This window comes from Elephas maximus, chromosome 1, assembly GCF_024166365.1.
Source record: "Elephas maximus indicus isolate mEleMax1 chromosome 1, mEleMax1 primary haplotype, whole genome shotgun sequence".
NCBI classification, from domain to species: Eukaryota; Metazoa; Chordata; class Mammalia; order Proboscidea; family Elephantidae; genus Elephas; species Elephas maximus.
The window spans coordinates 4,769,799-4,841,887 of NC_064819.1; positions in this window are offsets into that span (position 1 = coordinate 4,769,799).

A 72,089-nucleotide genomic window follows, 5' to 3' on the forward strand; every position below is an offset into this window, starting at 1 on the left:
TTCTGGCAATAGGAGACCGGGTAAAAGAATGAGACTAATCACTTACAAATTAATGTATATGCCTTATTGGTGACAATTCCCCAAGACAGACAGTGTTATTAAACCCAAAACCCAGTGCTGTCGAGTCGATTCTGACTCATAGCGACCCTATAGGACAGAGTAGAACTGCCCCATAGAGTTTCCATCAGGCTCATTTGTTAGTCAGCAAGGGAATAAATGGTTAGAGTTGTGGTCCTTCACTTGAAGTTTCTGGACTACAGGTAGATTCAAAACTGAGTTTCAAGGAGATCCAGAATCCCTCTGAAACAGTGTGTACTTTTTAGGTATATAAGCTCATGCTCATTTTTCTGGGTGAAAGGTTCTGTTTACATTATCAAAGGCTCAAAGGATTGTCCGGCCTCCCCCATAAAGGTTGGAACATCTATGGCTACCAAACCTGAAGTTTTTCCCCAAACGTATATACTTGTTTGGAGAAGTAGTCATCTCTGGGCCAGAAAAACCTTCCCTGGTTCCTCCTCCATGGGTATGGCATGACTTTTTAGAAAACAACCTTTCTTTTCTTTTTCTTCTGTAGCTTCCGTAGCGCACCGGCTCTTGCACCTGCCTGCCATTTCCTAAATGCCAACATGACTAATGAATGCCAGGCAGCACACGAGCAGGTAAGCTCTCCCTGTCTGCATTCTTATAAGTAAGATTTCTGGTTCCTTCCCATAACATTCCACGCGGTTGATCACTAAACAGTCAGATACAATGTAAGGGCGTTTGGTATTTGTTCAATACAAGTTTCTGAACCAGAGATTACCCGAGACTCGTCTGAAACATCAATTTGAATTTACCTACTAATTTTACTTAAACCTCAGGCATAAGGCACTTTCGAGCTCCCAACTTTGATATATTGTGTCCATAACTCACCCCCTATGTTTTGTCCCAAACCTGGATATTAGAGATTTGTTAGAGTTGATGTAATTTGACAGTAAATCTACCCTAATATTCACCTTAAAAATTACCTTTATTATGCCATAAACCAGGAGTCCCTGGGTGGCGCAAACAATTAACGTGTTCAGCTGCTAACGAAAAGGTTGGTGGTTCGAGTCCACCCAGAGGCACCTCCAAAGAAAGGCCTAGCGATCTAAAAAATACTTCTGAAAAATCAGCCATTGAAAACCCATGAGTCAGGAGTGACCCAGTGGCAACTGGTACGGTCTGCCATAATCCAGCTGCCGTGGCGTCCCTTCCAACTTACGGCAACCCCGCGTGTGTGAGAGTAGAACTGTGCTCTGTATGGTTTTCAATGACGGTTTTTTTGGAAGCAGATCACCCGGCCTTTCTTCCGAGCCACCATTGGGTAGACTCGAACCTCCAACCTTTCGGCTAGCAGCCAAGTGTGTTAACCATTTGTACCACCCAGGGACTCCTGGTATACTATAACCCAGTGCCATATACTCATAGGTATATTATAAAAAAAAAAATATTAATACCCGTATTAAATCCCTATCAAATTGATAAAGAATTTCTCTTTCTAATTGTGCAACCCAAGCCCACTGCGGTCGAGCTGAGTCTGACTCATCGCAACCCTATAAGGTAGAACTGCCCCATAGGGTTTCCAAAGCTGTAATCTTTACGGAATCAGACTGCCACATTTTTCTCCTTCAGCCAGTTGTGTGAAGGAGCTCTGAATAGTGGTAGACACGTGCTCCTTGAAATACAGTCAGCTACCAATAACTCAGGGACTTGTTTTCCAGTCAGAGGATCAATGGGGCCTTTAGATTGTTCTCCTTTTCCCTGACTGTAATCACTTTCTTTTTGACTATTTTGCTGTTCATTAGAAACCCTCCGAGGGGGTCAGGGAAAAAAGAAGTAAAAAATCAATTCTGTCTATTTTGGCAATAGTGGATAATGAAACAAACTACTGTGACAATGGGAAGATATGGAAGGTACTGGTTATAACGAGGCTTCTGGGTCATCTCCGCATCCATCATCACGCCTCCCCTTGCAGCGTGGGAAACTGGGAATCGCTCAGGTAGAAAGAAATCTTCACTTTTGTAGTTTCCTGTTTTTACTGTCATCTTGACTTTTTTTTAATTATAAAAGCAGTGGTAATAAAAATTCAAGCCTCATACATAGGTATGAAATTTTAAGACATAAAAATTCTCTCTCTTCTCCTATAGTCTCCCAAGAAGTAACCTGCTGTAGACATTTTTGTATTTAGATCCCTTAGTGGTGAGCTCCAGTACTCTAGAAACAATACGATCACATCTCTATCATTTGCTTTGACAACTTTAAACAGCTGTGTCTAATGAACCAAACAGGAACGCTGAAGAAATTAACCCATTTATATTCTATGGTTTTCCTCTTTTCTTCATACTGATTTTTGTTTTTTAAGATCAATAGATCACCTTTATAACTTTAAATAATAAATTTAAAGCTCTGTTTTTGTTTTTGTTTTTAAGGCTATCTCTTTTAGGCAGTATTTCTTGCCTCTTCACCTTGTAAGGAAAAAAATCAGCGCCCATCACACATCTGGACTTTCTTAACAGTGTTGATCGTAAAAACGAAAATTTACTAAATGGTATAAATATTATTCATCATAGAATGAAGCCATGTGAATGGACGTGGAAAAGGTAATATTTTCTTTCTAGGGCATGTATGAGATATGTGGTCGATATTCTGCAATGATCTACTTGTCACATTTCCTGTCGTACTTTCTGTCATTTTATATGTTGCTTTACTTTCTGGGAAATTGCTTCAACTCTTTATTACAGCCCTTTCATTGATTTTTTTTTTTTTAAACGACATTCTAAATTTCCAAAAATTCATTTTTACACTCAGATTTCCTTTTTTTTTAAATTTTGATCTAGCAGCCTATCTTTATTTTATGCAATCAACATCTTGAATTTCTTTAAACATACGAAATGAAATATTTTCAAGTTTTGAATTGTTTCTCTTTGTTCTGAGGTCAGTGGCTTTGTTTGTTTAGATTCTTTTGTGCTACTGGTTTTCCTCAAATTCTGAATTTCATCCATCCTAAGCTGCTCATGTCTCCCCCTATTCTCCTCCCCCAGATTTTAATATCTTTGAAATCAGAATGCATTTTAGAATTAATAGAGGAGCTCTGCTGGCGCAGTGGTTAAGCTCTCAGCTGCTCACCAAAAGGCCGAAAAGTTGGCGGCTCGAATCCACCGGAGATGTAGCAGTCTGTTTCTGGAAAGATCGCAGCTTTGGAAACCCTCTGGGGCAGTTCTCCGCTGTCTTATAGGCTCACTATGAGTCTGAATCAAAATCAACAGCAATGGAGAATCAATAGTATATCACGGTTTAATTGGTAGGATTTCTTTTTTCCTTTGGTGGGTTATAAAACAACGTGTTCTACAATTGATACTATTTTAGATGTTTCAATGAAATAATTTGGTAATCTGTAGTTGGTCATTAACATCCATAGAGGTTGGGTCAGCTGACATTGGTTTCTTATACAAATATTCAGGCTCGTTTCTTCATCGGGGAGTTTGAACTCTAGGTACTTGTGTAAAATCTTCTGGGTGACAGATTTTGTCTTGGAATGAGCAAACAGATACACATTCTTCTTCCTTTACCCTAGTACCAAACTGAAGAGAGCTTTACTCCGGGGCGTGGCACCCCCACACACGGCCTGGCCTTTCCCAGGATGGTCATTCAGTTTTTGCTTTTTTTGTATATATGTAATTTTAGTGTGCTTTAGATGAAAGTTTGTGGAGCAAATTAGTTTCTCTAAACAATGAATACACATATTATTTTGTGACCTTGGTTGCTCACCCCACGGCGTGTCAACAATCTCCCCCTCTCAACTTTGGGCTCCCCATTTCCGTTCACCCAGCTTTCCTGTCCCCTCCTGCCTTCTCGTCCTTGCCCCTGGGCTGGTGTGCCCTTTGAGTCTCGCATACGTGGTTGAGCTACGTGTATTATTGTTTGTTTTATGTGCCTGTCTAATCTTTGGCTGAAGGGTGTCATTCAGTTTTTTAGTGTTGTTTTGAACCTGGGGATAAATGATTCTACTGTATTCTGGAACAGATATTGGAAGTTGGGCATTAATTTTCATCTCTATTCTCTGGAATTTTATCATCTTGATTTTTTCCCTTAGTCTGTATACCTTAGAGATTCTGAATTCTACTAGATCCCCCCTACATGGCAGCAGTTTCCTGGTATGTTTTGGACTCTGGTTTCCCCCACTTTGTATACCCATCATCTGATCACGTTGCCTTGCACTTCTTCGTCACTGACGTCAAGATCGGCAGTTGTTAACCTTGGCTGCGCATTAGAATCGGCTGGCAAGCTTTAAAAACATGGATTCCTGGGTCCCTCTCCCAGAAATTCTGATTCTTGGGCCTGGGCTGCCTGATTCTAAGATGCAATTAAAGTTGAGAGCTACTGGCAAAGAGCAACTCTGTATTCTAAAATGTCAATGGGGAGGCAGCATAAAGTACTGATTGCTAGTATAGCTTCTGGAACCAAACTGCCTGGGATTTTATGACCACAGGCAAACTCAACAGGATTAAAATTGAACCCATTTGCTTTGTGGTTTTGGGTGGGCTTTTCCCCAATGCGTCTTCCTTCAGGTATTACCAATTTTAGTGAATGTCATGTAAACAGAAATCCAGGAATCACTCCTGACATGAACTTCAATTTCACCACAAGCTCTATCGTTTCTAATTCTATACCACTCTCTTATCTGCTTCCCCATCCCCATTACCTAACCCATTACTATTAAATTGTTTCAGAATTTCATCGTTTTTTGGTCAAGCTGACGATTTTCTCCTAACTGGCTGTTCTATCTTTAATCTTGCTTCCTCCAGTTCACCCTTCACAAGAGAAGTCATCCCAAAACCCATGTAGAAGGAAATGAATGTTTGCCTCTTTGAAAAGAAAGATTAAACTTGTTCTGTATTATTCTTTACAGCATTATAAAGAGTGATTTATAATAGACCCATTATGTGGGAGAGAGTGAGACCATTTTTATCCTCAAGGGGATGAATATCATGTAATTATGTTTTCGGAAGATACAGTCTTCCCTGTGCTAATGATTTGAACTGTTGAACTCCCATTTTAATGGGCCACCAAGGTTACTATTTTGACAGAAAAGAATGTAATTTTCAGCAGGGTAGAGATCTTTTTGTGGTTGCATGTTTCTTTTTTTCCTTATTTCTGGTCATTAGAACAGTGGTTCTCAAAGTGTGGTTCCCGACCAACAGCATCACCAACACCTGGAAACTTGCTAGAAGTGCAAGTTCTTGGAAACCCTGGTGGCATAGTGGTTAAGTGCTACAGCTGCTAACCTAAAGGTCAGCAGTTCAGATCTGCCAGGTGCTTCTTGGAAATTCTATGGGGCAGTTCTACTTCATCCTCTAGGGTTGCAATGAGTTGGAATCGGCTTGATGGTAATGGGCTTGCTTTTAGTTTTGTACTCCAGATCTACTGAACAAGAAATTGTGGTAATAGGGTGAATGCTGGTATTGTGTTTGCTTAAAAAAAAAAAAAAAAGCCTTCCAGGAGATCCTGATGCAAGCTAAAGATTGACAATCACTGGCATAAAACAATGTCTGCCAGACAGTGAGTGTTGAGTAATCATTCATTGAGTGAAAGAATAAATTTAGATATAAAGGAATAAACAAGCTTTGGTGCTGCTGTGCTGCTGTGAAAGGGACTGTGGGAGCTCCTAGAATCTTTTTTTAATTATTGTTGTATGTATAAAGAGACGTTTGCCATTTCAACCATTTTTACGTATACAATTGTGTCATGAATACATTGACTGTGTTGTGTAGTCTTCACCATTGTTTATTAAATATGTGATTTTTCACCACCCTTACCAGAAACTCAGTAACCCTGAAGCAATATCTCCTCATTTCCCCCTTCCACCTGACCCTGGTAACCACCAATAAACTTTGATCCCTATGCATTTGTCTTCTCTATGTATTCCATGTAAGTTGTACAAGCATACCTCAGAGATATTGCAGGTTTGGTTCCAGATAATGGCAATAGAGCGAGTCACACAGATTTTTGGTTTCCCAGTGCATATAAAAGTTATGTTTGGGGGGGGCCAAGATGGCTAACTAGGTAGATGCTACCTCGGATCCCTCTTGCAACAAAGACTTGGAAAAACAAGTGAATCAATCACATACATGACAATCTACGAACCCTGACCAATAAACACAGATTTAAAGAGTTGACCTGAGTGACAGAGACCGAGAACGAACAACTACGGGGAAGCAGCGACTGTTTTCGGAGCCTGGACCCAGCGTCCCAGTCAGGAAACCTTGGCGCCGGGCTTTGGATTGGGTGCAGGGGAGCTGAGCACACCATCCTGTGATGGCGCAAACACGGGGCTCAGCCCTACCCCCCTGAACTGACCTCGGGAGGGGGCCCAGCCGGTCCGCGCAGGCGGCACTGCAATGCAGCTGGCAGGAGGAGAAGTCGCGGGGAGGCAGCATCGCCGGGAGGCAGCGACTGGTTTTGGAGCCAGGAATGCAGCGTCCCAGCCGGGGAACCTTGGCGCGGGGCTTTGGATTGGGCGCAGGGGAGCTGGGCACGACATCCTGTGATGGTGCAAACACGGGGCGCAGCCCCAGCCCCCTGAACTGACCTCGGGGGAAGCCCAGCCAGTGCACACAGGTGGCACAGCGACACAGCCGACAGGAGGAGAAGTCACGGGGAGGCATCGACTGTTTTTGGAGCCAGAAGTGCAGCGTCCCAGCCGGAGAACCTTGACGCTGGGCTTTGGACTGGCAGCGGAGGAACTGACCGCGGCTTCTGAGACAGTGCAAGCAAGGGACACGAGCCTGACCCTCGGGGGCAATCTCTACCCAGCCAGCGCACACAGTAGACGCACCTCTCGGGCATCTCAGATAAAACAGTCATCCTAAGCAAGATAAGTAACTTTGTCTGTATTCCGGGGTGCTACTCTCTTCCTGTTTTTCTGAACCCTCCCCTCCCCTTCCCAGGTGGCTTCATTAACATTGGACTTTCCTGAGCCAGAAGGAGAACTGCTCCGTGGGTTTTCTTTTCCTTTTTTTTTTTTTTGGTCTTTTCCTAACCCATTCTTCTGGCCTGAGAGAAGCAACCACAAAAAACCCAGGGACCAAAAATCCTTCCCTAATTGGACTAAAAACACAGAACCAGCTCCAGCGAAGCATATGTGATCCACAGTATCAGGCTTTCATCCCTACAGGGAACAAGGTGGCTATTATAATGCAAAGGCATATCTGATAGGGATCTGACTGCACTTGTTTTAGCAGATTTACTGGGAAGACAAGTTTCCCAGGTCTGATATCTCTGTGTATTCAACAGAGCCCTCACTGACCCACAACAGGGAACTGAGGGCTGAAGCTCCCCGCAGACCACCTAACCTCCTGCCTTAGGGGTCTAAGGAGGGTGACACCTACCAATCTGTAGAGGTACTTGCATTGGGGGCCTAAGGTACAGCTGCAGAGCCCACCCACCAAGGTGCTTTAGGAATAGAGACACACCTACCTCACTGACACTTGGGGGAAGCCTGTCAGCATCCTGCCCCCCCCGTAGTGTGAACCCCAGCTGCTAGTAGAATCTGGTGCACACAACTATCACCACTACTTCTCAAGGTGGATAGGTGACAGTGTGCATCACACACTTGATGACCCAAAATCAGATTCTACTCAAGAATAGTGAATGGACTCAGGCATATATATCTGGCAACAGCCCAAACCAGCGGGTAATAGGTCATAAGTGAGTCAAGGGCTACAACACTCAAGACAGCACAATCTAGTAGCCCATCTACATTTATTGAAAGAAAACAAAACAAGATAAGACTCAGTGAGGAAATATTGAATAAATCACTACAATATCTTAGCGATGGCTCGGAGACAGCAGTTCATATCAAACCACATAAAGAAGCAGACCATGACTGCTTCTACAACCCCTCAAACTAAAGAATCAAAATCTTTCCCAAATGAATACAGAATATAAAAAAACTAACTAACAGAATGCTTCAAGACATCAGGGATGACCTCAGAAATGAAATAAGGCAAGCTACAGAAAAAGCCAAGGAACACACTGATAAAGCAGTTGAAGAACTAAAAAAGATTATTCGAGAACATGGTGGAAAAATTAATAAGTTGCAAGAATCCATAGAGAGACAGCATGAAGAAATCCAAAAGATTAACAATAAAATTACAGAATTAGACAACACAATAGGAAGTCAGAGGACCAGACTCGAGCAATTAGAATGCAGAGTGGGAAATCTGGAGGACCAGGGAATTAACACCAATATAGCTGAAAAAAAAAATCAGATAAAAGAATTTTAAAAAATGAGGAAACCCTAAGAATCATGTGGGACTCTATCAAGAAGGATAACTTGCGTGTGATTGGAGTGCCAGAACAGGGAGGTATAACAGAAAACACAGAGAGAATAGTTGAAGATCTGCCGGCAGAAAACTTCCCTGACATCATGAAAGACGAAAGGATATCTATCCAAGATGCTCACCGAACCCCATTTAAGATTGATCCAAAAAGAAAAACACCAAGACATATTATCATCAAACTTGCCAAAACCAAAGATAAAGAGAAAATTTTAAAAGCAGCCAGGGAGAAAAGAAAGGTCTCCTACAAGGGAGAATCAATAAGTTCAGACTACTCAGCAGAAAGCATGCAGTCAAGAAGGCAATGGGATGACATATACAGAGCACTAAAGGAGAAAAACTGCCAGCCAAGGATCATATATCCAGCAAAACTCTCTCTGAAATATGAAGGCGAAATTAAGATATTTACAGATAAACACAAGCTTAGAGAATTTGCAAAAACCAAACCAAAGCTACAAGAAATACTAAAGGAAATTGTTTGGTAAGAAAACCAATAATATCATACCAGCACAACTCAAGGTCACAGAACGGAACATCCTGATATCAACTCAAATAGGGAAATCACAAAAACAAATTAAGATTAATTAAAAAAAAAAAAATCAAAACAGGGAATCATTGAAGTCAATATGTAAAAGATCACAATAATCAAAAAGAGGGACTAAATACAGGTGGCATAGAACTGCCATATGGAGAGAGAGACAAGGCGATATAGGACAATACAAGTTAGGTTTTTACTTAGAAAAATAGAGGTAAATATTAAGGTGACCACAAAGGTATAACAACTCCATAGCTCAAAATAAAAACCAAGAAAAACATAACAACTCAGCAAACATGAAGTCAAATACTATGAAAATGAGGAACACACAATTTACAAAGAAAAACGTCTCAGCACAAAAAAGTAAGTGGAAAAATGAAATTGTAAACAACACACATAAAAAGGCATCAAAATGACAACACTAAACACATACTTATCTATAATTACGCTGAATGTAAATGGACTAAACGCACCAATGAAGAGACAGAGAGTCTCGGACTGGATAAAGAAACACGATCCGTCTATATGCTGCCTACAAGAGACACACCTTAGACTTAGAGACACAAACAAACTAAAACTCAAAGGATGGAAAAAAATATATCAAGCAAACAATAAGCAAAAAAGAAGAGGAGTAGCAATATTAATTTCTGACAAAATAGACTTTAGACTTAAATCCACCACAAAGGATAAAGAAGGACACTACATAATGATAAAAGGAACAATTGACCAGGAAGATATAACCATATTAAATAATTATGCACCCAATGACAGGGCTGCAAGATACATAAATCAAATTTTAACAGAACTGAAAAGTGAGATAGACACCTCCACAATTATAGTAGGAAACTTCAACACACCACTTTTGGAGAAGGACAGGACATCCAGTAAGAAGCTCAATAGAGACACGGAAGACCTACTTACAACAATCAACCAACTTGACCTCATTGACTTATACAGAACTCTCCACCCAACTGCTGCAAAGTATACTTTTTTTTCTAGCGCGCATGGAACATTGTCTAGAATAGACCACATATTAGGTCATAAAACAAACCTTTGCAGAATCCAAAACATCGAAATATTACAAAGCCTCTTCTCAGACCACAAGGCCATAAAAGTGGAAATCAATAACAGAAAAATTAGGGAAAAGAAATCAAATACTTGGAAACTGAACAATACCCTCCTGAAAAAAGACTGGGTTATAGAAGACATTAAGGAGGGAATAAGGAAATTCATAGAATGCAACGAGAATGAAAATACTTCCTATCAAAACCTCTGGGACACAGCAAAAGCAGTGCGCAGAGGCCAATTTATATCAATAAATGCACACATACAAAAAGAAGAAAGAGCCAAAATCAGAGAACTGTCCCTACAACTTGAACAAATAGAAAGTGAGCAACAAAAGAATCCATCAGGCACCAGAAGAAAACAAATAATAAAAATTAGAACTGAACTAAATGAATTAGAGAACAGAAAAACAATTCAAAGAATTAACAAAGCCAAAAGCTGGTTCTTTGAAAAAATTAACAAAATTGATAAACCATTGGCCAGACTGACTAAAGAAATACAGGGAAGGAAACAAATAACCCGAATAAGAAACGAGATGGGCCACATCACAACAGACCCAACTGAAATTAAAAGAATCATATCAGATTACTACAAAAAATTGTACTCTAACAAATTTGCAAACCTTGAAGAAATGGATGAATTCCTGGAAAAACACTACCTACCTAAACTAACCCAATCAGAAGTAGAACAACTAAATAGACCCATAACAAAAAAAGAGATTGAAACGGTAATCAAAAAACTCCCAACAAAAAAAAACCCCTGGCCCGGATGGCTTCACTGCAGAGTTCTACCAAACTTTCAGAGAAGAGTTAACACCACTACTACTAAAGGTATTTCAAAGCATAGAAAATGACAGAATAATACCTAACACATTCTATGAAGCCACCATTTCCCTGATACCAAAACCAGGTAAAGACATCACAAAAAAAGAAAATTACAGACCTATATCCCTCATGAACATAGATGCAAAAATCTTCAACAAAATTCTAGCCAATAGAATTCAACAACATATCAAAAAAATAATCCACCATGACCAAGTTGGATTTATACCAGGTATGCAAGGCTGGTTTAATATTAGAAAAACCATTAATGTAATCCACCATATAAATAAAACAAAAGACAAAAACCACATGATCTTATCAATTGATGCAGAGAAGGCATTTGACAAAGTCCCATTTGTGATAAAAACTCTCACCAAAATAGGAATTGAAGGAAAATTGCTCAACATAATAAAGGGCATCTATACAAAGCCTATCACTCTAAATGGAGAGAGCCTGAAAGCATTTCCCTTAAGAATGGGAAGCAGACAAGGATGCCCTTTATCACCGCTCTTATTCGACATTGTGCTGGAAGTCCTAGCCAGAGCAATTAGGCTAGATAAAGAAATAAAGGGCATCCAGATTGGAAAGGAAGAAGTAAAAGTATCTCTATTTGCAGATGACATGATCTTATACACAGAAAACCCTAAGGAATCCTCCAGAAAACTACTGAAACTAATAGAAGAGTTTGGCAGAGTCTCAGGTTATAAGATAAACATACAAAAATCACTTGGATTCTTCTACATCAACAAAAAGAACATCGAAGAGGAAATAACCAAATCAATACCATTCACAGTAGCCCCCAAGAAGATAAAATACTTAGGAATAAATCTTGCCAAAGATGTAAGAGACCTATACAAAGAAAACGTCAAAGTACTACTGCAAGAAACTAAAAAGGACCTACTTAAGTGGAAAAACATATCTTGCTCATGGATAGGAAGACTTAACATAGTAAAAATGTCTATTCTACCAAATGCCATCTATGCATACAATGCACTTCCAATCCAAATTCCAATGTCATTTTTTAATGTGATGGAGAAACAAATCACCAACTTCATATGGAAGGGAAAGAAGCCTCGGATAAGTAAAGCATTACTGAAAAAGAAGAAGAAAGTGGGAGGCCTCACTCTACCTGATTTCAGAACCTATTATACAGCCACAGTAGTCAAAACAGCCTAGTACTGGTACAACAACAGGCACATAGACCAATGGAACAGAACTGAGAACCCAGATATATATCCATCCACATATGAGCAGCTGATATTTGACAAAGGCCCAGTGTCAGTTAATTGGGGAAAAGATAGTCTTTTTAACAAACGGTGCTGGCATAACTGGATATCCATCTGCAAAAAAATGAAACAGGGCCCATACCTCACACCATGCACAAAAACTAACTCCAAGTGGATCAAAGACCTAAACATAAAGACTAAAACGATAAAGATCATGGAACAAAAATAGGGACAACATTAGGAGCCCTAATACAAGGCATAAACAGAATACAAAACATTACCAAAAATGACAAAGAGAAACCAGATAACTGGGAGCTCCTAAAAATCAAACACCTGTGCTCATCTAAAGACTTCACCAAAAGAGTAAAAAGACCACCTACAGACTGGGAAAGAATTTTCAGCTATGACATCTCCGACCAGCGCCTGATCTCTAAAATCTACATGATTCTGTCAAAACTCAACCACAAAAAGACAAACAACCCAATCAAGAAGTGGGCAAAGGATATGAACACACATTTCACTAAAGAAGATATTCAGGCAGCCAACAGATACATGAGAAAATGCTCTCGATCATTAGCCATTAGAGAAATGCAAATTAAAACTACGATGAGATTCCATCTCATTCCAACAACAACAACAACAAAAAAAACTCCAACAAGGCTGGCATTAATCCAAAAAACACAAAATAAGAAATGTTGGAGAGGCTGCAGAGAGATTGGAACTCTGATACGCTGCTGGTGGGAATGTAAAATGGTACAACCACTTTGGAAATCTATCTGGCGTTTTCTTAAAAACTTAGAAATAGAACTACCATACAACCCAGAAATCCCACTCCTCGGAATATACCCTAGAGAAATAAGAGCCTTCACACAAACAGATATATGCACACCCATGTTTATTGCAGCTCTGTTTACAATAGCAAAAAGCTGGAAGCAACCAAGGTGTCCATCAACGGATGAATGGTTAAATAAATTGTGGTATATTCACACAATGGAATACTACGCATCGATAAAGAACAGTGACGAATCTGTGAAACATTTCATAACATGAAGGAACCTGGAAGGCATTATGCTGAGCGAAATGAGTCAGAGGCAAAAGGACAAATATTGTATAAGACCATTATTATAAGCTCTTGAGAAATAGTATAAACTGAGAAGAACACATGCTTTTGTGGTTACGAGGAGGGGAGGGAGGGAGGGTGCGAGAGGGTTTTTTACTGATTAGTTAGTAGATAAGAACTACTTTAGGTGAAGGGAAGGACAATACTCAATACATGGAAGGTCAGCTCAACTGGACTGGACCAAAAGCAAAGAAGTTTCCGGGATAAACTGAATGCTTCAAAGGTCAGCAGAGCAAGGGCGGGGGTTTGGGGACCATGGTCTAAGGGGACTTCTAAGTCAATTGGCAAAATAATTCTATTATGAAAACATTCTGCATCCCACTTTGAAATGTGGCGTCTGGGGTCTTAAATGCTAACAAGCAGCCATCTAAGTTGCATCAATTGGTCTCAACCCACCTGGATCAAAGGAGAATGAAGAACACCAAGGTCACAGGATAACTAAGAGCCCAAGAGACAGAAAGGGCCACATGAATCAGAGACTTACATCATCCTGAGACCAGAAGAACTAGATGGTGCCCGACCACGACCGATGACTGCCCTGACAGGGAGCACAACAGAGAACCCCCGAGGGAGCAGGAGGTCAGTGGGATGCAGACCCCAAATTCTCACAAAAAGACCAGACTTAATGGTCTGACTGAGACTAGAGGAATCCCGGCGGTCATGGTCCCCAAACCTTCTGTTGGCCCAGGACAGGAACCATTCCCGAAGACAACTCATCAGACATGGAAGGGACTGGACAGTGGGTAGGAGAGAGATGCTGATGAAGAGTGAGCTACTTGCATCAGGTGGACACTTGAGACAGTGTTGGCATCTCCTGTCTGGAGGGGGGATGGGAGGGTAGAGAGGGTTGGAAGCTGGCAAAATTGTCACGAAAGGAGAGACTGGAAGGGCTGACTCATTAGGGGGAGAGCAGGTGGGAGTATGGAGTAAGGTGTATATAAGCTTATATGTGACAGACCGACTTGATTTGTAAACGTTCACTTGAAGCTCAATAAAAATAAAAAAACACATGAATACCTAAAAAAAAAAAAGTTATGTTTACACTCCGCTGTAGTCTATTGAGTGTGCAATAGCATCGTATCTAAAAAAAAAACAATTTATAGACCTTAATTAAAAAATGCTTTGTTATTGTTAGATGCTGTTGAGTCAATTCCAACTCATTGTGGCCCTATGTACAATAGAATGAAACACTGCCTGGTCCTGAGCCATCCTCACAATCTTTGTTATGCTCATGCCCATTGTTGCAGCCACTGTTTTAGTCAATGGACTTGGCAAACTTCATTGTTGTCTTGTTTTAAGAAATTGCCACAGCCACCCGGACCTTAAGCAACCACCACTCTGATCAGTTAGCAGCCATCAACATGGAGGCAAGACCCTCAACCAGCAAAATAGATTACGCCTTGCTGAAGGGTCAGGTGATGGTTTTCATTTTTTAGCAATAAAGCACTTGCTGCTTCTCCTTGCACTTTTGTTATGGAGACACTTTCTTTTCTGAAACCACGTGAACCTATCTCTGCTAGCTTCAAATTTTTCTTCTGCAGCTTCCTCACCTCTCTCAGCCTTCATAGAGTTAAAGAGAGTTAAAGCCTTACTGTGAATTAGGCTTTGGCTTAAGAGCATGTTGTAGCTGGTTTGATCTTCTATCTAGACCACTAAAACTTTCTCCATAACAGCAATAAGTTTGTTTCACTTTCTTATCATTCGCGTGTTCACCGGCGTAACGCTTTTCATTTCCTTCGAGAACTTTTCCTTTGCATTCACGACTTGGCTAATTGGCGAAAGAGGCCTAACTTTTGGCCTATCTTGACTTTTGACATGACTCCTTCACTAAGCTTAATCATTTCTAGCTTTTGATTTAAAGTGAGAGATGTGCGACTCTTCCTTTCACTTGAACACTTAGAGGGCATTGTAGGGTTATTATTTGGCCTAATTTCAGTATTATTGTGTATATGGGAATAGGGAGGCCCAAGGAAAGGGAAAGAGATGGTGGAATGGCGGGTTTGTGGAGCAGTCAGAACACACACAACATTTATGGATTAAGTTCACCATCTATAAGGATGCAGTTTGTGGTCCCCCAAAATAATTACAATAGTAACATCAAAGACCACTGATCACAGATCACCTTAACAGACATAATAATAATGAAAAAGTTTGAAATATTGTGAGAGTTAACAAAATGTGACACAGAGACACGAGGTGAGCTCATGCTGTTGGAAAAAATGGCGCCGATAGACTTGCACAACACAAAATTGCCACAGACCTTAAATTTGTAAAAAGCGCAGTATCTGCAAAGCACGATAAATCAAGATATGCTTGCATTATATAATATTTGTCCTTTTGTGTCTGACTTATATCACTCTGCATAATATTTTCAAGGGTCATCTATGTCATAGCATATATCAGAACTTGATTCCTCTTTATAGTTGGATAATATTTCATTGGAGCCCTGGTGGCATAGTGGTTATGAGCTTGGCTGCTAACCAAAAGGTCAGCAGTTCGAATCCACCAGCTGCTCCTTGGAAACCCTATGGGGCAGTTCTACTCTGTCCTATAGGGTCACTATGAGTTGGAATTGACTCAATGGCAATGGGTTTTATGTATATACCACATTTTTCTTATCCATTCATCCGTTGATGAATTTTTAAGCTGTTTCTGCCTTTTGGTTCTTATGAATAATGCTGTAATGCACATTGGTATACGAGTATCTGTTTGAGTTCTTGCTTTCAAGTCCTTTGGGTATATACCCAGGAGTGGAATTGCTTGGTCATCCATGCTAATCATTTCCCAGGGATCTTGTTGTGTCAGAATTCCTACAGATAATAATTGTCTTCCTATGAGAGGGACTTTTAAGTTTCCTACACCTATGACATGAGCTCCTCAATTGTCTGGTCTTTAAAAGGTGGGTACATTTCTTCTTCTACACCAAGCACCTTGCTTTGCAGAATCTTCCAAAACAGTGTTAACTCTAAGAAAAGCCCCTGGACACAAGTCAGGGAGGCTGCAAGGAGCTTTGGCTTGGTAGTGAGCAGCCTGAGCTAGGCCAATAGGGAAAGAATACTGCCCTTACATGTGGACACCATTTGTGATAGTGTTAACACGTGCATCTGGCTACAGCTTAGGCTATGTCATGGGCATAATAGTACTCATGAACCAGATCAAACTTTTTATTTCCCCCCCAAAACCACTCTTGCCTAATTCTAGATGGGACTACATTGCCAATGGAGTGGTTCAGGAGGACTGAAAATAGCTCTTCCTAAATGCTTGGCATTGCGGGGTAACCTGCCATCCATGATTAAGATTAGAAGATAGCAGGCCTCATAAGAACTGAACTAGAATTACTGAAGACAGATATTTCTTGTGGCTAATATAGCAGCAGCAGTGTAGTGACTCTGATGTAATTTTTGTAAGGTACAACCGTCTGCTGACCGTAATTGGATTCCACAGGAGGGTCATGAAACATAGTCCACAAGTCCATCTCTCTTGATTCAACTTTCTTTAAAAAAAGGATGCCTTTTTTTTTTTTTTTTCATTTCTAAAGGCAGAGCCGTGGACCCTGACTGATATAGTAAATGTAGTCAAGGAGAGGGGCCCTGTTTGTAATTGGAAATGATCTCTGACCACTACTGTTAAGGTAAGATTTCCTCCTGTTGTTTAAGGAAATAATTATAGAAAGTTGACGTTTGGGGGTGAAGTGCTTTTCTGGTGCCAATGAGGAGACATGCAAATCTTAACTAGGGAATACCACTGTGATGCATCCAGAATGTCAGATTCATGATCCTAAGAAATGCTGAAGGTGAATGAGATGTCTCAGAGGCCCTGGTGTTGAAGCCATCAACATCCTCAAAGTGATTAAAACTTCAGTCGTTGTTGAGCAGATCTTTGGACAAGAGAAGAATTGGAGAGCCACACAGGCCACCTTCTTGAATGTCTGTGAGGTGAGTGAGAGGAGATCTGAATATGTCCTGAAGCTGCAGGTCTTGTTCAGAGAGCACTTGCTAAGGGAGCTTTAAGCATAGGTGCTGTTAGGTCACCTGGGACCAATGTGGGCTGGGGTTTCTAAGTGAACTTCATGTTCTAAACTCATCATGTTGAAGACTGATCACTCTCCCCAAATCTGATAAAAGTTGGTCAGGGTAGGAGAATAGAAGAAAGTATGCCTCATTGCTGAAAAAAAAAAAAAAATCACAGGAGTTGCTGCAGAAGAAAACTACCTCAACAGTTGAAAACCTCAGACACAGCTCTATGAGCTTTCTAGGAGCCTACTGCTGATGTACTTGGTTACGGGATACCTGACAGCTGCTGAGGCAAGCAGATCCCGACATCCAAATAAAAGGAAATGCACTCAGCATGTTCTCACTGGCGTAGTTCAGAACACCCACAGTAGGACAGGGATAAGAAAGGCACTATAGGCCCAACATTACTGGGGGAGGCAGGGTGTGAGGGCTAAGCATGAGCCTTTTCTGGACAATCTCTAAAAAAGTCCATCCTAAGCTTTCTTTTGAGCTTAAATTTCTCCCTGAACTACTGGGTCCTCTGAGTGTAGGTGGCCCAGTAGAGGACTGACTTTTTCAGTGGGTGAAGATATATGTGTCCTGAAGGCTAACCTTACCGAGGGCAGAATTTGGTGGCTGTTAAACTCAGAATTTCTTGAAATAAGAGTGATTGGTGGTCTGGTTTGGAGTCACTGAGCTGTAGCCAGAACATGGAGGCAAACAGAGTTAAAATGAATGTAGCCTGTATAGAATGTTAGCCTCACACTCCTGGAAGCATGCCAACTCAAGGGTCTTCCATGTCTTTCCTTTTCACATTGTCTTTTTATGCCCACAGAGAATCCAAGACACATACTATGATACCCTAGCACTTTTCTAGGGGTTATCCTCCCCATGCCCCTCAAATTAAGCTCCAAGAGATTTGATTCCAGGGACTTCCTAATATCCAAGGAGCGGAAGGAGAACTTTAAGACAAGAGTCATGTTATTTCTCACCGTGATTGAAATGTGTGTTCAAGATGACAACACAAATAGAGCTGAATGACCAAATGGTGGCATAACCTCTGGACTGATGAAATCCTTTTGTGCTTCCCACCATGGTGGTGAGTTAGAGCAGTTCTGAGACACTGATCATGCGACTGTCTACTCAGAAAACCTTCAGGTATGAAGGCTGTCATGGATTGAATTGTGTCCCCCCAAAAATATGTGTCAGCTTGGTTAGGCCATGATCCCCAGTATTGTGTGGTTGTCCTCCATTTCGTGATTGTAATTTTATGTTAAGAAGATTAGGTTGGGATTGTAACACCACCCTCACTCAGGTCACCTCCCTGATCCAAGGTAAAGGGAGTTTCCCTGGGGTGTGGCCTGCACCACCTTTTATCTCTTGAGAGATAAAAGGAAAGGGAAGCGAGCAGAGAGTGGGGGACCTCCTACCACTAAGAAAGCAGCACCAGGAGCAGAGTGTCCTTTGGACAGGGGGTCCCTGTGCCTGAGAAGCTCCTCAACCAGGGGAAGACTGAGGACAAGGACCTTCCTCCAGAGCGGATAGACAGAAATCTTTCCCCTGGAGCCAATGCCCTGAATTTGGACTTGTAACCCACTAGACTGTGAGAAAATAAATTTCTCTTTGTTAAAGAATCCACTAGTGGTATTTCTGTTATAGCAGCACTAGATGACTAAGACAAAGGCCAAAATCCATGCCCCATATATAACGCCTTCTAACAGCTAAACTCTGACAATCTCTACCACCTTAGCTCTCATCACACATGTACTCAATATGAAGATATGTAAGATAAAGCTTCAGTCAGAATAATAGCTCATCTTTGAAGAACCATGGAGGGCTATGGAGCCTTTTCTCACTTTCCCCTTTCTCCAGGTAGGATAGTTACTACTATATACTTCTATAATAGTGCTCAGGAAACTTTAAGCTCCTTATGCAAGAACCATATCACGTGGTTCTGTATCCTCAGAACCTAGCACAGTCCCAGGTATTCCAGGAGTACACAATAAATATTAGAAGCATGAGTGAATAAATGAATACACAAGAAAGTGAAATACAAGGATGTGTAGTGCCTTAGCTAAGAATATTTTATAGAACCAAGATCAGGACAGAGAATTACATATAAAAATGTTAATCCATTCTCTCCTCAAACCCCCACCAGGAATTCTATGTTACTTGATTACTTTTTTTGCCTTTGTTTTGCATTCACTAATATCTATAGCTATATATAAAATGAACGCCTGGTGAGTGGGTGAATGGTAGTGCTCACTCTGATTTGGTGGAATGTGAGTATGTTAGAATCATAGAAAATGGAAAGAGGTTTCCGCAAAGCTGTCAGTTCTCATGCCTGTGTTTATTTTTTAATCAGAGATAGTTCAGACTTAATATTTGCATCCATTTTATCACATCAGATATGATCATTAGCAAACAGTGTTTGAATGGTACCATTTCCTGACTGACAGTAGCCATCCGGGGGTACCTACTTTCCCATATGCCTGGGACTGATACAATTCAGATAGCCGGGAAAATGGTGGGAGGAAGGAAGTAATTAAAACTAAAGGGAAAGCTGAGGGCAGGGGATAGGCACCAATTTCATCTCACATAAGAATATCCTTATACCTATTCTACTGCAAGTTGTGGGTGGGGACAAAAATGCTATTTTTAAACATATTTCATATCCTCAAGCTGGCATGCAGTCTTGCCCATGGGATGAGTGCCAAGAAGCCCTGAAGATGGACACTGGTGTTTTAAATAAGCTTTGGCCTGTAAGAAAATAGGAAGAAATTAGCTCTGGATACTGTGGATGAGGAGGAAGGTGAAAAAGTGGGCAGTGATAAAATTATAAATTCAGTGTCCTAAGAAACATTTTAGAACAGGTTACCTGAGCCCTACCCATTCCAAGCAATACTTAACCATCACCAGCAACACCTCTACCATGGGCAGGTGAGCAGGTGGAGGTTGAGAGGGGAGACTGGCTTTTAGTGTCTCTAAGCATTGCACAGGCTTCCTAGACAGCAACTGTACTCTGAAAGACAGAGAAGAAAGTGTTCAGCTATAGCTTTTAACGTTGAGGATCCAAAGGGACGAGGCTTTCATTGCATCATTAGTTTTAGGACTAGCTGGTTGCAAAAACTGGCTGGTTATTCACCAAAGACCAGTTCTGTTCTTCCAGGGAATTCAGCTTGACTACATCTCTCAGGAAATCAAATGATGTGTTGCCTTGGGCAAATGTTCTGCAAAAGACCTCTTTAAAGTGTTAAAAAGCAAAAATGCCACTTTGAGGATTAAGGTGTGCCTGACCCAAGCCATGGTATGCCTCATATGCATACAAAAGCTGGACAATGAATAAGGAAGACCGAAGAAGAGTTGATGCCTTTGAATTATGGAGTTGGTGAATATTGAATATACCATGGACTGCCAGAAAAACGATCAAATCTGTCTCAGAAGAAGCATAACCAGAATGCTCCTTAGAAACAAGGATGATGAACCTTCATGTCATGTACTTTGTACATGAGGAAGGACCAGTTTCTGGAGGCTGACATCATGCTTGGTAAAGTAGAGAGTCAGCGAAAAAGAGGAAGACCTTGAACAAGGTGGATTGAGACAGTGGCTGCAACGATGGGCTCAAGTATAACAACGATTGCGAGGATGACGCAGAACCTGGCAGTGTTTAGTTCTGTTATCCATGGAGTCACTATGAGTCAGAACCAATGACATGGAACAACAACAACACATTTCTCGACCTCCCCCAGCCCCAGGTAGGTGGGTCATGTGTTGAGTCCTGACCAATGGAAGACGGGCAGAAGTGATTGATACCATTGTCCAGGAATGCTCACAACCCACTACTCTCTCTTTCCTCATTCTCAGACAACAGAACAGCCCTCACTGCCACTGAGTCCTGGGGGTATATCCTTGACAGCAGAGATACGGCTGCTTCCAAACATTTCATAAAAATGAATAGTCTCACAACCATGTCTTCCTGTGCTCTCTGTCACTCTCAGGAGCATCTTCTTGACATTTCCCTCCTCTCCATTTTGGCTATGCAAGCAAATGCTTTGTTTAGAATGTCAAAAATGCACTTGAGTTTAGAATAATAATGCCATTTAAATAGCTAAAGAATCAACAGAGTGATTTTTTTTCTTTTGGTGAAAAGGTAAAAAGAATGGAAGGGACTTGATGAGCAACACTTTTAGTCATTGTGGCTTTCTTTCTTTGATGCATGCATGTCATTTCAATGAAAGTGCTAGGTGGGTCCAAAGGCATGCTGCAGTCTTTCCCATGGTTTTCAAAAGCTCTGGGATTTAACTAGGATAATGGGGCAATTTAAACAGCTTTGGGCTCTCAGTTTAAAGAAATAAATAGACATGTAATGAATCTGTATCTGGAGTATAATCATAGGAGGTTAGAAGTTGCTTAGGGACTGGAAAATACTCAAAACTGAAGTGCTGGTGAGCAAAGAAGTTTCACAAGATGCTGTCGCATATTTGAATCTTAAGCTAGCAACACAGCCTTTTCACCTACCCAAGTGATAGATTAGGGCACAGCGCTCCAGTCCACAGCAAGAGGAAACCATAAAAGACTGATAGCTCCCCAGAAGCATGCTGCCCATCACTTGCTTTCAGCTTAACTTTCTTGTTGCTTCTTCTTTTTGTTGTGAGCTGTTGCTGAATCATCTCTACCCCAACCCCCCCCAGACCCATGGTGACCCCATATATAACTGAACCTAATGCTACCCAGTCCTACACCATCCCATGATCAGTTACAGATCCGACTGTTGTGATTCATAGGGTTTTCATTGGCTGATTTTTGGAATTACATCACCAAGGCCTTTCTTCCTAGTCTTAGTCTGGAAGTTTTGACGAAACATTTTAGCACCATAGCAATGCGCAAGTCTCCACTGAAGGCCAGGCAGCAACGGCCCGTGAAGTGCACGGGCAAGAAATTAGACCTGGGCCTTCTGAAAGGAAGGAAAGAATTGTACCACTGAACCACCACGACCCCACCTGTTGCCTCTACCCAAGGATAAAAGCAAAGTTCTTGCTTCAACAAGGATGATCCCCTGACTCACTGCATTTCCTTACTTTTCTATTTCCCTTGCAGTGCTCCGACCATGTAGGGGGTATGAACATAAAAGTACACTCCTTAAGAGTGGAACTACCCGTGATTACAGAGTGAAGGAAATAGGTACACCTGCCCATGCAGTTGACAGAACCAGAGCGTTGGGTTTCAGGAACACAGCCAACTATTAGACCCCAGCTGAGTGGCTAAAGTAGAAGGAAAAGGACTCTTCCTAGTCACCATTGCCTGGGGCAGCCAGTGAACTATTAGGGACAGAAAAAGAAATCCCAGGCACCTATTCCATACCCGAAGTTCAGGGAGATCCCCTGAGTACCTGAATACTCCGATCTACTGTGCACCAGTTATAGTTTACAATTGCCAGACCATGCCCTTAACCTGTATCTCTTCCCTCCCTTGATGTCTTCTTCTTCTTTTTTTTTTTTTAGCTTGCTTTTGGATAGTACCCCCTTCTCTCCATACACACACCTCTTGTCTATTGTTTTCTAGCCAGTTTCCTGCTTGCTGCTTTTCTCTCCACTTGGAGAGACCTTAGATAGGGGTACTACCCTAATATGGAAGGAAGATTCTAGAGTCACAGTTTGAAGAAAAATTTCACAAGAAAACTACTCTCACTTTCCTGTAAGAACCTCTGCTCACTGACATTGGACTTGAGTGTGTGATGAGCTTTAGGTAATGGAATGTGTGCACACATGATGTATGTATGCTACCACCCTCGGAAGTTTTAAGTGGCATTGTGAGATTCTGCCAGTTCTTTTGCTTCTGCCTCCTGTCATGAAAATGGGACATGTCACCCCGAGGTTACATCTTTAGCCTGCATCCAGGAATAAAAAGACATATGGAGTAGAACCAAGTGGAATCAAGCAGAGACACAGCAGCTGTGGCCAACCTGCAGCCACTGATATCTAATGTGGGCAAGAAAGAAATGCCTCTTGTAGTAAGCCACTAGGGCTGTTGGGTTGTTTGTGGATGAGGCAAAACTGAGTGATCAGGAACATTAGAAAAGGATTTTATGAATGAGAAACAAACTTTATTGAAATAAGCCCCTAAAATTTTTGAGTTGTTTGTTAGAGCAACAAGGAATTACCCTAATATAGCAACCCTATTGTTGTTGCTAGCTGCCATTGCATTGGCCCCCAACTCATGTCAATCCCATGTGTTTCAGAGTGTAACTGCTCTATAGGGTTTTCTTGGCTGTGATCTTTGTGGAAGCAGTTCACCAGGCCTTTTTTCCATTAAGCCACCTTGTCAATAACTTACAACACCCAATAACCCCTGAAACCCAAGGGTTGTAATGATTCAGAGAGGGAAGTCCCCAGAATCTTATACTGGGCAACCAACTTGAGACTTCTCCAAAAATGTAGGGTAGCGGGAATTGTCTGTCGCCCACATTTACTAATTCAACACATTACAAATAAACTGTGGTCTTTTTTTTTCTGTTTGTTTTGTTTTGTTTTAGATTTTATTTTAGATCTTTATGTTTTAGCATTTTTTTAATGTGGAAAATATATGTGTAATAAAGCATTTGCCATTTTCAGTGTCATTAATTATGTTTATTCTGTTGTTCAACCATCCCAACAACCGCTTCCAAATTTAGTATTCTCTAAGCAATGAATCCCCCTTTTCTCCTCCCTCCTACCTGCCTCTGGGAACCACTAATAAACTATAGACTTGCCTATTCTAAATATTTCATATAAGTGTAATCACACAATACTTGTCCTTTTATGACTGAGTTATTTCTAAAGTGTGGTGGCTTTAGTGTACATCTGGGTAATAGTCAAAAAGATAAACTTGGCTGTTCTTTTTTACCCTAATTTACCCCCAGCTTTGCTCGGTACTGTTTCTTAGCAACATAATTTTGGAAGGAACAAGGTCCTTTCAAGCTGGTACTGTAACCTGAAGATGCTTTTTTCAAATGACCTCTATATTCCTTAAGAAGTTTCCGAGCATCTTTATTTCTCGCTGAAATCTTTTAAGTTATTCTCTCTCCAATCTTTTAAGTTATTCTCTCTCCATGATTGAAACATGGGTCAACCTCTCTACTTGCTTTTCTCTAGTTCTTGCTCTTACTTAGAATTTAACCTAGCTGTGTTGACTTTGTTCTTACATATCCATTTTCTCAATTTACTTCTCCTTTTTATTTTTTAGAGAGCTTTCTTCTCTTTATATACCCAAGTCACCAAAAAAAAAAATATATATATTTTTTGCACACCTACTCTTTTTAAGGAAATACTAGGTCCTTGAGATTTAAACATGTAAACAGGAAAATTTTAATAAAAAATGTTGTGAATGATATAACTCAGTTAAAAATTCTGCAGAAGCACAGAGAGATGCAACCAAGCCTAAAGATTGGGGCAGGGGGTATGGACAATACCAATATTGATAACCCAACCCAATTTGGGGGTCATATCCACTTTCATTTTACAACTTTTGGCTTTTAGACATTGACCTTTCAATATGGATACAACAATCCATTCCTTATTTCTCTATCCTGATTCCTTATTACAGCTTTTTCCACAAGCCTTTTTGCTCTAATAAAAGCCCTTGATTTGGTTTCTAACTATCCTAGAATTTCACTCTAGACACTTTTATTTTCTGCTCTGTTTTTCCTGGTGCCGACCACACAAGGTCACCCCCTTTGGCTGCAGTGCAGTCTAGGGTGGGCATCTCTGTGATTCTCACGTGCAGTCATGTTTGAGAGCACTGACTCTAATGTCCTCTACAACTCCATCAATTTGACATTGAAATGGTTTACATATACCTGGCAGTCCATCTGAATGCCTGGTTTTTGCACTACACGTTCGTTTCTTTCCACCTTTTTTTTTTTTTTTTTAACCTAGACTCCCATTCCTCTCACTCTGTGTTTCTAGGAGAGCTCTGACTAGGACTATGTGTTGTTCTGATTAAGCACTTACAATGTAGTTCCAGAGTTAGAACTTGAATCCAGGTGTTTTTTTCTCTGTCAGTGGGACTTGCACAGAAAACACAGACTTACAAGATGTAGAGAATCACAAGCAGGATCTCTTGTCCTTCCTAAATCCAATGAGGAAAAAAAGGGAAGAGAGCAGAGAAGGGAGGATTACAGCTTTCCACCTCTCTTGGTAGAATAGCACACACTGCGAGCAGAGAAAGGACCAGAGGTTGCCATGGCAGTCTGAAGCTCCCCACAGATACCAAGACCTTCCTCTCCAGCCATGGAAGGAAGAACACCTTTCTCAGTGAGCCTCGGCAGATGCTACGGTGACTTCATAGACTAAGGTGTGCCCTGCCCCAGAGAGCTAGCCATTGGGCCCTCTCTATCTATGCATCAAGCAGCACAGTCCTACTGAGAGTGACCAGGCATCCAGATGCTAGATGCTCAAGCATAAGAGACCTGCCAGTTTCTCAAAAATAGGTAACCGTAAATCAATCACGGTCTTACATTTCAAACACAGAAGCTGAAATATAAACATGTTGCAGTAATCAGATTTATTCTTAAATCCTTAATCTTCCAGCCAATTTAGGATATAATCCAAAATTCAGAGAAAGTTTATCATTACACAGTGTATTTATTTAGCTTCAAGTCACCCTTAAAAGCCCTGGTTTAAGAATCTCTTCCAATTGAAGTTGCTAGCGGAACGTTGGGGGGGTTAAGTGTGTCCTGGCATCCCCACCTTCATATAGCTGCAATTTGAGACCTGGGGGTTAGTGCATTAATAACTGTTTGATCAACTGATCAACTGACTGTTTGATGGACTAATTCCTAAAACATTTATTGATTACTAAGCAAAGTGATAGAGATATAAAGATAATAATAATCACAATTTTAATTAGCTTTCAGTGGGGAGATATGCAGTTACAGTTTCAAAAGATTGTGATAAGTGTTATAACAGAGGCCACTAGGCAAGAAGCATAAGTATATAAAAACGAGGGAATGCCAGTCAACAATTACTTTAAAACAAAGATAAGAAGGTAAGGGGCAGACAAACTAGATTAATGGAAACGGAATAACCAGCATGGAAATAATGAGAATGTTCGTGCATTGTGAAGGTTGTAACCAGTATACTGAACAAATTGCATAGAAATTGTTGAATGGAAATCTAAATTGCTATGTAAATCTTCACTGAAAACACAACAAAATATTATTAGAAAAGAAAACAAAAGGAATACCCATCTCTGCTGGGGATGAGGAGAGATTTAGAGGCAGAAGCAAAGTATACAATGCTTAGTTCAGTTTTGAAGGATTTAATGACCTTTTAGATGTAAAATGTTGAGGAGAGTATTTCAAAGAGCAGAAATTATACAAGCTAAAGACGTATGAAACCATATGTTACCAACGATGCATACAGTTCAGAGTACACATGCAAGGAGGAGGGTCCTGGTGAGAAAGAAGAAAGGGAGTCGGGGCCAAATCAAATGGGCATTTGTCATCATGCTAAAGAGTTGGGGCTTTACTTTGCCAAAGGTAGGGAGGTTTTAAAACCAGAGGTTGTTATGAAAAAGTTCTCTGTGCGTGCATGTGTGTTTTTGTTTGTTTTAATCATAAACTTTTCTAACACCTGAAGTGGTCATGGTCAAAGGGTACGATCTAATTGCAGAAAGGGAGGCCAGTTAAGAGGTAACAGATGATAAGGTCATGACATATACCAGTGGTAGGGGTGGGAGATATGAGAAGCTATTTCTGAGAACTGACATGACAAGATACTTGTCTGAACGTGGGGATAAGGAAAGAAAGAGTTTTTTTTTTTTTAATGTTCTGGCTGGGCATGGGGTGAAGGAGCTTTTGTTTACCAAAGCAGGGAACGTGGGCGTTTGGAGATCATGAGTTAATTTCAAACGGGGTGAGTTTTAAGTGTCTGTGGAACATCTAGATAAAAATATGTGATGGCTAACTGTAAAAAAAAATATATATATATATTTTTTTAACTCTAGATATGAGTGATCTAGGCTACAGACATAAATTTGGGGCTTGTGGTTAGAGATGGAGTAGCAGGTCAGGTCTCTCCATCTACAAAAGGATCAAAGCCAGAGTTCTAACCAGTATTTCTCAAGCTTTAACATGTATACAAGTCACCTGGGGACCTTGTTCAACTACAGATTCTGATTTAATACGTCTGGGGTGAAGACTGATTTTCGTCATTTCTAACAAGCTGCCACATGATGATGATTCTGCAGGGATGCGGTCCACACCTGAGCAATAAAGCTCTGGGAAACACTTATGTTTAAGGAACAGGTAAATGAAGAGAAGTTCACAAACAGGACTGAGTAGTCAGGGGTGTGTGAAGTGAGGAGGGGAAAAAGGGGAACCAAAGAAAGAGAGAGTCTCATGAAGAAGAAAGTGTTCAACCAAGTCAAATCTGTTGACGAGCAAGAATGGACTAGTTAAGTGCTGAGTAAAACTGGTGATCTGAAGGTGACTTTGGACTTCGACAGGATAGTTTTCATGTCGTGGGGGCGGGGCAGAAGACAAATTGTAGTGGGGGGCTAAGTAAATGGTAGGTGAGGAAATAGAGGTAAATAGAATGGATTATCTTTTGTAAAACAAACAAAACCCTTGGCTGTTATGGGAAAAAAACAAGTTGGCTGATAATTTAAAAGACACAAAGCGTTGTCAAAATATTACTATTTTTAATATAGAAAAGATAGGAGGATTGTGATTGGCAGAATCATGTCCCCTCAAAGATGTCCACGCCCTAATCCCCTGGACCTAGGAATTTATTACTTTACATGGCAAAAGGGATTTTGCAGATATGATTAAATTAAGGAACTTCAGATGGGGAGATTATCCCGGATTATCCAGGTGGGCTCAATGTAATCACAAGGGTCCAAAGAAGGAAGGAGGAGGGCATCAGAGCCAGAGAAGAATTTGATGATGAAAACAGAGGCAGAAGTGATGCCGTGGCTGGTTTTGAAAATGAAAGAGGGCCAGGAGCCAAGGCATGCAGGCAGCCTCTAGAAACTGGAAAAAGGTAAGAAATGTATTCTCCCCTAGAGCCTCCACAAGGAATGCAGCTCTGTTGACCTTGATTTTAGGTCAGAAAGACTTCTGACCTCCGGAACTGTAAGAAAATAAATTTGTGATTTTTACTGCTTAGTTTGTGGCAATTTGTTAAGCAGCAATAGGAAATTAATACAAGGATCTTCAATGTGCCAAGAAGAGCCAAAGGAGAGGCAGAATGTGTGATCTCAAACAACAGGAGGGGAAATAAAGACTCCAGCAAAATACACCTACTCTGGAGGCTAAACAGTTTTCTCTAAAACTTTATGTCAGGTGTGGGGCTGTGGACTATACATGGCCCTCCTGTATGCATCTTTCCAAGAGGTTCTCTGAGGGTTGTTGTTGTTGTAGGCCTTAGAGTTGATTCCGATTCATAGCTACCCTATATGAAAGTCAAGAATACACTCTTGCTATGATAAAGAAGAGATGGCATCATTGCAGCTGTCCCCAACTCAGTCACTTCTAGACCTACAGGGACCCAGCCCAGTTTTCTTGGACAATCATTCCAGTCTGTTTGTGAACAGCTTTCATGATGGCTATTTCCTTCCAGTGAAGATGGGAGAGCGATTCCCTTTCAGTAACTTCTTTATGAAACAAAATATAAGGCCAAGTAGCTTAGGCTGTCACTGGGAAAGAACCTGGACTCTCGGGATCACAGATTTGGGTTTAAATTCCCACCATTACCAATTACATGGGAGAGTAATGTAACAACTCTGAGTCTATTTCTTTAACTGCAAAATGGGGGTCATAATACCACCTGTAGGAGGATACAATGAGGTAATATATGTAGAATGTCTAGGCCTACAGGCTAATGGCATTGGCCCTTTAAGTGCTTTCAGTTAAAAGCGTTTTGCTGAGTAGGATGTTGTAGCTCCCTCATTATAACTAAACACAGAAACTGGGTCCGCGAAATAATTCCAAATGAGGTTGAGGGTGGGAGGCCCTGGGATATCTTGACTGGTTCTTCTCAGTTCTCCTGGCTGAAACCAAGGTGGAGAGATATCTCACCCCTTGGCTTCCTCTGTTTCTGTCTCCGTTTATACCCTCTCTTCCTAGATGCACTTTACTCCTCACAAGGTTCACATTAATAAGGGGATGGTCTCCTCTCAGCTCCCCCAGACCCGGCCACTCCTCTGGGAGTCTGGGTGCAGGGCTGCAGAAGTCTCCGGTGTCTCCTGGTTTCCATGGAAACCCCACTTGTTGTCAAGGGCGGGGGCGCGGAGCCGAGGGAAATCCAAGCATTTGTATTTAAATGAGAGAAAGTGGGGGAAGGGAAAGTGAAGAGGGAGCAAAGCAGGAGTGGCGTGTATGGTGGAGGAGAATCCGCTAGTGTTCGAGGACTCACTCTGAAGAAGGACTATAAAAATCCCTTTAAATTGCTCAATCACCTCACACTCGCAGGAGCCATCAAAGAGGAGGCAGCAGGAGGCACAGGGGGATTTCATGCGTGAGAAATATTTTCTTGAGTCTCATTTCTGATTTCAGAGTGTCAGTTCCCAAGGCAGCTGGGGAACCCCTTTCCTTGGGACGGGCTCCCAGTAGATAGTGCTGCCCAGATTGATTTCCAAGAGACTGGAGAGAATTTTCCCTTCGCCCAGAGTCAAAGGTTCCTTGCTGCTGTAGGAGGGGCTGCACCTGTCTCTCACTCTCCTCCCCCTGCCCCTACCACAGAACAAAGCTCTGGAAAGGCTAGCTCTGAAAGCCTTAGTTCAGGGTCACCTGTTATTTATTGGTGGAATGTCCAGCAAGAGGTTGAGAGAGGAGGAGGAGAGGAGGAGAAGGAGGAGGAGGAGGAGGGGGTGGGGCAGAACATATGCTAAGATTGAATTGCACAAGTGTTCACATGATGTCAGCTAGAATGAAGTTTTCACCTAGTGAATGTTAAATGTGTCTGAACAGCTGAATCCTTCAAGGAGATAGATGGCAGAAAGCTCCATGAAAGGACCATCCCGCACCTTTAAAATATTAAATAGGTGGCTCTGCTGAGCTCTTGTCTGCAGCTCCCGGAGAGCTAGTGGAATCTGGGTTTCCTGCTGTAGTCACTTGAACATTACTTACTGCCCTAGATAACTGCGGCCACGTGGTATTTGCACCAAAAAAGGAAGTCTTTGAAAAAAGAAAAAAAATTGCCTCCTGGTTTCCGTGGAGACACTACTTGATGAACGAAATAGTTGATAAAGATAATGTTCTACGTCCTAGTTTGGTGACTAGCATCTGGGATCTTAAAAGCTTGTGAGCGGCCATCTAAAAAAAAGATAACAACTATTGGTCTCTATTCCCCTGGAGCAAAAGAGAAAGAAGGAAATCAAAGACTCAAAAAACAGACTAGCCTGTTGTTGCCAGGTGCTGTTGAATTTCAATCATAGTGTCCCTATGTACAACAGAACGAAACATTGCCCAGCCTGCGACATCCCGACAATCCTGGCTATGATTGAGACCACTGTTACAGCCACTGTGTCAGTCCATCTCCTTGAGGGCCTTCCTCTTTTCACTGATCTTCTACTTTACAAGCATGATGTCCTTCAGGGACTGGACCCTCCTGACAACATATCCAAAGTACATGAGATGAAGTCTTGCCATCCTTGCTTGTAAGGAGCATTCTGGCTGTACTTCTTCCATGACAGGTTTGTTCATTCTTCTGGCAGTCCATGGTATTTTCAATATTCTTTGCCAACATCCTAACTCAAATGCACTAATTCTTCTTCCATCTTCCTTATCCATTGTCCAGCTTCCACGTGCATGAGGTAATTGAAAATACCGTGACTTGAGTCAAGAGCACCTTAGTCTTCAAGGTGACATCTCTGATTTTTAACACTTTAAAGAGGTCTTTTGCAGATTTGGCCAATGTAATATGCCGTTTGACTTCTTGACTGCTGCTTCCATGGACACTGTGGATTCAAGTAAAATGAAATTCTTGACAGCTTCAGTAATTTCTCCATTTATCATGATGTTGCTTATTGGTCCAGTTGTGAGGATTTGTTTTCTTTATGTTGAGATAATCCATACTGAAGGCTGTATGTAGTCTTTGATCTTCATCAGAAAGTGCTTCAGGTCCTCTTCACTTTCAGCAAGCAAGATTGTGTCATCTGCATATCGCAGGTTGTTAATGAGTCTTCCTCCAATCCTAATTTTGGTTTCTTCTTCATACAGTCCAGGAGTTCAAACTAGTCATAGTTATTCATATCACTGAGGTATTGGTTATTAAGGATTTATTTTCAAGGACCTACTCAGAGTTGATTGAAGAATATGCCAATATTAAATATCTTCCCAGAGCTTTGACCTGAAGTACAAGATTAAAAAGTTTGGGTGAAAAAAAACTTAAAAACACAGAATGCTAAAAGTTTACTTATTTTCATTCTTGTTTTTTCTTTAATTATTATTATTACAGTCACGTATCATTTGGACTCCTAGTCTCCTTTCTTTAAAACCATGCTACCAAGCTTCTGGATAATTGAATAAAACTCCTTTTCTTCTTAACTTCAGATAAACACAGATATATGGGCACCTCGTTCATCCAAACATAGTCAAAATGTACTTACAGAGTACCTTTTCGTGATGGTAGAAATAAGGCATGACACTTCTAGAAATTATTTGGGAATTTAGTGAATTCCCACTTGGCACCACTACTAGCTTGAAGCAGAAGCAGAGGAGACAAAAACATAAAGGAGAAAAGAAGTTAGATACAATAGAAAGACTAAGATAAAAAAGAAAAGGAAGTGGAGAAACGAGGTTAAGAAAAAAGAACTAAATTGAACAGGATATCTTAAGCACTCAATGAATAGGTTAGGATCCTTCTGTTAAAGGTAGAACTTTTCACAGAATCTGGTGATCATCTGGTCCACCCCTTCATTTCACAGATAGGAAAGTTGGAGTCAGGATGGGATAAGAGGCAATGGGCAATGAAGCCAACCTTTGAACCCTGGTATCTTGACTCCTGGTCCAGTGTTAGTTCTGCTATATAATTTCTCACACATATAAAGGCTAACTGAATCCAAAATTCCTTTGACGTTTAAATATCTTCTCATTTTTTCTTTAACATCTGACAATATTTTTACAGTTATATTGTTTCTTTATAGCTTACAAAGTGCTTTATCTTATTTAACCCTTATACAATTCTGAGAGAAGGAAATATCAGCTATAAAATGTCCCACAGTGGACTTATATAATTTTGATTTGTTATTTTTCCCCCTCAATAAATATGTAAGCAGTTCTTATTAGTGAAGTATCAAAGTGAATTAAAAATAAGTATACCATATTCTTCCTACCCTTTTTCAACATATCCCCCAACTAGGAACTCATTATTTAAAGAAAATAAAATAGAAAGAAGTAAGAGTGATGGACAGCTTGACAATAAAAGCAAGCAAGAGAGAAGTGTTAATATGGATGGCAAAAAATACTTGAAAATTGGTGCCATGGATAAAAGCTAAATCTACTGATGATTGTAGACATTTATCATAAAGGAAGCACTCCCTCTGGTTGCAACTGTAACAGTGATCCTTGTCATTTCCAGAACATTCTTTTTGAAACTGATGGATTCAGTTCCCAGAAAAAGATCTTGGACTGGTTTTGGGGGAATCGGAGCACTTCCTCCACTATGAACTCCACAGCCCTCCAAAGTAGGATGGTTTCAATCACCCTGCCATCCAGTCATTGGGACACTACTTGGCAGCCAGCCTGCCTCTAATGGAACGTGTACTGCAGCTGGGAATTAGGTCACCAGTAATTCCCTTAATAGCATTTTTTAAGCTGGGCTCTGACATAAAAGAGCGATCTGGTCTTACCAGCAAGAGCTTTTGTTGATGTCAAGGGAAGGAGGAAGGAGAATACACTACATTTCCAGAAGGTAATGCTATGAGTTGCCGTAGAGCTGATTCCGACTCATGGTGACCCCGTGTGTGCAGAGTAGAACTGCTCTACAGGGTTTTCAAGACTGTGATGTTTCAGAAGCAGATTGCCAGGCCTGTCTTTCAAGGCTTCTTTGGGTGGATTGGAACTGAAAACCAAGGACTCTCCAGAAAGTAACAGGCAAGGTACATGATCTTGGGCAAGTCACTTACCATTTCTGAACTTCAGCTCCTCTAAGATTGCATATAACTCTAACATCTTCTATTCTGACTCCAAGGGACTCTTTAAGGAAGCTAGAAAATGCAGGATTTGTGAGGTCATTCCCCTTCTCAGTCTCTGACGTGTCTATGTGGAAAGGAAATGAATAACCTTATTCTTTTGCCAGTAGTGTGCTCTGAAAAGAAAAGCCCTGATTTATCGACTTTGCCAATACCCATCCTGTAAATCTACCACCCATTTGTCAATTTGTTGTACTGTGCTAAAGTGTGTGTTGCTACGACCCTGGAAGCTATGCTGCCACTATTTCAAATACCAGCAAGTCACTCATGGTGCACAGATTTCAGCAGAGCTTCCAGACTAAGACAGACTAGAAAGAAAGACCTAGTGATATACGTTCGAAAATCAGCCGATGAAAACCTTATGGCTACCAACAGAACATAGCCCCTGGACGATGCGAGCATACCAACAATCATGATGATGGTACAGGACCAGGCAACATTTTGTCCTGTTGCCACGAGTAGGAGCCGACACAACAGCAACTAACGATGTAGTGTAAATATTCTCAATGTGCCTGATTCCAAGTTTCAATAATTTAACAACTGACCCACAAAATTTCTGAAAATTGAACAATTGGCTCTCAGGATCTAGTATGAGCCACTCCAGCACACTGCCTGTTCTCCCCCGTCAAGAAAGAGCTACATCAGTGAACGGTGTCCTGCATAGATGCATGACTGGATTGCCCATACACCAAGATGGGTAGCATATGTATCCTCGTTGGATACATGTTGGTGTTGGCTGAAAAGATATTCATAACTTCTCTTTGATTTTACTCCAGCTGCTGTTCTTAATTTACTTGAAGCCCTCTCAGAAATCTGTGGAGAATTCTCATTAGGAAATGTCTGTACTCAACAGCACTTCACGTGATTTTCCATTTCTCCTGCCATAGATCTGACTGCTCCAAGGGATGTTCAGGGAGCCATGTGACTTTTCTTTTCTTCTGACCCCTAACACTTCACATCTTTCTTGTTGAGAAACCCAGTATGAACCTCACGAACTGTTCAAAAGAGTCACAGCTGTACAGGGCTTAGAAGTTGGAAAAAAAAAAATCACTAAAATTCCTCCTCCTTTTACTTGATGTGAGAGAGGCTCTTCTGGGTGAATTTTATTGCTGAACTTCAATGTGTGAAATCTTCCAATGGCAGGAAAATTGGGATGATTAGGGTTAAAGTCAGCACCTGGAATGGTGGATTAAAAATCATGAGTTCCCTTTTCATCCTCTCAATTGGCTAATAGGTAAAGAAAAGATTCAATTAACAACCATTTATTGAGCCCTTATTACATGGGTTCAGCATTGCAAACTATTGTGAAATATAAGAGGACACATAAGCTATGATACCAGCTTTCAAATTTGTAGTCTGGTTGGGAAGATAAGATTAATATGCACAAATTAATGAAAAGCAATTAAAAACAGTTTGTAGTCAAGTGTTTCATGACGTGGCAAGAGTTCTAAATCCAGCAGGCATTTAGAGAAAAATAAAATTACTGGAAACAAGCACTGTCCACAAAAATGTAATGGTGTCCATGGGGCTTAAGCTACCTTTCATGCAACGATAGGTGGAAGGTACAGGACAAGCCAGGCTGGCAGGTGGGGGGGGGGCTGGGGGTAGTGGCGGGAATTGAATTGAGAGGACTGGTGGCAAGAAGCAGAGAGGGAGTAGAAACAAGATGTGGTGGAAAGTGGAGAAAAAAGGTGAAACTCCTGACCTAAAACTGAGTCCTAGTACCTGTGGAAGGGACTGGAGGGGCGAGAGACTGAATGGATGGACAGACAATGTCCAGAACACCGGTCTGCGATCTCTGCAGCCACCAGTGCTGTGGAAGCCAAACCACAGCCTCCACAGCATCGGCCCAGAAGGTTCAAGGCTTGATCAACGACTGCGAGTTTCCCTAGTTTTTTCACCTCGTCCAACTCAGGACAAGCCAGACAAAGCCAAATATTTGCCTCAAATCAATCACATGGAATGCCCCACTTCTAGTTAGTTTACCCTCAGCTTCTCCATGCTGACAACTTCCAGGCAGAAAATACCTGAAGCCAGCACTTTTTTTCCACTATAAAGCTTTCCCGCTCCTCTGCCTGCCTCTGAATCTCGGCGGAAATTATCTAATGATGGCTGATTCCCTTGCTAGAGCAAGTTCTGAATAAATAGCCTGTGTTTCTTCTCATTTGCTTGGTCTTAGCTTATTTCCACAGGAGGAGGGGGCACACCCATAATAGTTCTGCCTGTCTCCTATTATAAGATGTTGAGGGTGTGTGTGTGTGTATATATAGATATATACATGAGTTCTGGTGGCACAGTGGTTAAAGTGCTCAGCTGCTAACCAAAAACAAGGTGGTCTTTTCAAACCCACCAGCCTCTCTGCCTGAGAAAGACGTGGCAGTCTGCTTTGGTAAAGATTTATATCCTTGGAAACCCTTTGGGGCTAGTTCTACTCTGTCCTGTGGGGTTGCTGTGAGCCCAAATCCACTCCACGGCATATAACAACAACAAATACATACACACAGATGTTGTCTTTCTCTACCCCCTTTCCTTCCTCCCTCCTGATAGCTACACTTTATACAGGTTTTCTAACCAATCTTCTTAGAATGCCCGTAAAAAAGACAGATGTCAAGGGAGTGCTTATTATGGCCTGCATTTCAGTGATTAATAAAACGAAGTGTTCAGGGTTGTAGATGCTGAAGATATTCGTGTATTCCCTTTGGCTATAAAGTGGGGGCTAAGTGCCTTAATCTTATTCTGACTTTTGCCTCTGGTCAATCTTTTTCTCAACAAAGTCTGTTTGTTGTTATTCTTTTAATAATGGGCCCCATGCCTTAAAATGTTTTGTATAACATTTATTAAATCATGTCTTTCAAGTAGTTACACTGGTGAAGGGTAAGACAGTACACAATTCTGGGAAGCCAGAACAACTTGTCCAAGGCAAGTTCATGGAAGTTCCATAGACACATCCAAACTCCCTGAGGGACTGAATTACTGGGCTCAGGGCTGCAGGGACCATGGTCTTGGGGAACATCTAGCTCAATTGGCATAACATATTTTATAAAGAATATATTCCACATTCTACTTTGGTGACTAGCATCTGGGATCTTAAAAGTCTGTGAGCGGCCACCTAAGGTAATCCACTGGTCTCACCCCATCTGGAACAAGGGAGAATAAAGAAAACCAAAGACACAAGGGAAAGATTAGTCCAAAGGACTTATGGACCACAGCTACCATAGCCTCCACCAGACTGAGTCCAGCACATCTAGATAGTCCCACAACAGAGGGTCCCAGACACAGCTGGGAAAAAATGTAGAACAAAATTCTAACTCCCAAAAGACCAGACTTACTGGCCTGACAGAGACTGGAGAAATCCCAAGAGTATGGACTGTGGACACACTTTTAGCTCAGTAACGAAGTCACTCCTGAGGTTCACCCTTCAGTCAAAGATTAGACAGGCCCATAAAACAAAAGGAGACTAAAGGGGCACACCAGCCCAGGAGCAAGGACTAGAAGACAGGAGGGGACAGGAAAGCTGGTAATAGGGAACCCAAGGTCAAGAAGGGAGAGTAAGTTGGTAACCAGTGTCACAAAACAATATGTGTACTAATTGTTTAATGAGAAGCTAGTTTGTCCTGTAAACCTTCATCTAAAGTACAAAAAAATTTTTTTTTTCAAACTAAAAAAAAATAATAAAGTACCTGGGAATAAAATAATGTTTTTCTAGTGTATCTTAAGACATCTAAAATGATTGATCTGAGTTTCTGGTCAGCACAAGAGAACCAGAATTGCTGTCATACTAAGCAATATATTTCCAGACAAATCGAAGAACATAAGTATTTTAAATAGTGTGGCACTATCTCCTGTAAATATATGGATTCTATTAGGGCTTTATGAAATTCTGAAAATAGCTCATAAGCCCCATCTCCATTCATTCTTTTGAGGATTTATTAAGGTTCTCAGGATCCCAAATTGCAAACAACCCCTTAGATGATATCATAATAATTTTTCCAATTTCTGGAAGCCCACCTTTTTACACCATTCTCCAAAACCTTAAGGCAAATTACCTTCTCGGCTTCACAGGTAGAATTTGATCATTTTGGATACTTAAAGGAATTCAACACCCCTACTCAATTCACAGTAAGGGACTGGTAGTTAAGATGCAGCTTGCAATAAATTTTTTTAAAAATAACATATGATGTAACATTCTCCACTGATGAGGAAGCTGGAGGCAACTAGGTGGGCAGGAAGATTTGGCTTGACTCTGCTGAAACTCCCCATATTTTTGCTTTCCATTTCAACTCTAGGGTCTGATTCTCAGGTTTGTAGACTTAGAAGTTCATTTTTCCAGCTTACCCTTGAGCAATTTTATGCTTTGGTGGATTTTATCACACCCGCTGTTACATGTTTTTATCTTATCCTGAATGTTTCCTTCATTTTATTTACTCCCAGCATGGTGATGACATCACTAAGAGCTCTCTAAATTACTCATGGGGAAAGGAGGTAGTACTTTAGAAAATGTCTCCTGTTGATGACGACTTCCTATCATAGCCAGTATAATCTCAATCACAGACGCTGGGCCTTCCTAACCGAGGGACCTTGTCTTCTTCCAGAACTTCCATCAATTGTCTCTTGTCATAAGACTGGGGGAACCATCAGATTTGAACCTGTGCTAGTTAAGATAAGCTAGACTATTGTAACACTCTGACCCAATGGCTTCACAAAATAAAAGCTATTTCTTATTCATTCACAGTCCAAAATCAATGTTCCTTATTGGCATCCAGATTTCTCCATGAGGTGATTCAGGAACTCAGGCTTCTTCAATATCAGGGTTCTGTCACCTTCTAGGGCTTTGCCATCTTTCATTGGCTGAATACATATGGGAGAGAGAGTGTGGAGGAAACATACCTACCAGTTAAAATGATTTGGTCCTCAAATAGCACACAGCCTTTTCATTCATAATCTGGTAGTGAGAAGTCATGCAAAGCAGGCTAGGAGATGTAATCTATATATGGGCCAATGAAGAGAAAAAAAAAAAAATTTGGTGAACTGTTAGCAGTCTCTGCCCCAGGTACTTATAACCTCTGCCTACGCCTTTCTACCCACTAAAGATGTTAGACTGTGATTGGGGTTGAAAGAAAACCATAATAAAACTGGTGTTCCTCTTCCTGGTCTCACTAACTTTTTCAGCAGCTACTTGTCATTGTCTCTTATTATGGAGGAGAATGAAGATGATCAACCAACTCTCATTTCCTCTAGTTTGGTGGTTTAAGAAGAGGATGGATAGCTCTGGTGCAAAATGTCCTCAGCCATTCTCTTCTTGGTGACTTCCAGTGGCTGCTCTCCGCTGTTGTGACAGCTGCTCTTGGCAGAAGCTCATTTTGGCTTCACCCTGCTTGCCCTGATATCCTCAGCAGTAGGATAGCTCAGGGTTATGCTTTCAGTACTACCTCTTGAGGAACAACTCACAGCCTCTGGGCCTTTTTATTCTTTCAGGGCCAGCTACAGCTTGAGGCCCTGCTTTAATAAGTAATGCTAAAAAGGGTGCAGTCAGAGCATTTGTCTCTGACTCTTCTTAGAATTGTAGAAGCGCAGATCAATCCCCTTCTGTCTGCTTGAACTCTCTGTTCACAGACATGCCTCACCTAGATGTCTTAGAAGTGAGAGATTTGATACCCAGATTCTCTCTAAGTTCTAAAAGATTGCCAAGAGCCTAGTATTCCTTTGCTAGTAGAGAGGTATTTACTGTTTAAAAACAGACGCTCTCTAATGATGGAATATAGGCAATGCAAAAAATGTATAGGGTGCCATACTTGTACAGAAGTCACTTCTCTTTATTCCTCAGATCAATAGCTTAGAATACTACACATTTATCTACCTAGGTGAAAGATCTTGCTGGTAATCATTCATTCAAAGATTCATTTATTTACCCATTTAACATTTATTTTAGAGTGTCTACTATATTTCAGGTACTGAAGATATAATTGTAAATAAAACATAATCTGATTCATTGTATAAGATGTTATTAATAAGACCTGGGTCCCAGTAAAATAAAAAGTTTCAGGGATATATGGGTTCTACACAGACTTTTGAGCAGCTCTGCCTCTAAGCTGTACAAATTCTCTATATTCTATCTCCTGTACATCCCTTTATTTTCATTGCACAAATGGTTTGCACCTCACTACTGAACAAAAAGTTGGCAAGTTCAAACAACCCAGCGTTAACACAGAAGAAAGGTCTGGTGATCTACTATCATAAAGATTAGAGCCAAGAAAACCCTGTGAAGCTTGATTCTATTCTGTAGCACATGCGATCACCACGATTTGGAACTGACTAAATGGCAATGGGTCTGGGTTTTTGTTATTCTTCATGGGTCGGGCTTTATGGTAATCCAGAGAATTATTATCCTGAGTGTGTTGCAATGGATAGATTTCATATGGCCTTTCTCACCATGGTCTTGTAACTCTCACCCAAGTGATTAGGTGGAACTACACAAATAAGGTGATTGTGGCCCACCAAGGGAAATTAACCAGTTTTGCCATTCCGTTAGGCTTAAAATAAGCCATCTCAGAGGCAGGAGGAGAGGATCTCATCATCACCAAGAAAGAAGAGCCAGGAGTGGAGTGCATCTTTTGGACCTGGGATCCCTGTGGTGAGAAGTTCCTGGAAACAGGAGACTGAAAGAGAGAGAGAGGCAGAGCTATAACACCGAAGATGGTGAGAAGCAGTGGCAGCAGAACCAGGGGACTGGCAGGAGAGTCCCAGCCCATGCATTGAGAAAGCTGAGTGCCTTCACACAAGATGCTTGCTGGCAGAGTAGTCTGCCTCCAGGCATGTGGTGGAGCTAGGTTTGCCAACCCACAGAGCTAGAACTGAGTAACTTCAAGCTGAGGTTTGCAGACAGAGTGGGGTGCCTCTGGGCCCTTATCAGCAGAACTAAAAAAGGTTTGTAACACTTGCCTGAGTAGGGCAGAAGATGAAGGCCAGAGAGAGGTGTACCTGCAGACACGGCTGAGAAGAGGCCATCCTGATGGAAGAATTGTATCCTGAGCGTTCCTGAACATAAATTGTAATCTGTTAATTTCATAATAAACCCCACCATCATAAGTATTGTCTGTGAGTCCTGTGTGGCCACTGCAATGAATTATTGAACTCAGCAGAGAAGTAGAGTGTGCTGTGGAAGGGACAGATGATGTCAGAATTGGTAAAGATGGTGGAGAGAAGAGGTATGTCTGACTCCTGCCTCATAGGAATCAGCCTCGTGTTGATGAACTTGATTCTCCTTCCTCATTGTGAAATTAGAGGAGGTCAGACACCTCGACCACACCATTTTTACAGTTGGCATCAGAAGCAGGATTCGTTGCCATGGCTCCAAACTCATAGAAGCATGGGACTTTGTAAGAGAAAGAACAAAGGTGTTTGGGAAATGAAAGTTTTGATTCTTAGATGGTTACTCTTGTTATTATCTGTAATGGCTGAAAGGAAACTAAGAAATGTTATGTTGCAGCTGAGGGAAGAAAAGCCACCTCTGGAATAGCTCAGGGCAAGGGCCAGACAGGCCAGTTAAATGGGATCCAAGGTCTTCTGGTTCCACCCAGCCAGAGGCCTAAGGCCATATGCATAGGAGTGGGAAGATAGTTAAGGGGAAGAGAAGATGAAACTGGAATGTTTTATAAAAAGGGTTATGTGTATAGGATTTTATGTTTATCTGAATGTAGTATGGATATTGAATGTTTCCTACCTAGTGTTGTAAAACAAACCTGAATGTATAATAAAAATGAATATTGGGTATTATAGACTACAGAGAGCATGTATAATGCTGCCTTCAGCCAATACTTGACTGGATATGCTAAAAGAGGAAGGAAGATTTGCCTGAAAGACAAATGGGCTGCACATTTCAATGCAGTAGCTGTGTATATACCTGAGGCCCAGCCTAACCCTTCTGAGTCAGGAAATTATGCATTTGAAAAGACATGCAGACCTACCCAGAACTGCTGAGAGAACAGAAGATTGGCATTCGAAGGAAGAACCTGCAGGAAAAAAAAAAAAAAAAAACTTTTGCTATTTGAATTTCCAGCAAGTGGTTTGCCTTTGAGTTCACTGAAACAGGAAAGGTTAGTGCCCATTAGAAGGAACCCCCTTCCAGGACTAGAAGTTAAAGGGAGCCAGCAAGTAAACAGCCTAGTATGTTCGCTTGAGGTGACCAGCTGGGTCCACTCAATGAGCGGATATGGGGGAAGTGCAGCAATGAAGAGACAAGCTAAGTTTGGACATGTTTCATTGGCACTCATTTACATAGTTCCCTACCCCACAGGGGCTAGGAATGAGAGAGAGGAAGGGCTGCCTGGTCAGAAGTGCAGGGATTTGTGTGGACTCCCTAGTTCATGGGTAGAACCTGTTGACCTAGCCCATGCGGACTAGGAATGAGAGAGAGAGAGAAAGGGCTGAAGTGCTGGGAGGTGTGTGTGAACTCCTGAGCCTACAAGGCTGGTGCCCACTGTGACCCAGCTTGGATGGCTAGGGATGAGCTGACCAGAACCTGACTGAATGAAGATAAAGATGTTTGATACCATGAACTGGTATAGATTGCTGCAATTTGATGACTTGTTCTGGACAGGACTTTTCTTATAGACGCAGATGCTCAAAGTTCCGATCAGAACAGAAGATACTTCAAGACTAAGGAACATGTTTGTCTCCTCGGAGTACTGGTTTGATAACCAAAAAAACCAAACCCGCTGCCGTCAAGTCGATTTCGACTCATTGCGACCCTATAGGGCAGAGTAGAGCTACCCCGTAGAGTTTCCAGGGAGCACCTTCCGGATTCAAACTGCTGACCTTCTGGTTAGCAGCTGTAGCACTTAACTACTAGGCCACAAGTGTTTCCACTGGTTTGATAGGGATGTGCAATTTAAACATTGGCTATCTAAAATGGGGGGTGGGGGGAGGGAGATAAAAGCATGAAGTGGCTGGCTTACCCAATTTCATGGGTGTGCTTGCACTCAAAATGAGGGGGACAAGGGATGATCCCCACTGAATAGATTCTTCTTTTCATGATGGGTTTGGACAAGAGAGGGTGGAGAAAGATGCTGATAGGATCATATGATTCAGCAGTGAGTAATGATTGTTAATAGGGTTAATTGTGATTGTAAAAAACTGTGATTGTAGAAGCAGTAACTGTGAAAGTGTGAACTAAAGGGGAGGTACTACTGGACTCCAGTACAGTGGCTGACACTAAAGTCACTTAAAAGCTTGGCTATGCTGATACCTCATGAGGCTCAGAGAAAGGGAATAATCTCGTCTCAGTTAAATTTTATCAGACGCTGGGAAGGGCGATGCCCAGATGACTTTGGAGAATCTGACCAGATCAGATGGATACCTGCAGCAGGTCTGAAAGGCTGGTACCTGAGTAACCTCACCTTTAGGACTTTTTTACCTTACTGAAGGGCTAAATGTTAATGACTGTTTCGGCCTGGTAAAATGATTTGGAGGCAAAATTATCCTCCAAGTATGAAAGAACCATGGCTAGAAAAACCAGGGGCTGGCCTACAGTACAATGGATTGATTTCATATGGCTTTTCTCACCATGGTCTTATAACTCCCACCCAAGTGATTGGGTGGGACTGTGCAAATTAGGCAATTGTGGCCCACCAAGGGAGATTGGTCAGTTTTGCCATCCTGCTAGGCTTAAAATGAGCCACCCCAGAAATGGGGCAAGAGATCTCACCACCATCAAGATAGGAGAGCCAGGAGTGGAGTGCATATTTTGGACCTGGGATCCTTGTGGTGAGAAGCTCCTGGAACCAGGATACAGAGAGAGAGAGAGAGCTGTAACACCAAAGATGGTGAGAAACAGTGGAAGGGGAGACCAGCAAGAGAGGGTGAGGTGGGTTTTCTGGCCCACACAGCAAGAAAGCTGAGTGTCTTCGGGCATGAGGCTTCATTGCAGAGTAGGGTTCTTCTGGGCAATTGGTGGACTAGTTGCTGACCCTGGAAGCAGAGTTGAGTGCTTCAGGCTAAGGCTTACTGGTGGAGTTCCTCTGGGCACTTACCACTTATTGGAAGAACTAAAAGAGCTTTGTGACACTTGCCTGAGCAGGGCGGAGGATGAGGGCCAGAGAGAGGCATGACTACAGGCACAGCTGAGAAGAGGCTGTCCTGATAGAAGAACTGTATCCTGAACATCCTGAACCTGAATTGTAACCTGTTACTTCCCTCATAAGCCCCAGAATTGTGAATTCTGTGTGGCCATGGCAATGAATTATTGAACCCAACAGAAAAGTATAGAGTGCCATGGGAGTGATGGTTGGTTTCAGAATTGATAAAGATGGCAGAGAGAGGAGGCATGTCTGACCTCTGCCTCATAGGAATCAGCCTTGTGCTGTTGATATTGATTCTTCTTCCCCCTTGTGAAGTTAGAGGAGATCGGCTGACCCTGCCACACCATTATTACACTAAGAAAACTGGCTTTGGTCTTAAATATGGTTGTTGCTAGGTACCATTGAGTCTGTTCTGACTCATAGGGACCATATGTAGAACAAAACAAAACACCTTCCAGTCCTGTACCATCCTCATGACGTTGCTGTGTTTAAAGCCATTGTTGCAGCCACCTTGTGATCTTCCTCTTTTCTGCTGACCCTGTAGTTTACCAAACATGATATACTTTCCCAGGAACTGGCCCTTCCTGATAACACGTCTAAAGTATATGAGATGAAGTCTCACTATCCTAACTTCTAAGGGTATCCTAGCTATACTTCTTCCAAGACAGATTTGTTCATTCTTCTGACAATCCATGGTATAGTCAATATTCTTCACGAACACCATAAGTCAAATTCATCAATTCTTCTTTGGTTGTCTTTATTCCTTAGAGAAGTCAACATATTTAAAGCACCTAATAATCACCCAAAATAGTAGATGAGACAATTAAATGGTAGCTGTTATTAATGACAACATCATGCTCCTTAGGAAAGCATAAGAAAAGATAAATGGCCCAGGTGAGAAATTTCAATTATTTTTGTTCTCGGAAAAGCATGTTGGACCACAATAATTTTCCTGGGTGTCTGGTCATCTCTGTGCTTCTCTAATTCCTTACGTCAGGAAGTAATAATCAGTTGCTTCTGGACAGAGCCATGAAGTAGGCAGGTTTGAATTGGTCAGGTGTCCTAATGCAGCTTGGTCACAGCTGTTCCGTGTGACAGAAACTTACAGGAATGAATGATGAATATGCATGGTGGTAGCACTGACAGTATAGACTTGAAGGGGTGCAGTCGCCTCCAGGGAAGCATAACCAAGCACAGCTCCTCGCATTCTCTGACAAGGATTTTGTAGGATGTGGAAAAAAAGGACAAAGCATCAGAGAATGAAAGGTGGTAAGGTTGAAGAATAAAATTGGTTGTTTTGTTATTATTTCTACATACTCCATCTCCCCCTCCTATGTTATGCTCACCACTTAGTCCCTGTACCCAAGGAGATGAAAACCTCCACATGAATGATTCATGAGGATTATAACCTCAACCGGAAGATGCTATGCAATTATCACCAGGAATCAGAACCATTGATCAATCTAAGTATTCAGCGAGACTTATTCTGTGTCCATAACTGCGTGAGGTGTTGTAGAAGGAAGCAAGAGAAATTTATGACGCTGTCTCTACCCTTACAGAATTTATCATCTCAATGTGGAGACAAGACAAAAGACAAAAAAACATTTTCAGAACAAATCAAATCTAAACTGGTTGGCACTGACTAGAATAAAAGCAATCATAAACTCAAACCTGGCCTTTGCAGCTGCCTACAGGGGGTCAGTATGGGATAGTAGAAAAGCATAGGTTTGCATCCTAAGAGGCCTAGATTCAACATCTTGCTCTGCTGCCTAATGAGCTGTATGACTCTGAGCAATTTACTAGTTTTAGAGTTTCAGAGACATCAAAAATGAAGAAACTCTTTCTCCAAGGTTTGGATAATCATTGAGTTAGAATACATAAACTTCTTGGCACATAAACCCATCGCTGTCAAGTCAATTCCAACTTATAATGACCCTATAGGACAGAGTAGAACTGCCCTACAGGGTTTCTGAGGAGCACCTGGTAGATTCGAACTGCTGACCTTGTGGCTAGCAGCCATAGCTCATAACCACTACGCCACTGGGGTTTCCTCCTGGCACGTAGAAGATGCTAATATATGTGTGTGTGTGTGTGTGTGTGTGTGTGTGTGTGTGTCTTTATTATGTCCATATGGCTGTCCCTTTAGAATTTCAAATACAAACTGTTTAAAACCAGACATATCATCTTCCCCACACCTTCCCTCCTGGTAAGTCTTGCTTTCTATTTGTCCTCCAAAGTACTCCCCATTTCTGTTTATGAAAATACAAGCTTTCTAGTCACCAAGGCTTGTCTTGGTTACCCAGTGCTACTGTAATTGAAATGTCATAAGTGGGTGGCTTTGAAGAACAGAGTTTCCTTTTCTCACAGTTCTGGAGTCTGAAAGTCCAAATCTTGGCAGTGTCAATTCCTTTCTTGTTGGTAGCCCTGGCATTCCTTGGTTCTTGGTGATCTTCACATGGCGTCTGTCTTACCAAGTATGTGCATGCCTGTCTGTGTGTCTGTACTCCTCTTTATATAGCTTAGAAGTGATTAGGCTTTGCATCCACACTAAACTGGTATGAATGCAAATGATTTATTGATTATATTATACTAGATTGCATTACAGAAGTTGATTAGATTAGATTACATCCACAGACATAGGGGTTAGGATTCTAACACATATTTGGGGGCACAATTCAATCCATAACAAGCCTTGAAACCTTCATGTTATCTTGAGTTCAAAACTTCCTCACCTCCACATCCAATCTGTTTCTAGAGCTATCTATTCTCTCTTTAGTGTCTCTTTAATCCAGAGGTTCTTAACCTAGGTCCCTGAATGGGTTTCCAAAGGCCTGTGACCCACCTAATGCTGTACAAGGAGAAAGGCCATAATGTTCACTGAATTCTTAAATGGATCTTATAAAGTTTACACACCACAATCATTCCCCTACTATTTTTTTCTGCTACTACACCAATTGCAAGTTTTTTATTATTTGCTGCCCAAATATATTAGCCCCCTAATTCTTAATCCTCCAATCCAATTCATTCTTTTTACCACTTCTGTAACTATTTTAAAATAGAGTTCAAATAATGCCATTTCCCTGATTAACAATTTTCAACCATTCCAGTGGACATCAAGTGCAAATTTGCAAGAGATTAATCATGATGTTTCAATCAAAAATGTCCCTCCCACTTGTGTGTACCCTCCTACTCTATCCTCCTCCACACATAATTCATAATAATCTGAGTTAGAGAGTAGATACTGAGAATAGGCCTGCCCTGGGAGGCAGAGGCAACTTTGCTTATTGTCTTAACCTAAAACCTTCAAAGAATTCCTTTTAATAAAATCTAAGATTGGTTGACCAACCATCCTTTACTTGCAGCCATTCTCTGCATTCATTGGAAGATTTGACAGCCTCTAATAGACAACATGTGGATATTCACCCAGTTTTAGAACCCCTCCTTTTTCTCTGGGAATTCTCTTACCTACCTCAATGCACACAGGTAACTACCTCCCCCCCCACTACCATATTTGTACAAAGCTACCCTCTTCTTCCTGATCTTGACTGATCGGGCAATGGGTGATGGCCAACCCAAACTGAGTCTGTCAGATTTCCTCCTATAAATTTGGAATTAGAACCAAGAGATGGTGAGCAAGATACTCCATGTGGCTGGAACTGTAATACATAAATACAGAAGCTGTCATAGAAATGCGAATTGTTATTCTGCAGCCAGAGAGAACAAAGCAAATGATCTGGAAAAAGTAGGAATACAGCTGGCATTAATCCAAAATACACAAAATAATAAATGTTGGAGAGGCTGCGGAGAGATTGGAACTCTGATACGCTGCTGGTGGGAATGTAAAATGGTACAACCACTTTGGAAATCTATCTGGCGTTATCTTAAAAACTTAGAAATAGAACTACCATACAACCCAGAAATCCCACTCCTCGGAATATGCCCTAGAGAAATAAGAGTCTTCACATGAACAGATATATGCACTCCCATGTTTATTGCAGCTCTGTTTACAATAGCAGAAAGCTGGAAGCAACCAAGGTGTCCATCAACGGATGAATGGTTAAATAAATTGTGGTATATTCACACAACGGAATACTACGCATCAATAAAGAACAGTGACGAGTCTATGAAACATTTCATAACATGAAGGAACCTGGAAGGCATTATGCTGAGTGAAATTAGTCAGAGGCAAAAAGACAAATATTGTGTAAGACCACTATTATAAGATCTTGAGAAATAGTATAAACTGAGAAGAACACATACTTTTGTGGTTATGAGGGGGAGAGGGAGGGAGGGTGGGAGAGGGTTATTTACTGATTATTTAGTAGATAAGAACTGCTTTAGGTGAAGGGAAGGACAATACTCAATACACGGAAGGTCAGCTCAACTGGACTGGACCAAAAGCAAAGAAGTTTCCGGGATAAACTGAATGCTTCAAAGGTCAGCGGAGCAAGGGCGAGGGTTTGGGGACTATGGCTTAAGGGGACTTCTAAGTCAATTGGCAAAATAATACTATTATGAAAACATTCTGCATCCCACTTTGAAATGTGGCGTCTGGGGTCTTAAATGCTAATAAGTGGCCATCTAAGATGCATCAATTAGTCTCAACCCACCTGGATCAAAGGAGAATGAAGAACACCAAGGTCACACGATAACTATGAGCCCAAGAGACTAGAAAGGGCCACAGGAACCAGAGACCTACATCATCCTGAGACCAGAAGAACTAGTTGGTGCCGGGCCACAACTGATGACTGCCCTGACAGGGAGCACAACAGAGAACCCCTGAGGGAGCAGGAGAATAGTGGGATGCAGACCCCAAATTCTCATAAAAAGACCAGACTTAATGGTCTGACTGAGACTAGAGGAATCCTGGTGGTCATGGTCCCCAAACCTTCTGTTGGCCCAGGACAGGAACCATTCCCAAAGACAACTCATCAGACATGGAAGGGACTGGACAATGGGTTAGAGAGAGATGCTGATGAGGAGTGAGCTACTTGTATCAGGTGGACACTTGAGACTGTGTTGGCATGTCCTGTCTGGAGGGGAGATAGGAGGGTAGAGAGGGCTAGAAACTGGCAAAAGTGTCACGAAAGGAGAGACTGGAAGGGCTGACTCATTAAGGGAAGAGTAAGTGGGAGTACGGAGTGAGGTGTATATAAGCTTATATGTGACAGACTGACTTGATTTGTAAACGTTCACTTAAAGCTCAATAAAAATTATTTAAAAAAAAAAAAGTAGGAATACAAGAAAAAGAAGGTGCCTGAAGTCTTTGTAGTTCCTTATTTCAGACCTTCTTGGGATCTGGCCCGATCCCTTTCCTGGGTTCTCTGAGAGATACTCTTGTGTCTCTACAGACCATGCCCTTCCCCCTGTTTTATCCTTAAACTAATGAGCTGGTTTCTCTTGCTGGCAACCAAAGTATCCTAACTAATACAATAACCTGATTCCAGACTGATTTCCTATATTCATTCATTCATTATTCAGGATATACTGATTGAATATCTATTTTTTGACAGACACTTTTTTAGCTTCTCCAACGGAGCTTATAAGGAAAAATAAAAAGGTAATTATAATAAGAGAAGTTCTGTTAGACTCATGTACAAAACGAAAATATATGGCAACTAAATGGAGGTTGAAGAAAAGGAACATAGAAATTCTGAGGATTAAATGGAGCCAAGGTTTGATCAAATAAAGGAAGAAAGGGTGCCCCAGGCAGAGGGAACTATATGTGCAAAGCACAGAGGCAGGCAGAACATGATGCATTCTGGGAGCTGCAAGTCACTTCTTATATTTGGGGTCTAACCAAAAAACCAAACCAATCCTGTTTTGGTCAACTCGATTCCGACTCATATCCACCTTATAGGGCAGAGTAGAACTGCCCCACAGTTTCCAAGGAGCGCCTGATGGATTCGAACTGCCAACCCTTTGGTTAGCAGCCATAGCACCTAACCACTATGCCACCAGGGTTTAGAGTAAATAAAAAAAAAAAAAGAGTTTAGAGTACATTTTTATAATTGGGAGAACAGGCACATAAGAGGTATTGGAAATTCTGACCTATTTACTTTTCCAGAGGAACTTTAGAAATAATGGATCAAATTACACTTCAATATAAATAATCATTTTGGTATTTTGATATAGAGAGCACTTTATAGTTAAATTTGGAAATTTTGACATCTTTATAAAATCTAATCTCCTTATCCAGGGACATCACATGCCTCTCCTTCACCCATCTTCTTTTATTTTGCCAATAACATTCCTTTGAGTGATCATTCAGGCCTTGCACATTGGTTAATTGTATTTTAATTCAGTCCCTATGTAGTGTTTTTATTATTCAAAAAAAGCACAAGAGTATGTGAATATTGAGAATTGTTGAGCCAAGAAATGAACTGTCATCTCACTCTTACACAATTTTTTGTTTTTTTCTGCAGTTACCAGTTGCCACATTTTTTTTTTCCCATATGTTAAGACGTCCTCTAGCTAAGTCTTCCCACGTTGTCCAAAAGGCTCTGCTCTATAAAACTTCTCTCATTTTTCCACATATTCAAACACGTCGGGTATTCTAGAAGTTATTACATATATAATTTTTGTTTGTTTTTTGTTTTGGTAATGTGCCTCCTAGAGTCCTCTGACTTTCTACACCAATCAGATTTGTGGCTCCCCTAACTCTGCTGCAAAACTGCCCTCCTAGGTCTTCCCTTCACAGTTATCCTGGGACTTGGATTTCTGTCTACATTACTGGATGCCCTTGTCTTCTGGGTTCCATGACTTCCTTATTCTTGTTTTTAGCTCCCATTTTGGTGGAGCACAGATGTGAGCAACTTCATGAAAAAACTTATTATTTTTCCCTCACACCTGATGGCTAGTTTGGCCTTGGTAAAGAATTCTAGGCCAAACATGTTTTCACTCAAAACTTTGGAGGTCGACCTCTGTTATCTTCCAGATTTTAAGTGTAGCTGCTAAGAAGTCTGAACTTATTCCTGATCTTTCTATGTGACCTCTTTTTCCCTGGAAGCTTTGAGGATCTTCTTCTTACTCCTATCGTTGGCAATTTCCACGATGCCAAAAAACTCCAAACCAAACCTACTGCCATCGAGTCCATTCCGACTCATGGTGACCCTTTAGGACAGAATAGAACTTCCCCATAGAGTTTCCAAGGATCACCTGGCGGATTTGAACTGCTAACGTCTTGGTTAGCAGCCGTAGCACTTAACCACTCCGCCACCAAGGTTTCTTATTTCCGTCATAGGCGTCTCTTTTCTCAATCCTTGCTGGGGACTCAGTAAGCTTGAAATTTGTGTAATTTGGATCTAGAAATGTTCTAGTATTACTTCTTTGAAAATTTGTTCCTTACTATCTCCTGTTTTATTATTCTGGAACTCCTACTAATTAGATTCTAGATCTCCTGAGGTAAGCCTCTGACTTTAATTTACTCTCCTGTTGTTCACCTTTTTGTGCTTTGTTCTGCTTTTCAAGATTTTCTTCTAACTCCATTATTGAATATTTTTATTTCTACTGTGCTACTTTTATTGTCTGAAAGCTACTTCTCCTCCTCTGATCGCCTTTTTTTAATAATATAATTTTTACGTGAGCAGTACAACCCCTTATTTCTCTGAGGATATTAATGGTAATGTTAAAATATTAATAGAATCTCTTCATGTCTTTCTCCTCGAAGCTCCTTTTCTTTGCTTGTTAGTTTGGTTCTTCAAGTTTCACGCTGGAAACTTGACTCAAACGCTGTTGATCATTGACTATCTGTGCCCATTTAAGAAAATGGCACTAAAAAGCAGACTGGTAACTCAGTGTATGCGGGAGAAGCTTGTTGATGGTAGGCTTCCATGGAGGCAAAACAGTGGCCAGCAGGCATTTTATTGAGCACCCCAGGTATCAATATTTGTAGACTTTTTCTCTGGGTTAGCTCAGTTTCACAGAGACTAATCTGTGCTTCTCTTGTCTCAGGGAGAAAGGGGGCTTTGAGGTTAGTCCTCTAGACCTCTTTTTGGCAGAGTGAGGAAAGATGGGAGTCTAACCATTAAGTATAAACTTTTATTTAATCTCCTTTTTTTCTGATACACCCCTGCAACTTCACACTCCTCTACCTCGCCATTTGCAGCATGTGCCATTGACTCCTGAGTAATTCAGGTTCAATTACACCCAGAGAACATACTCCTGGTCTCTTGTGAGGATGGGAGGAGGAGAGAGAAGAAGCAGTTCTATCAAACAGAAGAAGATAACTATATTTAAAAAAAAATTTTTTTAAAAAGGTGGTAAAAACCGTGTAAGTGTGCAGAATTGAAGGATAGGTTTTGATATTCAAAAGCAGGAATATCCCAAGATATGTTCTGGGCTCTCTAAATCTAGAAAAAAATCTAAGAATCATTGTCATCTCTTCCCTAAAGACCAGTTCAATTTGTTGTACCAGTTAATAGAGCGATATGAATTTGGCACCACCAGGATCACAAAGAGAAAAAAACGTTGCTGGTATAACACCAAAACAGTATTAGCAACGACTTAGATCACTTGAAATAAGCATTTTACTACAGGTAATAATGAATTTGAACTACCTTCCCTATTATAAACTTCTTGGTAACAGAGATCCTCCATTTTTTGGTATTTGATTTTGTACTAAAATAATAAGTGGTATATCATAACTACTTAATAAATAGTTGATAAATGAGTGAATGAATGAATAGATGGACAGATGAGAATTTTAATGGGTTACCAGAAGGATGGGGTCTCTGGGGAGTACACGTGTTTAATGTACTTGGCTATTAACCAAAAAGTTGGAGGTTTGAGCCTACCCAGAGGTGCCTTGGAAGAAGGTTCCAGCAACCTACTTCTGAAAAATTGGCCATTAAACCCCTGTGGAACACAGTTCTACTCTGAGACACAACGGGTTGCCATGAGTAAGAAATGACTCCATGGCAGCTGTTTAACAGAGGGACAAATAAAATAACAAAAGATATAAAATGATTTTTGCATAAGGAAATAATCTAAAAAGTAGGGGATGGAATGGATGACAGAAGTTCAAATGAAACATATTTGAAATTTAATCAAAAAGGAGGTGAATGCTAAATACATGAATCAGATTATGAAATTTGAAACACTCTTTTTCTGAGAGGCACACGTAAACAGCTTGTCCTATGGTAATAAGAGCGTGTTGACTCCGAGAGGTGGTCAAAGCTGTAGCTGTTGGCATGTGTGTTTTAAGGGTTTCAAACATATTCATGTAATATGCATGCTGGTTCTGTTGGCTCTGGAGGCAGATTTTCCTGGATTAGAGTTTGGCTACACCGCTTGCTCACTACCTACTTAGCCCTGTGGATCTGTTTCCTCATCTGTAAAGTGGAGATAGTAATAGCACTGGTGGTGTTTAATTGTGATATTTAAAAGGGAAAATACACTTAAAATTGCTTGCACAGTGCCTGGCGTACAGTAGATGGCTCAGCAAACACTGTGTGCTGTTACTGATGGAATGGGTTAACGAGGGGAAGTTGACAATGTTCATAATATACTTTGCCCAGTAGAATTTGGTTTCATAGAGAGACAACATATGTTTCCATAAACATCCGGCTGTTACTCTGTAAGACATGAACACCACACAAATGGGCCATTCGTTTGACTTTAAAATAGCATGTCTTACCATCTTATATCCCAGAAAGCCCTTTTTGTTGCCATGCTGATGAATAGCTCAAGAAGCTCTTTATCAAAATATGTGACTTAGTCAACTAGTTAGATACTCATTAATCTGTGAAGAAAAATGGGTAACTGAAGGAAGAAAGAAAGATGGACGAAAACAGAAAGAGATGGTAAGATCAGAACACGGAAAACAGATGCAGAGTGAACCAAGACCAAGAGCAGGGAAGGGGAAGGAAAGACCTGAACTAGCCGCTGGATTAAGATGCTGTTTTAGTGAAATGGTTCTGCCAGTGTGATAAGTGGCCTTCCCAGGAATACCCTCAGGGCCATTAGAGATGGAGGCACAGACCCATCAAAAGAATTTATTTATTTATTTCTTGTACTTTAGATAAAGGTTTACAGAACACACTAGTTTCTTGTTAAACCGTTAGTACACGTATTGTTTTATGACATTGATTAACAATCCCATGACATCAACACTCTCCCTTCTGGACCTTGGGTTCCCTTTTACCAGCTTTCCTGTTCCCTCCTACCTTCTAGTCCTTGCCCCTTTAGCCTCGTTTTGATTTATGGGCCTGTCTAATCATTGGCTGAAGGGTGAACCTCGGGAGTGACTTCATTACTGAGCTAAAAATGTGTCTGGGGCCGTACTTTCAGGGTTTGTCCAGTCTCTGTCAGACCAGTAAATCTGGTCTTTTTTTGTGAGTTAGAATTTTATTCTACATTTTCCTCCAGCTCTGTCTGGGACCCTCTATTGTGATCCCTATCAGAGGAGTCACTGGTAGTAGCTGGGCACCATCTAGTTATACTGGACTCAGTCTAGTGGAGGCTGTGGTAGATGTGGTCTATTAGTCATTTGGAGTAATCTTTCCCATGTATGTATCTTTAGATTTCTTCATTCTCCCTTGCTCCTGAAGGGGTGAGACCAGTGTCAGACATTAGATGGCCACTCACAGGCGCTACTCACCAAAGTAGGTTGTAGACCATTTTCTTTATAAACTATGTTATGTCAATTCAGCTGGATATTCTCCGAGACCATGGTCCCCACAGCCCTCATCCCAGCAATTCAGCCCCTCAGGGAGTTTGGATGTGTCTAGGGAGCTTCCATGACCTTGCCTTGTACAAGTTGTGCTGGCTTCCCCAGTATCGTATACTGTCCTGCCCTTCACCAAAGTTACGACTTGTCTATTTAGTGTTTTTCCATCCCACCCCTCCCTTCCATCGTAACCATCAAAGATTGTTTCTTTCTGTGTGTAAACTTTTTTATGATTTTTTACAATAGTGATCTCATACAATATTTGTCTTTTTGTGATTGAGTTACTTCACTCAGCATGATGCCCTCCAGATTCATCCATGTTATCAGATGCTTCACAGATACATCTTTGTTCTTTATCATTGTATAATACTCCATTGTGCATGTACCATAGTTTGTTTAGGCATTCATCTGTTGACGGGCATCTAAGTTGTTTCCATCTTTTTGCTATTGTGAACAATGCTGCAATGAACATGGGCATGCATATGTCTATTTGTGTGACAGCTCTTATTTCTCTGGGATATATTCCTAGAAGTGGGATTACTGGATCATATGGTATTTCTATTTCCAGTTTTCTAAGGAAGCACCATATCATTTTCCAAAATGGTTGTATCATTTTGCATTCCTACCAGCAGTGCGTGAAAGTTCCAATCTCCCCGCAGCCTCTCCAACATTTGTTATTTCCTGTTTTGTTTTATTCATGCCAGTAATGCTGGGGCGAGATGGTTTCTCACTGTGGTTTTAATTTGCATCTCTCTAAAAAAAAAAAAAAAAAAAAATTTTTTTTTTTTTTAATGGCTAGTGATCACGAACATTTCCTCATGTGTCGGCTGTTTGAATGTCTTCTTTGGTAAAGTGTCTGTTCATCTCCTTTGCCCATTTTTTAATTGGATTATTTGTCTTTTTGATGTGGAAGTGTTGGGTTTTCTCATATATTTTAGAGATCAAACCTTTGTCTGATACATAATAGCCAAAAGTTTTTTCCCAGTCTATAGGTTCTCTTTTTACTCTTTTGGTGAAATCTTTTGATGAGCATAAGTGTTTAATTTTTAGAAGATCCCAGTTATCTAGTTTATCTTCTGGAATTTGTGTGTGTATGTTATGGCTTATATCCTGTTAATGTCATATATTAGGGCCTCTCCTGTTGATCCTAATTTTTTCTTCTATGAACTTTATAGTTTTTGGCTTTATATTTAGTTCTTTCACCCATTTTGAATTAGTTTCTGTATATTGTGTGAGATATGGGTTCTGTTTCATTTTTTTGCAGATGGATATCCAGTTTTGCCAGCGCCTTTTTTAAAAAACACTATCTTTTCCCCATTTGATGGACTTTGGGCCCTTGTCAAAGATCAGGTGACTGTAAAAAACCAAACCAAACCCACTGCCATCGAGTCGATTCTGACTTATAGCGAGCGTATAGGACAGAGTAGAACTGCCCCATAGAGCTTCCAAGGAGCGCCTGGTGGATTCGAACTGCTGACCTTTTGGTTAGCAGCCGTAGCACTTAACCACTACACCACCAGGATTTCCCAGGTGACTAGGTGGTTGGATTTACATCTGGGTTTTCAATTCTGTTCCACTGGGCAATATATCTGTCATTGTACCTGTACTAAACTGTTTTGACTACCGTAGTAGGTTCTGAGGTCAGGTAGTTCGAGTCTTCCTACTTTACTCTTCTTCTTAGGTACTGCTTTACTTACTCGAGGCTTCTTCCCTGTTCATATGAAGTTAATGATTAGTTTTTCCATCTCTTTAAAGAAGGTTGTTGGTATTTGGGTCAGGATTGCATTGTATTTGTTAATCACTTTGGGTAGAATTGTTATTTTCACAATGTTGAGTTTACCTATCCATGAGCAGAGTATGTTTTTCCATTTATGTAGATCTCTTTTGGTTTCTTGCAGTAGTGTTTTGTAGGTTTCTTTCTATAGGTCTTTTACGTCCCTGGTTAGATTTATTCCTAGGTATTTTATTTTTTTAGGAGCTATTATAAACGATATTATTTTCCTGATTTCCTTTTCATTGTTCTCTTTATTGGTGTATAAGAATCTAACTGAGCTGTAATTTTCTTTTTTGTGGTATCTTTGCCTTGTTTGGAAACCCTGGTGGCGTAGTGGTTAAGTGCTAAGGCTGCTAACCAAAGGGTTGGCAGTTCAAATCCACCAGGCACTCTTTGGAAACTCTATGGGGCAGTTCTACTCTGTCCTATAGGGTCGCTATGAGTCGGAGTTGACTCGATCACTCTGGGTTTGGTTTTTTTTTTTTTTTTTTGCCTTGTTTTGGTATCGGGGTTGTGCTGGCTTCGTAGAATGAATTTGCAAGTATCACTTCCTTTTCTATGTTCTAAAATAGCTTGAGTAGTACTGGGATAAGTTCTTCTCTGAATGTTTGGTAGAATTCTCCAGTGAAGCCATCTGGGCCAGGACTTTTTTTGTTGGAAGTTTTTTTTATTACCTTTTCAATCTCTTGTTATGGGCCTGTTCATATTTTCAACATCATTTTGTGTTAGTTTGGGTAGGTAGTACGTTTGTAGAGATGTCTCTATTTCCTATAGGTTTTCAAATTTGTTGGAGTATAGTTTTTCATAATACCCTGTTATGATCCTTTTTTATTTCAATTGGGTCTGTTGCAATGCCCCCATTCTATTTCTTTTTGGGGTTATTTGTGTCTGCTCTAGTTTTTCTTTTGTCAGTTTGGCCAGTAGTTTGTCAATTTTGTTGATCCTTTCAAAGAACCAACTTTGGTTTTGTTGAATCTTTCCATTGTTTTTTTTTATTCTGTATTTCATTTTTGTCTGCTCCTTATTATTTCCGATCTTCTGGTGACTGCGGCTTTTTTTTTTTTTCTTTGCTGTTCTATTTCTATTTGTTCAAGTTGTGTAGCTAATGTTTTGATTTTTTACCTTTCTTGTTTTTTGATGTGTGCATCTATTGCTATAAATTGACCTCTAAAGAACTGCCTTTGCTCTGTCCCAAAGGTTTTGATATGATGTGTTTTCATTCTCGTTTGATTCTAGGAATTTTTTTTATTCCATCTCTGATTTCTTCTATTACCCAGTGGTTTTTAAGCAAGCTGTTATTCAGTTTCCAAGTAACTGGCTTTTTTTCCTTGCTCTTCCGGTTGTTAATGTCTACCTTGATGGTGTTGTGGTCAGAGAAGGTACTTTGTATTATCTCAATGTTTTGAATTTTGTTGAGGGTTGCTCTGTGGCTGAAGATGTGGTCTATTCTGGAGAACATTACGTGTGCATTAGAAAAGAATGTGTACTTTGCAGCTGTTGGATAGAATTTTCTATATATGCCTATGAGGTCAAGTTGGCTGATTGTGCCCTTTAGTTCTGCTGTATCTTTGAGTTTCTTTCTAGATGTTCTGTCCTTCGCCGAGAGTGGTGTGTGGAAGTCTCCTACTATTATTGTGGAACTGTCATTTTCTCTCTTCAGTGCTATTAGAGTTTGTTTTATGTATTTTGGAGCCCTGTCATTGGGTGCGTAGATATTTATAATGGTTATGTCTTCAAAATGGATCATCCCTTTAATCATTACGTAGTGCCCTTCTTTGTCTTTTATGGTGAATTTTTTTTAAAGTCTGTTTTATCTGAGATTGGTATTGCCACTCCTGCACTTTTTTGACAGCTGTTTATTTCATATGTTTTTTCCATTCTTTGATTTTTAATAAATTTATGTCTTTGTGTCTTAGGTATGTTTCTTTTAGACAGCATATTGATAGATCCTAATTTTTTATCCATTCTGTCACTGTATCTCTTTATGGGTGCATTTAGGCCATTTACATTCACTGTAATTATTGATAGGTGTAAGTTTATTACTGTCATTTTGTAGTGGTTGTTTTTTTTTTTTTTTTGTGGTGCTGACATTTTCTTTGTTCTTACCGTCTGGTGCTGAGTTCGTTTGTGGAATTTTTTCATCTCTTTTGTTTTTGTAGATTTTGTTTTTACTAAGACTTCATGTTTTTCTTCTTTATTTTGATAAGTAGGTTTGTTAACTTTCTTTGTGGTTACCTTAAACCTACCCTTATCTTCATATGTTTGAACCAGTCCATTATTACTTGGTATCGCCTTACCTTCCTCTCCATTAGAAAGTTCTATACCTACGCTGTTTATTCCGTCTTTTATTGTTCTGGCATTGTCGTCATTTACAGATTAACCTTTCTGGTTCCCTGTTGTAATTCTTTTGGTTTTGGATAGTCCTTGAGAGTTCACTTCCTAGGTTGCTATCTGGCTGGTGCAATCTTGCGTCCTAGCTTCAGGCTGTAGTCTGATGTTGTTTGTTCTCAGACCAAGGCACTCTCTTTAATAATTCTTGTAAGTTTGGTTTGGTTTTTACATATTCCCTTAATTTCTGTTTATCTGGAAATGTCCTATTTTCACCATCATATTTGAACAAGAGTTTTGCAAAATATATTATTCTTAGTTGGCAATTTTTTTCTTTCAAGGTTTTATATATATTATCCCATTCTCTTCTTGCCTGCATGATTTCTGCTGAATAATCAGAGCTTAGTCTTATTGTTTCTCCTCTGTATGGGGCTTTTTGTTTTTCTTGAGGTGCTTTCAGGATTTCTTCTTTGTCTTTGGTTTTAGCAAGGGCAATTATGACATGCCTTGGTGATTTTCTTTTGGGGTCTATCTTATACGGTGTTAGTTGAGATTCTTGGATGGTCAGCTTCTTGTATGGTCGTGATATTAGGCAAGTTTTCTGTCAGCAATTCTTTAATGACCCTCTCTGTGTTTTCCGTTTTTTCCCCCTGTTCTGGAACTCCAATCACTCACAAATTTTTGCTTTTGTGTATCCCACATAATTCTCAGGGTTTCTTCTTTTTCTTCATTCTTTTTTCTGATTTTTCTTCAAATGAAGTTGTAACCAAGTGCTTGTCTTCAACTTCACTGATCTTGTCTTCTACCATTTCAGCAATGTTCCTCAGCCCTTCTATGACGCTGTCCACTTCTGAAATCTTGTTGGTTATCTTTTGGATTTCTAGCTGTTCTTTTTGTATGATTTCTAGTTGTGAATTTATTTTGGCATTTTGTTCCTGTATTATTATCCTGAATTCTTCCATTTTTTTGTCAGTATTTTCCATGAATTTGTCTGCCTTTTCCATGAATTTGTCTATTTTTTCCTCATTTTTGTCTACTTTTTGCTTCACCTCTTGGATAGGTCAGAATATTCGAGATTTGAATTCCCCATCAGGTAGTTCTAGTGCCTTTTCTTCTACTGGAAAGTCATCTGTTGTTTTATTTTGGATGCCTACTGGAACCATCCTGTTCTGTTTTTTTAAATATGTTTTGATATTATCTTTGTCTTCAGGACATTCAGTTGTTAATTTTCTTCATTTATTGATTGTAGATTTGTTTGTTTTGTACTACTTTTTTGTTTTATTTGCTTATGTCTGAGCAGGCAGGCTGTACATTCTTTGTTGTTTGCTTGTCCGTGGGCACAATACTTTTCACCTTGTTGTCCAATGTGCAGGGCCAGTTGCTCAGCTATGGTGCAGCAAGGCAGGTCCAGCTCAAGAGGAGGGGCTGGGATAGGTTGTCTGTGGCATGTACTAGGGCCAACAGGGCAGGCTGGGAATCAGTGCAGGGCAGGTTCTTGTAGACCATGCCTATGCTGCTTGGGGGTGTGATGTTCAGTGCATGGTGCAGATAGGGAGGAAGGAGGGGGGACATTGTGTAGAGCTAAGATGGGTGTAGGAAAGAGGAGAGAGAGGAGAGAGAAACAGTAGCCAAAGACAAACTAACAAACAAAAAAATTGTGAAGGGAGCTTGCCATTGGAGTGGAGACATGAGAACCTGAGAAATGGAGAAAAATAAAGGAAAAAGAAAATAAATAAATAAAAATTAGAAAAAAAAAAGCCTCCAGGGATCCCACTGGTGCAATGTGAACACCAGGGAAGTGGCTCCTGGGCCGTGCAGCACAGCCTGGCTAGAAGGGGCAGAGATGTCACACGGCACCAGGTATTCAGAAGACAGGAAAAGAAGGTACATACAGAGAGGAGGGAAACCCTGGTGGCATAGTAGTTAAGAGTTACAGCTGCTAACCAAGAGGTCAGCAGTTTGAATCCACCAGGCGCTCCTTGTAAACCATATGGGGCAGTTTCCCAGTCAAGTGGTGTTTTACGCCCTTTCAAGAAGAAGCAAAGATGGCACACAGAGCCAGGTGTTCAAGAGAAAGGAGGGAGAGGTGGTGAGAGGCACAGAAGAAACCAAAAGAAGTAGGAAAAAGCAACACTAGCAACAAAGGACACACCAGGAGCCGGCCAGTGTGGGTGGAAAAAATCCATGCTACAAGGGGCTGAAGCCAGTGCCTCTTGGTCAACAGACTGAGACCAGCAGGAAGCGGAGGAGGCTGAGCAGCAGGTGGGGAGAATGATGGGGGCTGGGAAGCATATATCGCTATTTACCAGGGCTCTGACTCCGGCTAGGAACTCCTGTAAGCTACTTTTCTGTACTCTCTGTCTGCCAATCTCTGGTGTGGGCAGGGTGAATCCAAGTGGTACAGACCTTGCACTTCTCAGCCAGCTGAGCAACTGCAGACACCTATGAAGCGGGAAAGGTCAAGCGGGGCGGTAGGGGGGAGAAAAATGGGGGTAGGAAAGCATATATTGCTGGTTACTAGGTGTTCTGTCTCCTGCTGGGAGCTTCATGAAGCTGCTTTCCCATACTCCGTGTCCACCAATCTCCAAAGGGAGTCCAAGAAGGTGAATCCACGCTGCGTTAGCTGATGGGGGCCTCCACATATATCTCTCCTCTCTCTCTTTTCTCTGTCAGTTTCTTATTCTATTCAGTGCTTGGCTGAATTCTTTATCTCTTCCTTTGATGCTTAGGGTTCAAGGATTGACATTTGTCTCTGTTTTACTGAGTTTTTTGGGTCTTTGCTTTGGAGGGAGGGCATGGTGTTTCTGTCTATAAAACCATGTTGCCTGGAAACCTCCCCACCAGAATTTTGACTATGATGGTCATTCCATAATGCAGCTAAAACCAAGAGGGAGATGCAAAAGCTTTTGTTAGTCGGTATCTCCATGTTGTTTGGAGCAATGGTTTTTCCAGGATGTTACCTTGTTGCCAGAAACACTGGTGACATAGTGTTTAACAGTTACAGCTGCTAACCAAAACATTGGCAGTTCAAATCCACCAGGTGCTCCTTAGAAACTCTATGGGACAGTTTTACTCTGCCCTATAGGGTCACTATGAGTCAAATTGACTAAACAGCAGTGATCAGTGGGTATCTTGTTACAAGAAATGTTTGTTTTTATGTATATGGTCTGTTCACTGAGTAAGAGCAGAGGGTCTCCTACTATACCTACCCATATATTGCTCCCTTCTTCCAAGATCCATGTGTCCTTGGTGCTTTGACTATGTTGTCTATTTGTCTGATAGCTCTGGTTTATGATATTCCCTCTGACACCAAGATTAAAAGAAAGGAGAGACACAAATCAGGGAATAACTTCTGACTCCTAATTTAAAGTGGGATTATTGAGACATTAGCTCACATGATCATCCCTGAGGCTCTAGTACTTCGCTTCTGCCAGGGTTTAGTGGTAAAAGTGGGGACCTGGGCATGGACAGAGCTGTGTTTTAGTCCTGGCTCTGCCAACTGTCATTGGAAAAATCCCCTAACTTCTTTAAAACGTCCCTTGGCATATCTGTAAACTTATTTTTTTCATCTCGCTTGGTGGTTCCTAACCCCTTTGGGTCAAAGATTCTTTGAGACTGTGATAAAAGCCATGGGTGCTTCCTCAGAATTATGTGTGATAGTGTTAGACATTAACAAGAACTGACCACACACATGCAGACAACCTCTGCAAAGCTAGTTAGAATTTCTCATTTATTTATTCAAAAATACAAAGTATTTTTGGAAATGAGGTGGCCCTACAGAGCAGAAGCAGATGCAATACATTTCAGTGTTGTTTTCCTTGGACTCAGGCCCCTAATAGGATGCTGATGACACTATTTACACAAGTTAGGATTTTACCCATTCCAAGGTGGGGAATTCTTGCCTTGCAACTTTCCTTTCATACCCAGGGTTTGAGTCACCGTTCATGAACTTACACTAACATCCTATGATGTTTTTTCTAAGAGCTGGTCCTTTACTCTTGAATCAGACTCCTTATCTGGGAAGAAAAGTAAAGTCAGTGCCCTGATTGCTACCTCCACCTTTCTAGCTTCTAGAAAGTCATTTCTCCTAACAGTATGCATAAAACTTGGCACATAATTTCAGATGGTTCAAAGACCCCTAAACCCATCCCATGGACTCCAGATTAAGAGTCTGTGATCTGGATAATTTTATGGCTTTTCTGACCTCTAAAATTATTGTTAAGCAAGGCATTTCACTCATCACCAACATTTCTTGATTACAGTGGGAGGATTTGAGGATGGAATAGGCAACTTTTACATCTTTCAGGCCATAAAGCAGCATTGTCTTTTTGTCCTATTTTTCCCTCTGTTTTAATGATAAAGTTGATAGAGACTGGCAGCTAAGACTATCATGAAAAGCTCAGAACAACTGCATCTCTCATTCTTGTTAGCATTAGCGATTATTGTGTCTCAGAATAATATTTCTAAAATTCAGGGTGAAAGATTTTAGAGGAGTCATCCTATGCTGACTTCAGCTCATGGTGAAATGAATGTCTGTATCGTGGTTTATCTGGTGGTGCAGTGGTTAAGTGCTACGGCTGCTAACCAAAGGGCTGGCAGTTCGAATCCACCAGGCGCTCCTTGGAAACTCTATGGGGCAGTTCTTCTCTGTCCTATAGGGTCGCTATGAGTCAGAATCGACTCGACGGCACTGGGTTTGGTTTTGGTTATATTGTGGTTTATATCTGGACTTAAGTTAACCTACCACTTTGTCTTAAGTAAGATATCCTACCCTTCACATTTCATCTGAAATTTCATCTCTGCAAATTCCTATTTAACCAGAAATCGGTTTCATGTTCATTATCACCATCATTATCAGTTCGTTTAACACTGATCAACTAACCATCCAGTGGTGCCCTTACTGGCTTGCTTAGCTTTTCATTCCAAAAATAATCTATGGAAGTGGACAACACTTACTGAGTATTTACTGTGTGCTGGGCATTCAAACACCACCTCCCTTAACTCTATTTTTATTGATTCTTATCAGGGACCTAGAAGCTATACTCTGCTTTACTATAGTTTTGGATCATCAGGTCATAATTTTTTGTGAGCAAGAGGTAGTTTGCAAGCCCCTAAAGCCTTGAGGTCACTTCTGATTCTGCTACCCCTACCGTTAGTAAGAAAGTAGAGCTAAGGACAAAGCCCAGGAAAAGATGTGTGGGAGGGCTTCTGAGTGGTACCAGTAAGGAGCTACTCCTACCTCCAACTGAAAATTCAACCTTAGAGTGGACAAGGGACAGGGAGATAAAATTTATGAGTGCCTGATAAGTATCATGTTTAGTAATTCACTCTTTATTGCATTTCATCCTCACTTTACTATGTGAGATGGGTGTGACTACCCCTTTCTGTAAGAATCATGAGGTCATCTGCCTAATGGGTGGTGGAACTGGAATTCTCCCTAGGCTTGTTAGCCTTCAAAGCTCATCTATTTTATACTGCTTCACCATGAAGAGACAACAGAGGAGAGAAAGGTACAGTGGACAGGGAAATCATGCTTTTAAAAAAGTAACATACTGCCACTAGAACTATTGCCCTGAGATAATCTTTATACCTTAAATCAAGCATAGCCCCTGACATCTTCTTAAAACCAAACAGAAGTTTAGCTTAACCAGTAAAAAACTTTACCTTGAGCATTACACTTTTTTAAGAACTATCTATAAGGTATAAAATTGACAACAGCAACTCAAAAGATTAGATAGGAACCTTAGGGGGCAGTGGATTTATGTTAATGGGGGAGGAACCACTCAGAAAAGGAAAGTGAGAATGGTTACACAGCTCAAAGAATGTAATCAATGTCACTGAATGGTACAGATAGAAACTGTTGAATTGGTGTATAATTTGCTATGTATAGTCTCGACAACAACAAAATAAATAAAATTACATATATTTTAAAAAGTAACATGCTAAAAAGGCTACATACCGTATAATTCCAACTCTATGGCATTCTGGAGAACGCAAAACTATAGCAGTAGAAAACATATCAGCGATGGTCAGGAGCTGGAGAGGAGGGATGAATGGATAGAACTCAGTTCATTTTTAGGGTGGTGAACTACTATTCTGGATCATGTTTTAATGGCGGACGCATGACAGTATGGATTTGTCAAGACCCATAGAACTGTACAACACAAAGAGTGAAACCTAGCATAAACTATGGACTTTAGTGAATAATAATGTATCAGTATTGGCCTGTCAATAACAACAAAAGTACCACACCCATGCAAGGTGCTAATGCTAGAAAAAACTGCGGACAAGGGGAGAGGGAGAATTTGGGAAATCTGTGTACTTTCTGCTCAATTTTTCTATAAACTTAAAACTGCCTTAAAAATATAGCATTTTAATTAAAGAAGAAAAAATAGCATGGACATCACAAGGTGAGATTAACAGAACCTGATCTGCTGCTCAGAATTCCTGACTTAGATACTCCGTTGGCAGGAAGCAATTGGATTAAATCTCCACCAAGGCAAAACTAGGTGTTGAGCAGCAAGCAAACAAGCCATACATGCACTCAATTGACTAGCCAAAATGTTCCGGTTTCAAAGAGTTATTTTTGACTCTCAGAGGCATTCTCTCACTCTATCTGCTATAAACTATTTTCAGCAGCTGATCATATTATTTCTCAAAATGCATTTGAGTCTTTTCTTACCTTAAAAATTTAATCAGTTATATTTAAGGGATGAGAAAACCTAAATAACCTAGTTGCTGAAAATTCTTTTGCCCTTAGGAAAGGAAGTCTTGCCAGGGAGGGAGGGTCTTCCTGTCATAATTTGGGGTCTTGAAATCAAAATGATGAGGAATCGTTTTAATTAAGGAAAACCCCTATGTCTTCCCCAACAGCTGCTTTGCTTACAAGTAGAAAAGCCTAAAAATGAATCAGAGAAAAAGGGTTTGCACAATTTCTAAAATAACATGATATATTTAGAAGCATGACTCTCTGTGTGTGTTCTTGTGCAAATGTAGGAAACCAGAGAACTCATAGGAGAGTTGTAGCTTTGTTGTAATTTTGAGAGTTTTTAAATGTGAGATGAAATACATAGCATAGTTCTACATGTAATGTTTTATCATGTCTGGTTTGAGGCTCCATATTGGCATAGCAGAGTGTGAAAGTAAGCATTCAATCTTCTTAAATTCAGGAAATACAGCTGCTGGAGGCAAAGACCTGGTAAGGAGGTTATTTTAAGTATATGATAATGTGCGACTAAGTATCAGTGAGAAATAGTGCGTTAGAGAAGTGCTATCTGAAGACAAGTGTATGCACCCTTTTTGCTTCTCTGTAATATGTGATGTTATTTGGAGGTTTGTCCACAGGACAACAGGTGGTGCCTAATGTTAAAAGCTGAAAGGCAGTTACTATGGAAACCAGATGCAAATTTAGATCTGTGGGTCCACTTCTTGCTGCCTGTAAGAAAAATGTTATAATAGAAATGAAAAAAAGCTGAAATATGATTCACAGCCATGTCTTCTGAGTCTCAGAATATCTGCCAAGTACTGTGCGATGTTGAGTAAGTTACAACTTCTGTCTCAGCTTCCTTATTGCAAAAATGAAAGAATTAGAGGCCATTTCTAAGATTCTTTACCTTTCCGCATTATTCTAAATTCCATTTTCTAAGTATATGGCTACAACAATAGAAAATTTACTTTTTGGAGTATGTAAAATTCTATCAATAAATAGCTAAAGAAAAATAAGCTTAAAATACTAGTACATAGTCATTATATAAACCCCCCAAAAAAACCCCAGTGCCATTGATTCCGACTCATAGTGACCCTATAGGACAGAGTAGAACTGCCCCATAGACTTTCCAAGAAGCTCCTGGTGGATTCAAACTGCCGATCCTTTGGTTAGCAGCCATAGCACTTAACCACTATGCCACCAGGGTTTCCAGTTATTATATATAATTTATAAGATATAGAAATGTGAAAAAGAGGGGAAAATAATCAACTTACCCATAGTCTCAAGATTCACGGAAAACAACTACTAATATCTTTGTGTCTTTCATTCTAATCTTCTTTTTATATAATTCTTTAATGTATTTGAGATCATATAATACATATATTTACTATAAAAAACATACTGTGTATTCTGTTTGTTTCATTTAACATATCATAAACCAGTACATTAAGATGCTTAATGGATATAATTTTAATGGCAGCATAATACATAATTATATAAGTAGATCTTAAATTACTAAATCTTTCCTCTTTTCTGGGACAATTCAATTGTTTTAATTTTTTATTATAAATAATACTAGAATGAATGTCTTTGTGCATACAGCTTCATCCACATTACAGATATGTGTCTATGAGTATTACAAATATCAACCAATGAAAACCGCATGGACCACAATGTTCTGATCCCATTGTACATGGTGTTGCCATGAGCCGGAGGCTGACTTGACGACAGCTAACAACAACAACTTTCAGTATATTGAAAGTTGTTGTTGTTAGCTGTCGTCAAGTCAATATATACTGCCGTCGAGTCAATTCTGATTCACAGCAACCCTATAGGACAGAGTAGAACTGCCCCATAGGGTTTCCAAGGGTGCCTGGTGGATTTAAACTGCTGACTTTTAGGTTAGCTGCCAAATACTTAATCAGTGTGCCACCAGGGTTCCATAGAATATTTTTACCATCCAAATATATATATATATATATTGGAAACCCTGGTGGCATAGTAGTTAAATGCTACAGCTGCTAACCAAAGGATTGGCAGTTCAAATCCGCCAGGCGCTCCTTGGAAACTCTGTGGGGGCAGTTCTATTCTGTCCTATAGGGTCACTATGAGTCGGAATCGACTGGACTGCACTGGGTGTTTTTTTATATATATAGTTCCAAGGAGTGCCTAGTGGATTTGAACTGCCAACCTTTTGGTTAGTAGCCATAGCACTTAACTACTACACCATCAGGGTTTCCATATATACATATGTAAGGATAGTGTATATATTACACGCAACCCTGGTGGTACAGTGGTTAAGTATTTGGCTGCTAACCTAAAGGTCGGAAACGCTTGTGGCATAGTGATTAAGTGCTTATGGCTGCTAACCAAGAGGTCAGCAGTTCAAATCTGCCAAGCACTCCTTGGAAACCCTATGAGGCAGTTCCACTCTGTCCTGTAGGGTCACTATGAGTTGGAATCGACTTGATGGCAGTGAGTTTTGTTAATATGTATATATTTATATATAATATGGACATTTTCAGGTACAAGTCACAGAAAATTAATTTTAAACTGACTTTTAAAAGGGGGCACAAAAGTTCATAAAAGTGAAAAGACCATCAATTGCTCAAATGCAAGTTTAAGTTGAGGCTGAAAAAATTAAAACAAGTCCACAAGAACCAAAATTTGGAGACCATCTCATGAATAGACTTGATGCATTGAACACTATTGACTGAAGACCAGAGAAGTTGTGGGATGACATCAAGGACATCATAATTGATGAAAGTAAAAAGTCGTTAAAAAGACAGAAAAGAAAGAAAAGACCAGAATGGATGTCAGAAGAGATTCTGAAACTTGCTCTTGAAAACAGAGTAGCTAAAGGGAAAGGAAGACATGATGAAGTAAAAGAGCTTAACAGAAGATTTCAAAGGGTGGCTCAAGAGGACAAAGTAAAGTATTATAATGAAACGTTCAAAGACCTGGAGTTAGAAAGTCAAAAGGGAAGAACACCCTCAGCATTTATCAAGCTGAAAAAACTGAAGAAAAAGTTCAAGATTCAAATTGCAATATTAAAGGATTCTATGGACAAAATATTGAATGACACAGGGAACATCAAAAGAAGATGGATAGAGTATACACAGTCACTGTACCAAAAAGAATTGGTTGATGTTCAGCCATTTCAGGAGGTAGCATATGATCAAGAACTTATGGTACTGAAGTAAGAAGTCCAAGCTGCATTGAAAGCATTAGTGATAACCAAGGCTCCAGGAATTGGCAGAATATTAGTTGAGATGTTTCAACAAACAGTTGCAGTGCTGGAGGTGCTCACTCATCTATGCCAAGAAATTTGAAAGACAGCTACCTAGCCAACTGACTGGAAGAGATCCATATTTGTGCCCATTCCAAAGAAAGGTGATCCAATGGAATGTGAAAATCATCAAATAATATCATTAATATCATATGAAAGTAAAATTTTGCTGAAGATAATTCAAAAAGAGTTGCAGCAGTACATCCACAAGGAACTGCCTGAAATTCAAGCCAGCTTCAGAACCTGGAACGAGGGATATCATTGTGAAGTGAGATGGATCTTGGCTGAAAGCAGAGAATACCAGAATATGTTTACCTGTGTTTTAATAACTATGCAAAGGCAATCGACTGTGTGGATCGTAACAAATTATGTATAACATTGTGAAGAATGGGAATTCCAGAACACTTAATTGTGCTCATGAGGAACTTGTACATAGACCAAGAGGCAGTCATTCAGCAAGAACAAGAGAATACTCCATAGTTTAAATCCAGGAAAGGTGTGTGTCAGGGTTGTATCCTTTCACCATACCTGTATGCTGAGCAAGTAATCTAAAAAGCGGCACTATATGAAGAAGGGTTGGAGAAGAATCAATAACAGCCTTCCATATGCAGATGACACAAACTTGTTTGCTGAAAGTGTAGGAGGACTTGAAGCACTTACTGATGAAGATCAAAGAATACAGCGTTCAGTATGGATTATGCCTCAACAGAAAGAAAACAAAAATCCTCAAAATTGGACCGATAAACCACATCATGATAAATGGAAAAATATTGAAGTTGTCAAGGATTTCATTTTACTTAGATCCACAACCAATGCCCATGGAAGCAGCAGTTAAGAGATCAAAGAACTTATCACATTGGGCAAATCTGCGGCAAAAGACCTCTTTAAAGTGTTGAAAATCAGAGTTGTCAGTTTGAGTACTAAGGTGCGCCTGACCCAAGGCATGATATTTTCAATTGTCTCATTGCGTGGGAAAGCTGGACAATGAGTAAGAAAGATGGAAGAAGAATTGATGCCTTTGAATTATGGTATCGGCAAAGAATACTGACTACACTAAGGACTTCCAGAAGAACAAACAAGTCTGTCTTGGAAGAAGTACAGCCAGAGTGCTCCTTGGAAGCAAGACTTCTCACATACATTGGCTATACCATCAGGAGGGACCAGTCCTTGAAGAAGGACATCATACTTGTTAGGGTAGAAGCATTGGTAAAAAGAGGAAGACACTCAATGAAATGGGTTGACACAGTGACTGCAAGTATGGGATCACACATAACAACAATTGTGAAGATGGCATGGGACCCGGCAATGTTTTGTTCTGTTGTACATAGGGTCACTATGAGTTGGAAATGATCTGATGCTTCTAACAACAACAGAAAAGACCAGGGATAAGCCTTACCTTTTGGTTTGGTGTGACTCAGGTGTTCAAACAATATTAACAGTAATAGTAAAAAAAAAAGTAATAGTAGCTAACATTTATTGAATTCTTTCTGTATGGCAAGTCCCTGGGTTCTGCACATGGTTTGCACTCGACTATTAACCTGGGGACCTGGTGGCACAGTGGTTAAGAGCTCCGGCAGCTGACCAAGAGTTGGCAGTTCAAATCCGCCAGCAGCTCCTCGGAAAGCCTATGAAGCAATTCTACTGTGTCCCCTATGGGTCCGAACCGACTTGATGGCAATGGGTTTTTTACGGTTTTTATTAATCTAAAGGTTGGTGGTTTGAACCCACCCAGTAGTGCTACAGAAGAAAGGCTCGAGATCTGCTTCTGTAAAGATTAGAGTGAAGAAAACCCTTTGGAGTAGTTCTACTCTGCAACATATGAAGTTGCCATGAGTCAAAATCAACTCGAGGACAACACTTTTTTTTTTGTATATGTCAGGCACTGTTCAAGTTCTTTATATTATTAGTTCATTTAATTCTCGCTACGTACTACAAAACCCATTGCCATCAAGTCAATTCTGACTCACGGTGACCCGATAGGTCAAAGTAGAACTGCCCCATAGAGTTTCCAAGGAGCACCTGGCAGATTTGAACTGCCGATCTTTTGGTTAGCAGCCGGTAGCTCTAAACTCCTACACCACCAGGGTTTCCACATACTACAAGGAAAATACTATTATGAGGCCTATTGCAGCACTCTCTCCATCTCTTGTCTCTGCTCTCCTCCATGTAGTCTCATTTCTAGGCAGGTTCACTCAGCCTCTAGCCCCTCCAGGTTTACAACCTCCCAGACTCGGTTCACAGGATGGGGCTTGCTTATTTTTTAGTAGCTCAGGCAAAAGTTCTGGAACGAACTGTTTAGACCTGACTCATGTCTTGGCCTTAATTTAATCACTGGGGAATGTAGGGCCCTGATTGGCCAGACAGAGGTTAAGGCCCCACTCACCCTTGGTGCTACACCAAAGTACATGGTCTCAGAGTAGGAATGGAATAATATCCCAAAGTTAAAGCAGGTACTGTTATCAAAAGCAGAGTGAATGAATAGCAGATGGCCAATTCCCCTACAGCAGCAAATTCCACTACAATGAGAACTCAGAAATTTTTCTTGCATTTAGAGAAAGAACAGTGAAAAAAAATGAACTGGAGAAAAGATCTCCTGTTTCAAGTTTCTGAGGAGTAGTGATCACTATTTTCCACATTACAGTACAGAGGCTAGTGTTAGTCTAAAAGAACTGTTCATACTCCAGACATACCTAAGCTAAATGTGCTCATGCAGCATGCAAAATCCAAACATACGTGTAAAAAACAAACTTAAACCCTTGTGGATTCACTCTTTCAACCTTAAGGCACGTATCATTATTTTCCTAAATCGATGGGATATGTCCAAGAAATTACCTAGATAAAGATCATTTTTTCCCTAAATAAGGTTTCTTTGATGCTTTGCCAGTGTTTGGAGATATGATATAGGCTGTGACTATTCTAAAATTAAAATAATCAGCCATAACAATAAAGGATACAATAATAAATAATGTTTACTAAGTATGCTAAGTATGTCTGTTTATTAATCTTGGTATTCTTTCTGTGCAGTGGAGGGAATGCAGGATAAGAGACAGGGGAGGTCTGAGTGGTACACGAATTGCCATGGAAACAGCAGCTGACCAATCAGAGGAGAGTAGTCAGAGCACGTGCCTTCTCTCCTCCACAGTCTCCATGAAGAACTGATACTGAAACCCTTTTGGCTTAGGTGCCACTTGTAGTGACAGTTTTTTCAATGTCTAAATATATGACACACATCTGTTTTTTTAAAAAAAATTTCAGATGGGTGAATATTTAGTCTTAATATTTTCAACCTCTATTATGTATATATATTTTTTATTATGTATACATACCCAATCAGTTATTTCTCCCTCCAAAACATTCCCTAAATTTCAAACACATTCCCCTCTCAGAATCATTGCCTTCCACTTTACCTCACACTTTCCAGCTCACTTGTCCTTCCCCCACTTTACTATCCCAGACCACCTTCGTGGCATATAGCCTTTTTCATATCAGAAAATATTTCAACAGGAATTTCTTTGAAACCCTGTCCAGCTTTAGACTTAATAAAGAAGAACAGTTGAAAATATATTCAGAAGAGCTTCAAAAGACTTTAACCGTCAGAAATCTGAGGAAGTCAATTTCATATTTCCGCCCACAGGATTCAGGGAAAAAAAAAAAACAGATCTGTTTCTCAGGAAAGTTTGAGGAAAATGAATGCAAAAAAAAAAAGTTAGAGCCCTTGGGAGATAGTTTAAGTTTAAAAATGAATCTTTTTTTTTTTTTCTTTTTTTTGCAATAATATGCTAGTTATGTGACTAGTCCCACTGGTTAAAAGAGATGCTTGTAGGTTTCTCTCAGTTGGTAAACCCTTGATCTACAGAGAAGTTCAGGCTCTCTTGGCCTTAAATGCAACCCCTGTGGCTTACCATGTCCTCTACAATACCTTCAGTGAACAGGAAGGGGTGTGTGCCACAATGAT